General features: G+C 46.9%; 4 protein-coding genes and 1 long non-coding RNA gene across 6 annotated transcripts; 1 reads left to right on the top strand and 4 right to left on the bottom strand.

Annotated features, from left to right (window-relative positions):
• The first annotated feature begins 40,166 nt into the window (after window positions 1-40,166).
• LOC136456366 (tubby-like F-box protein 1) lies at window positions 40,167-46,124 on the top strand. The gene is made up of 4 exons (XM_066456201.1): window positions 40,167-40,606; window positions 42,554-42,641; window positions 43,450-43,579; window positions 44,444-46,124. The coding sequence occupies exons 1-4, from the start codon at window positions 40,307-40,309 to the stop codon at window positions 45,000-45,002; spliced, it is 1,077 nt and encodes a 358-aa protein (XP_066312298.1). The 5' UTR covers window positions 40,167-40,306; the 3' UTR covers window positions 45,003-46,124.
• A 428-nt stretch (window positions 46,125-46,552) lies between these two features.
• Window positions 46,553-47,329, bottom strand: LOC136458698 (uncharacterized). The gene is made up of 2 exons (XM_066458625.1): window positions 47,036-47,329; window positions 46,553-46,844 (listed from the first exon to the last, which is right to left on the bottom strand). The coding sequence occupies exons 1-2, from the start codon at window positions 47,190-47,192 to the stop codon at window positions 46,720-46,722; spliced, it is 282 nt and encodes a 93-aa protein (XP_066314722.1). The 5' UTR covers window positions 47,193-47,329; the 3' UTR covers window positions 46,553-46,719.
• Window positions 47,330-49,919: 2,590 nt separating this feature from the next.
• On the bottom strand, window positions 49,920-51,246 carry LOC136458697 (uncharacterized). Of its 2 annotated transcripts, none has more exons than XM_066458623.1 (4): window positions 51,143-51,246; window positions 50,677-51,066; window positions 50,392-50,589; window positions 49,920-50,197 (listed from the first exon to the last, which is right to left on the bottom strand). In XM_066458623.1, exons 1-4 carry the CDS (start codon window positions 51,206-51,208, stop codon window positions 50,093-50,095), a joined length of 759 nt encoding a protein of 252 aa, XP_066314720.1. In that variant the 5' UTR covers window positions 51,209-51,246; the 3' UTR covers window positions 49,920-50,092. The 2 variants fall into 2 exon arrangements, with proteins under 2 accessions (XP_066314720.1, XP_066314721.1); XM_066458624.1 differs by having other exon boundaries at window positions 50,419-50,589.
• A 147-nt stretch (window positions 51,247-51,393) lies between these two features.
• LOC136460847 (uncharacterized) lies at window positions 51,394-52,334 on the bottom strand. Its single transcript, XM_066460396.1, has 3 exons — window positions 51,979-52,334; window positions 51,693-51,888; window positions 51,394-51,603 (listed from the first exon to the last, which is right to left on the bottom strand). The coding sequence occupies exons 1-3, from the start codon at window positions 52,332-52,334 to the stop codon at window positions 51,394-51,396; spliced, it is 762 nt and encodes a 253-aa protein (XP_066316493.1).
• Window positions 52,335-52,547: 213 nt separating this feature from the next.
• LOC136458696 (uncharacterized) lies at window positions 52,548-54,177 on the bottom strand. Its single transcript, XR_010760040.1, has 4 exons — window positions 54,003-54,177; window positions 53,692-53,804; window positions 53,311-53,431; window positions 52,548-53,243 (listed from the first exon to the last, which is right to left on the bottom strand). It is a non-coding gene; the product is annotated as an uncharacterized lncRNA (long non-coding RNA).
• Window positions 54,178-70,455: the final 16,278 nt, after the last annotated feature.

Genomic DNA, 70,455 nt, shown 5'->3' with positions numbered 1-70,455 from the left:
CAGGGGCCAGGACTTGCTGACCCTAGCGCTGGGAACCCCCGAGCACCGTGGCCGCGTCCGTGGCATGTCGTCGAAGATGAGCTGGAACTCAGTGGAGTCATGGCAATCCGACGCTGCCACATACCGGTCAAGGCAGAGGTACAAGGAGGGCATCTTTCAGAAGGGCTATGATCAAGGCGTGGCCGAAATGATCAGTCGGTCCATAAAAGAAGCCTTCACGAGCAATGACCCAGATATGGTGTCGATGAGGTCACAGATGCTTCGCCAGGCAGGCGTGGCCGTGCCACAAGTTCCACAAGGGCAGACACAAGGGCAGCCACTGCCGATGATCGAGGATCGCCCAAGGCACCCCGTCGACGACATCCGGCAACCCATGCGCGTCAACCTCAACATCCCGTTCGGCAGGGCGAAAAAGTTGACCGTGGGTGAGGGTTACATGCACCCCAAAGAAGATATCAAAGATTTCAACCAAGACCAGATCCCTGCCAACTATGCTGCCGTGATACTTACATGGTATGCGACCCAATATGAAGAATTTGAAATGGAATATCCAACTGCACAAGGGGTAACGATCCTTGGAGCTGCCATTGGTTCCGAAGTCCTGTGGAACAAGGACGACATAGAGATCATTCTCTCGACGCCGACTTCTACGCCGATGGCGACACCAGCATCACAACCATCCGTTGCCGGATCTTGTCCCCCCGATGATCCGGATCACGGCGACGGCGATGACGAAGGCAATGGCGGGGATGACAAGGGAAGGAAGTCACCCCGAGGCACAAGCCCTCACCCTCGTTCTCCTACTCCAACAACAAGTCCACCCGCACCTCCCGATAGTCCGTCTAAGGGCACAAGCAAAGGACCGGGAGGCACGGAGGAACCGGGGGCAAAGACACCGCCTGCTGCCATTGCGAGCACAAGCCACTGTCCTCCACCGCCGGCGAAGACTAAAGGCGACCAAGGGCATCTCACATACTCACTTGAGTTCGAAAGGTATGGTAGCGGCGAGCATAATTTGCTAATAACTTTTCTTTGCCATAATATGGTACTAACATTTCTATCCCAGGCCAAGATCACCTTTCCATCTATTTCCTGAATCGGATGACTGCCCCGGCCATTACGAGCATGGGAAGTTCATGATAACCAAGGCCCAGCTCGTCGACGAGGAAAGGTGGGAGACAAGGAGGTTTCATCTCTGGTACATGGAAGCGGCAAAAGCTGGCCTACATGGTTTTCTAGTCAAGGTTGTGGCGGAGTACTTCCACTTGCCCGGCAACGATGTAGAACTCCCTGTGGACTTCCACGACATGTACAGACTACTACGGGAACAAGACCTTGACATCGCCCAAGTCACCTTGTTCTCTATGTAAGTGATGAATTGCGAGTTTCACATATTACCTGCCTTTGAATCGGTCAAGACTACTTATATATGCCACGATGGCTTGTCCTTGCAGGTTGATGGCCTATATATCCAAGGAACTAAAACTTGATGTTATCTATCTATCTCCAATGCATATTGCTCAAAGAGTCATCATTGGTTACCACCTAGATGACAATCATCCAACCATGAAAGACTTGACCAAGCGACAGAGAGAGGCGCACAGGAAGAAACTGATGGACAATGAGAAGTTGAACATTTCAAGGTACATACTAGGAGCAATGAAGAAGATCAGGAGAAATGGGTGTATCGTAGCTGCCTACCACTTTGGGTAAGTCGAAGACATGCCTGTAGAGATAAGTGGGTAGCTAGCTAGTATTATTATTTCTCATTGTAACCTGTATTTTGTTTCAATGGCGCAGCCAAGGCCTCGAGGGTCACTGGGTTGCATTTATCATCTACCCTCAGGATGGCAGGGCCTGCGTATTTGATTCGTTGAGAATGCCAAACTTAAAAGGGTACAAGGCCTTTGAAGATTGCCTCAGAGTGTAAGTGACTGAACTGTCTTCTCATATGCGTTCTAATGCCCTGCCTAATACTAGTACATTTCATATAGCGCTTATAAGGAGTACGTGAAGGATCCTGAATGCTATGATCGAAGAACAGAGAATTTTAAGGCTAAGCATAAGAACCGCATCAAAATCAGACGCAACTTTCCGGTAAGTATTTGAAAGGTTTAATTGTGCGTTCTGTTCATAAGCGTTCTAATGCCTGTATTCTAATGCTTGTGTATCGATCATGCAGTGTGCCAAACAACCGGTAGGATCACAAACCTGTGGCTTCTATGTCTGTGAGTACCTGAGGGAGTGCAAGCAGTATAGCAGCAGTTGGAGGGTGCTCAAGAATGGATTGAACTGGTGGAGAGACGTGCAGAGCACCCAACACTCCTTCAAGCAGACAAAGGCGGACATATGTAAGTTTGTCTTAGACAAATGCGTGCTTGAAGGGAGCACGTTCTTCAATGAAAACAGCCAGCTAGCGATTTTACCGGAGTACGAGAGGCTGAGGAAATGGCCCACGATGATGCGTCCGCAAGATTACACCTTAGGGCATGTATAACGACTTCAATATGTAAATGTAATGAATTAACAATGACAAGAACGACTAAGTGAATGTATATATATGTATATTATCTCATGTGTAATGCCTGCATACTTTTTAAGTTTAATTTGTGAAATCTGGATGTGATTTGAATTTGAATTTAATTATATGGCTGCTGTATTTTTTTTAATTCAGGGAAAAATTTACCGAGGCGGGCAAATGATAATGCCCGCCACGGCTAACGAACATAACCGCGGCGGGCTCTGTACTGTGTCCGCCGTGGTAAAATAATTTACCGCGGCGGGCGGTTCAACGTGACCGTCGTGGTAAAAGTATGTTTACCGCAGCGGGCACGTTACATCGCCCGCCGTGGTAAATCGGTTAACCGCGGCGGGCAAAGCCGCCCGCCGCGGTTAAGCCACGATTTACCGTGGCCTCTAGGCCGCGGCGGACGGCTTTGCCCGCCGCGGAAAATCAAAAACGCCCGCCTCCATAAACGTTTGTGTAGTAGTGAGCAAAATTACATTACGCCATTTGTTATACTAATAAACTGTTGTAGTGCTTTATAGATTTTTTAATAGGCTATTCATCCTCTCTCGCCATATTAGGGCCTTTCATCGGGTCACTCGCGGCCGGAGCTGGCGGCGGCAGCGTTGGCGGCCGTCTGGCATGGCTCGCGCCCATTCTGGCCACATGGGGGGCCGTCTCTCCGTCTCCCCGCGTGCTCACCGGCGGCCTACTGCTATGGGGCCTCCGGTATGGTGAACCCCCGACGCGGCAGCCTGGTGCATGTCCCAGCACGGCGGAGGACACGCGTGCTGGTGGCCTGAGCGTGAGCGGTCTCTGGTGAGTTGGCCTTGGCGTGCGTGGCCACAGCGCGACAGCTGCACGGATCCAGGCCTGAGAACGCGGGAGCACCCAAGGCAGCGTCTACTGCCTGGTGGGGCTCGCCTACCACGTGTCCCACCTAGCAAGGACGTGGTGCGATCAAAAGCATTGCTGGCCATGGCGGACGGTATATGCTTCGCGGCATGCTCACCTGGTTGACTCCACACCCACTGCTGGGAGGGTCCGTCTGGTGCCTGGCCCGCTTGGTGGGGACGGGGTGCGACTCACGTGCAGCCAGAGATAGGCCCTTCACGCCGGCGCTAGTGTTCGTCCTTCGGCAGGAAGAGCGCCGTCGGGCCCGCTTGTTAGCGATCTCACCGCTCGGGCCGCTTGGGCAAAGAAAACGTCGTGTGAAAGCGTCCCATCGCTAGTTCTATGGCTTAGGTCTATTCGTCTGCTTGATAGGTACGAATCCAGCTCTGATTGTTCCCTTTTATTTTTTTCTTTCCACGCTGGGGATTTCGATGTTCTTTTTCAACTCCGATCTCGCCGACGTGCCGTGTGTTGTGTTTACCAAAGATTTAGTAGTGGGCGGGGTTGTTGTTCTTTAGTTGTGGTCCCATTTTCGAGGATTCGTTCTTTCTAGATTCGGATCTTGTTTATTTGGCGAAGGTTTGGTGGTGGGCGGGGCCAGGGTGGTTGGGATCTTACTAATTTTGTAGTTGTGGTCCCGTATTTAGGAATTTTATAAAAGCGATGATGATGGTTATCGTTGTTTTGACCTGTGTGTCTCCGTCTCGGTCACAGCGAGCTGTTGAAGAGAGTTCACTATGGGTAGATCTATCCTTCGGTTAAGTCCGAACGGTCGTGGAGGCGTGTGGCGGGTGCACCCACGTCGGCCCCGGCAGAGGGCCGGCGGTTGCTCCAACTCTCTGTATGGGACCGGATCTGAGGGCTGTGAGGTCAGGGGGTTCGTGTGGTTGGCAGCATCGTCGTTCAGAGAAGCTAGCGGCCATACTAGAGTTATAGTATGATGGCCATAACGGAACCCTTGCTTGCACTGTCCTTTTCCCTGAGAGCCTCCTTGACGCGCCGCCTGGGACCAATTGGCCGGCTAGAGGACTTTTGATTCCGGAGAGATTTGAGGATCAGTAGAGTTGGGGTCTTAAGTCCGTGGATTCATACTGCTATGCTTTTGTACACTCTGTATCGTGGCCTGCTAATCCTTTTGTACCTAAAGCTCTGTACAACCTGGACTGGGTATACGAATACTTTATTTTTTTGACGTCCTATGCTACCTGAACAAATTAGAGTGCAACCTTTTTAAGTCTGTGGACAGGCAGTAATCTAGGCTTTTCAGATCATGCTCTGTATTGCTGTGCTTTTCAGGCTCGATAGGATCAGCGGCTGCTCGGATCCAGAAGGCTTAGCCCTCCTGAGTGAGACCTAGCCACGGCTATCTTTTGGTTCTAGGCGACGGGGTAGGTCGCTCTGCCTAGACCGTGCCATTGACAATGTCTCCGGAAAAAGGTGATGGAAACACACCAGCGATGACTGATCGTAGTCATCTTCTTTAGAAGGGTCCGTCTATCTAATGTCCGTATCTTGCTCTACTCTGGCATCAAGAACAGAGCAACGATTCTTGGTCGTTGCTAGGGTGAGATCGGGCGTGCCTTGTCGAGCCAGCATGCTTCCGATTGCTATGGAAATTAGAGAGCAACTGAAGCAGTTCTAGGCCAAGTTCAGTACAACGTATGTGTGATGAGGACATGACACTCATGCATATGATCATGTTTGGCGCATGGTATGGAGGGATAGGAGACCAGCAAGGGTGTCCAAGTCAAGAAAGAGGCCCAAGGCTAATTCGGTTCGAGTCCCCGAGGTGGAGGCCCAAAGCAACTCAAGTTCGAGCCCGTCTCGGGGTTCAGGACCAGTCTGCCTTAAACTGGTCACCCAGGACAAATCCGGACTCCGTTTTTCGATGATCCACATATGGATGGAAAGCTAATTAGATAAGGAAGTCAATGCAAGTAGTCTCAGGTCAAAAGCCCTTCGGAATCAATGGTAACCGTCGAAATAAGTCAGCGTCCAGAATCTGCCAGGGTGCTGCGACACTGTCTTTTGGTCTGTTGGACCGTGTATCGTGTTTGGGCCCATTAGGGGGCGCGACCAGGGGGTGACATCCAAGACTCTATAATTAGCAGCCGTCACTCTCCTTAGGGTTTGGATTTTGTTTAGTTCTTGATTTCCTCGTGAAACAGACATCGTTTTGCTGCAACTATGCCGCCAAGGCTGCTTGCTGTGAACCAGGGCCCAGTTCTTGATCTTGTTCGCCTGTGCCGATTAGTCATTTCGAATAAAGACTTGAACTCCTTCTCGTTATCATAAGCCTCATATTTATTTGCAATTTCAGATTGCGTTCATCCTGTTCTTGCTTGTGTTCTCGATTCGCTTGCAGGAAAGCCTTCTCGGCGAGGTCAATCGCATTCGCGTGGTTGATAACCAACGGAGCAGTGGTGTAATGGTTGTGGGGTCCGAATCAGTCTTGGTTCGAAGCCTAGATCGTGAACGTCGAGTCTCCACCAATCGACGCTATCATACCTATCGGAAGATCGGGCCTAGTCGACATCAAGTGGTATCAGAGACCTTGTTGCCCGTTAGGTATAACTTTGTTTTTTCCCTTTAGATTGAATCTGTTTTTGCATTACCTAAAGTCCAGAAAAAGCCAAAAAATACACCGCCACATATTCCTTGTCCTACAACCCCTTTGTGCCGTTACAATAATTTTCATTTTAGTTTGCTTTGTTCAACAGTCGTCCCTTGCGTGTCATCTGTTCGTCCTGTCTAGGTCTTGTTCTTGGTTTCTAGTGTCAGGTTTTGTTTTCCTTGTGTGACGTCCATCAGATTGATTCTCTCCATCTTTCTAGTGTTTCTGGTGTGTTGTTTCCTATCTTTGGTCAACAAACAAAACAAAACAAAAAGGGGAGAGAATTTTCTTCTACGTGAGGGACAGAATCTATAATCCTTATGCATGGTCATGTTTCAACTCCATTGTTTCTTTGGGCGATATTGATTTAGAAAGAAAAGTCTAGATATTTGGGATTGTTTGTTCTTGTGTTCTTCTCAGTCATGTTTTCCACAAGAAAGGAAAGTCCAGATTTTGTCATAGCTTGTGTCAGGCACGCATGCGTGTTTTAGACTGATTAGCGCTGAGGTTTTGTGCATCTAAAAAAAGAAAGAAAATTTGCTACTTGGTGCATTGAAGGTAGAAGATCTACGAGCACTTGTCTTGCGACACATTCTGTTATTATAAAAAAAGATAAAAACAAGGTAACGCAAAAGGCAAAGAGGTGCAAAAAAAATCCACACCAAAAGAAAAAGGAAAGGAAAAAAAAGAAAGGTGAAAAAAATTTAGAAGGGCTTGCATCCTGTTTAGTCCTTGTGCTGAGATATTATTGCTTGTTGAACTAGGTCCAGGACGAGTCTAAGCTGGCGACATAGACTAGCTTGGGACTACTTTTTAATCTTGCAATTTTTGAATTAAATTATTGCTATTCCTTGCTACTATATTATGTCTGTTCAAGCTCCACTTTCTTCTAACCAAGTATAGGTTCGCCTTACAACTGTTACACTCAAGCTACAATGGTATCACAGTCACCGACCGATTGCACCGCCTGTTGCTTTAGTATGAACACTTGTAAGACCATGGTAAGACGCTTGAGAGTGTGTGACTTTACTCTTTGACCACATCCTATAGTAGTTGATAGGGATAATACTTTTGTGTTGTCTTTTGTTGTCTTCTAATAATGATAGGTTGTTCGTATCCACCGACTTATGATGGTATAGGTGCTGATGAGTACATGGAGTGGGAAATTGCCATAGATAACATATTTGCTACTCGCTTTATGTGTCCAAGGATGAAGGTAAAAAATGCAGCTAGTGTTTTGCGACATTCTGCTTTATCTTGGTGGGAGTCTTTAGATCCTTCTGATAAACCTCAAACTTGAAATGATATAAAACTTCTTATGCGAGAAATCTTTGTTAATCCACCTCCTGTTTTGACTTCATATGCTGAGGTGCACCATTTAGAGGAAGAGTCTGTTTGTTATTCCTCTTGTTATGACTAACCTTCTGTAGAATAATGTACATAAGCGAGAGGATGACATGGAAGAAAATAAGGAGCTCACAACCTCATATGCAAATTCAGAACCATCACTTCACAATGCACCTATTACTCCTGCTGAGAACACAGGTAATGCCCATGGTGCTACACTCACGGAAGGTAAAAATTATCTTAATGTACTAAATTTTTCCACAAACCATGCTATCATAGAACAATTGTTAGTGGAACCCTCTCTTGATTTATTTTTGTCCCATGATAATTTACTTGATGTTCCTTGTGATAAAGATGAATTGGTTGATGATGCTTCAGTTTTACATGTTTTGGAACCAGTCACTTGTGCTAAAAATAAATATGTTATTCATATTGCTACTAAAACTGATGATCTCAAACTGTTGTCTTCTTTACATACTTTGGGTTACATTGAATTTGATGTTTTGTGTAACCTAGATTGTTTGGAAGAGAGCCTTTTTAAATATACTGATTTGTCTTGGTTTTCTAAACACACATATCATGTTATTGGCAAATATAACAACAAAGGACAATATATGATACATCGAGTATATGTTCGTAGTAATATGAATTATCCTTTTGTTGTACAAGATTATGATCGTTTAGAGGACAGCCATAATAATACAAATATTTTCTCATGTTTCTCAAAGAAACAAGTTCACTTCCAAGAAGGGGAGCATTATTGGATGCTACCTATGTCTGCTAGACCATCTATTCCTGTATTGTCTTTGGTTAGTTCTATTTTTTGCAGGATAGTGTTGACATACATCGTGTGCATTCGGATCATGGAGTCTACATGCTTGCTGAAATTTTTATGCGAGATGACATGCTAGAAACTTGGAAACATGGTCACGTTCCTTCTCACAATTATTTTAGTTTTCTTTGTCTTCGCAACCCCATTCTCCTTTGTGTTGTGCAGGATCAGTTTCAAGCACAATCGACGCCGAGGACGGCTTTTCATCAAGAAGAGAAGAATGATGAGGACATGACACCCATGCATACGATCATATTTAGCGCATGGTATGGAGGGGTAGGAGACCAGCAAGGGTGTCCAAGTCAAAAAGGAGGCCCGAGGCTAATTCGGTTCGAGTCCCCGAGGTGGAGGCCCAAAGCAACTCAAGTTCAAGCCCGTCTCAGAGTCCAGGACCAGTCTGTCTTAAACTGGTCACCCAGGACGCATCCGGACTCTGTTTTCGATGATCCACATATGGATGGAAAGCTAATTAGATAAGGAAGCCAATGCAAGTGGTCTCACGTCAAAATCCCTTCAGAATCAATGGTAATCGTCGAAATAAGTCAGCGTCCAGGATCTGCCAGGGTGTTGCGACACCGTCTATTGGTCTGTTGGACCGTGTATCGTGTTTGGGCCCATTATGGGGCATGACCAGGGGGTGACGTCCAAGACTCTATAATTAGCAGTCGTCGCTCTCCTTAGGGTTTGGATTTTGTTTAGTTCTTGATTTTCTCGTGAAACAGACATCGTTTTGCTGCAACTATGTCGCCAAGGCTGCTTGCTGTGAACCAGGGCCTCAGTTCTTGATCTTGTTTGCCTGTGGCGATTAGTCCTTTCGAATAAAGACTTGAACTCCTTGTTATCATAAGCCTTATATTTATTTGCAATTTTAGATTGCGTTCATCCCGTTCTTGCTTGTGTTCTCGATTCATTTGCAGGAAAGCTTTCTCGGTGAGGTGAATCGCGTTTGCGCGGTTGATAACCAATAGAGCAATGGTATAATGGTTGTAGGGTCCGAATCAGTCTTGGTTCGAAGCCTAGATCATGAACATCAAGTCTCCACCAATCGACGCTATCATATCTATTGAAAGATCGGACCTGGTGTAATCAATCTGGCTCCAAACTTTATCATCGATACGTTTTCATCCGCGTTTCAGCTACAGCTCCTTACATGCCGAGCATTAGACGAGGAAGATTTCATAGTAGACCTGGTGCCATGGTGCCCTGAATACGAGTCATGTGATCTACCGTGGATCATCACTCATGGTGCTGAAGGTAAGATAGAAGACTCCGTGCTAGGATATATCTGCATTCAAGAGATTGGTTGTTCCTTCACCAGCTGACACTGCAGTTTTTAAACACAGCGGTTACGCCGGGACCAGTCAAACCGTCATGAACAACCTTCTGTGCCAGCTAGAGCCATTGCGCAAATATGTGTTGGGAGTGCTTACCGGACAGATCACTGGGGATTTCAAACCAGGTGATGAGGACATCACTCCTTTAGATGTACCAGTTGATCCTCCAACCGTCATGTAAGGTCCAATGACCCGGGCTCGAATGCGTCAACTCAATTTACAGGTGAGCTCGTTCTTAAGCGATCCTTTTCATACTTTTGAGAATAGACTACTACCTAATGATGCTATCCTACTTAGGAACATTAGAGAGGGTCAAGAGGGACTAAGAGGACGTGGAGGAGGTGATGATGACCAGCAAGGACGTCCAACACAAGCCGGAGGCCCAGTCCAACAAGAATTCGAGTCTGCCTCGGCCTCTAGGACCAGTCTGCCTTAAACTGGTCGCCCAGGATGCATCCGGACTCCATTTTCGATGATCCATATATGGATGGAAAGCTAATTTGATAAGGAAGCCAATCCAAGTGGTTTCACGTCAAAAGCTATTTGGAATCAATGGGAATCGTCAAAACAAGTCAGCATCCAGAATCTGCCAGGGTGCTACGACACCGTCTTTTGGTCCGTTGGACTATGTATCGAGTTTGGGCCCATTAGGGGCGCGTCCAGAGGTCTTGCACGACCCTAGAGTATTCATAAACAGCTATCGCCCCTCCATTAGGGTTTGGGTTTTGCTTAGATTATTCTGTGAAGAACAGTTTCGCCGTTCATCGGTTTATGAGACCCCAACTCGTGAGATTAATCATTCATCTGTAATTTGGTTGCTTTCTTTCTTGTTCTTGCTTGTGTTCTTTGTTGCGCAGGCAGGGATTAGCCTTCTTGGTGAGGTCAACTTGGTCCATGACTTGGTTGATAACCAGAGGAGCTGTGGTGCTAAGATTGCAGGGTTTGATCTTTCGATCTGAAGCCGGATCGGTGTGTCATTCTCCGCCACAACGATAGTTACCATCACCTGACAGAAGATCGGGATCCCCGTCTCTATTAAGTGGTAATCAGAGCTAAGGTATACCGTCAGGTTCACTTTTATTCCCTAGTTTGAGTGTTTCGCATTCGTCCCATAGTCCAGTGCCATACTTGTTTTTTTCCTATCCTAGAACCTTCCACGCCATAGCCTTTGCATATTTCAGTTTTAGAGTCCGTCGTGTTGAGTTTGTGTCCTGGTCGAGGTCTTGTTGTTGGTTAGGTCGTGTTAGAGTCTAGTTCGTGTGTTTTTCCCCATCGTTTCCATCAAATCTTGGCTGCTATGACCAATTTTGCACATATTGTTCCCGTTTTGTCCTATAATTCGGAGCCAATTCTTAAAACTGGTCTAGTTTTCGCATACGAACTCCATTTTTGACGTTCCATATATGCAAATCGATCAGAAAAAAAATTTAGATCCGTCCATCCCCCATGTTGTCAAGGTTCGGAAATTTTAGATTGGTCAAAAAGTGGTCACAAGATCCTCATTTCGTGGTCACAAGGTTTTTGTCGATTTTGAGCACGTCTTCTGAAAATTCCACAGGCCACGTCTTTCACTTGTTTGAGCTCATATTTTCTGTGGTTACTTCTTTTGTGCTCCTAAGTAAAAGAAAAATATCAAAAAAATAAAATAAAAAAGTAAAAATTTCCCAAAAAAAACAACATCAGCCCAAAAAATAGAAAAAAAGAGAGGGGCAAAAGAGGAACAATATTTAGAGGAGCACATAGAGAAGACCAAAGTGAGCTGTATTAGCGTGTGTTGTCTGGTTCCTTGTTTGTGTTACGGTTTCCATCCACCATACTTATTTTTCTCACACCTATCACCTTGCTATCCACCATACTTTTGTCACACACCTGGTACTTGTAATACTTTAGACCAGCAACGAGAACAAGTACTTTAGACTATAATTTAGCATTACTTTCTGTTACTGACTTGTGTGCAAGATATACATATTACTCTTTATTTGCCTTCCAAGCTCCACAAATTCTTCAGATCAGTACAGACAAAGGGCCTTGCAGTCTCGGTACCACTACCTCACAGGTATCACGAACCAGCCACCGGTTGTACCGCCCACTGCTTGCGTTGGTAAGAACTTTGTAAGAGCTTGGTAAGACGCTTCCACTTGCTGTGAAAAGTGACACCACTACCACCACGTAGTCATTTGGTAGGGATAACTTTCACCGTTTGTTCCTGTTTTTGTGTTTACAATGGCAGGAGGTGATCAGACTGAAGATAACAATCCTAAGGGTTTCAACGAGTGTGTCAGCCAAGAGCAACTACAAGCTGTTGTAGAGGATGCCCAAAAAAGGATGAATGAGGCCGTCAGGAAGGCCGTCACTGTGCACTCATTGAACTCAACATTGGCAATAGCACGGAGAGATTGGACAAGCGAATTTTCACGCTAACCGACAAGGTTACTGAGTTGGAAACCTTTGTGGCGGGCAACAACGACGTTTCCGGCAGCAACACCGATGGTCAAGACACGGTGCATGATGCCGCTGGAAACATAGGTCGAGCAGCTGTCCGACAAGAGAGATTACGACAACGTCTTCGCCGCAACACGATAGGTATGGGTGGTGTCCACCACCACCACCGTCAAGGTAATAATCACCGTGTACCCGATGATCCTTATGCTAAAATTAAGTTCACAATACCATCTTTTTTGGGTCATTATGATGCTGAGGGATATCTTGATTGGGAGATGATGGTAGAACAAAAGTTTAGTGCCCACCTTGTACCTGAGCAACATAGAGTTAGACAAGCTACTAGTGAGTTTAAGGATTTTGCCATTATTTGGTGGAATGGGCTAGCTGCACAGGATGCTTTACCTAGTACGTGGGAAGAACTTAAGGTAGCTATGCATGATCGTTTTGTTCCTCCTTATCATAGAGACTTGCGTAAGAAATTGATGCATTTAGAACAAGGAGATAAATCTGTACAGGATTACTATGGTGAGCTCCAAAAGGGATTGATGCGCTGTAGTGTTGTGGAGGGAAACAAAGATGCCATTTGTCGTTTTTATTCGGGTTTGAGGCGTGAGATTCAGGACATTGTTGATTATAAAGAATTTAACACTGTCAACCAGTTGTTTCAGTTTGCTATGCTTGCAGAAAAGGAATTGTAGGGGCATGAACAGCAGGGCAAGAGCAAGGTCAGCACCAGCACCTACACGCCACGCTCGGCACCATCTTCGGGGCTGACCAAGCCAACCACTTTTCGGACGCCTCCACCAGCGAGCAAGCGACCAACAACCTCTGGAGTTTCTGCTACACCTAAGGCACCTCCCGCACGACCTTCAGATTTAGGTAAAAATTCTTTGCAGGTGCCTACCAAGAGTTCCTCATCCATTGCATCGACGGGACGCACTTCGGGTATTCAGTGCCACCGCTGCCATGGCATTGGCCATGTGCAGAAGGACTGCCCAAGTCAGCGGGCATATATTGCTACAGAAGATGGTTACATCAGCACCTCTAACATTGAGGATGAAGAAGACCAAGATGCAGATGAGGAGGACGGCGAAGTCCTTGGTGACGAGGCCACGGCGTCCTATAGGAGCATCATTGTACAGCGAGTGCTCAGCTCACAAGTCCAGCAACCTGAGAAGCTACAACACCATAACTTGTTCCAGATTTTCTTCGTCATCAGTGACCGTCGAGCACGTGTCATTATTGATGGAGGTAGCTACAACAATTTGGTGAGTTCTGATTTGGTCAAGAAGCTTGGCTTGACCACACGCCCACACCCACGTCCATACCATATTCAGTGGCTAAATGATTCTGGTAAAGCAAAGGTAACACAAACTTGCAGAGTTTCATTTTCCATTGGTTCTTATGCTGATTCTATTGATTGTGATGTGGTACCTATGCAAGCTTGTTCACTTTTATTGGGTCATCCTTAGGAACATGATAATGATGCTACACACCATGGTAGAAGTAATAAATACACTTTTGTGCATAAAGGAAAGAAAATTACTTTGGTACCTTTGACCCCTGCTCAAATTGTACAAGCTGATAGAGAACGCGCTGCTAGTTTGAATGATGTTCAATCTGAAAATTAGCAAGTTGCTAATTCTATTTTCCCACCTAAAAAGGATAAGTCTACATCTATTTCTAAGGCTGAGGGGATTAAATTGAAGGGTGGTGTTATGCTTGCAACAAAATGTGACTTTGCTAAAATTTCTGATGATGATATTTGCTATGCTTTGGTATGCAAACGAGCTATGTTTTCGCTTGATGATATTGTTAGCTCGGTACCGCCTGCTATCACTAACCTTTTGCAGGAGTATGAGGACATTTTTCCAGCTGAGATACCCCCGGGGCTGCCACCTATGAGAGGGATAGAGCATCAAATCGATTTGATTCCGGGAGCGACCTTGCCCAACCGAGCTGCATATCGAACCAATCCTGAGGAGACTAAGGAAATTCAGCGGCAAGTCCAAGACCTTTTGGACCGCGGGTATGTACGTGAAAGCCTTAGTCCTTGTGATGTTCCTGTACTTTTGGTTCCTAAGAAAGATAGAAGTTGGCGTATGTGTGTTGATTGTAGAGCCATCAATAATATTACTATTTGGTATCGTCATCATATTCCTAGGCTAGACGACATGCTTGATGAGTTGTGTGGTTCTATAATTTTCACTAAGATTGACTTATGAAGTGGCTACCACCAGATTAGAATGAACCTTGGAGATGAATGGAAAACTGCATTTAAAACTAAATTCGGGTTGTATGAGTGGTTAGTTATGCCTTTTGGTTTGACAAATGCACCTAGCACTTTCATGCGCTTAATGAATGAGGTTTTAAGAGTTTTTATTGGTCATTTTGTGGTAGTTTACTTTGATGATATATTGATTTACAGCAAGTCTTTTAATGAACATATGGATCACTTACGTGCTATTTTTAATGCCTTACGTGATGCACGTTTATTTAGTAACCTTGAGAAGTGCATCTTTTGAACGGATCGAGTTTCTTTTCTTGGCTATATTGTAACTCCACAGGGAATTGAGGTGGACGAGATGAAAATTGAAGCCATAAAGAGCTGGCCGGTTCCCCAAACCGTCACATAGGTGAGGAGTTTTCTTGGTCTTGTAGGATTCTACCGCCGCTTCGTCAAAGATTTCAGCACCATCGCTGCCCCATTGCATGAGTTGACGAAGAAAGGAGTGGTGTTTCATTGGGGAGAGGCACATGAGGAGTCTTTTGACACTTTGAAGGACAAGCTTACACACGCACCATTACTGCAACTTCCAAATTTTGGTAAGACTTTTGAGCTAGAATGTGATGCTAGTGGAGTTGGCATTGGTGGTGTTTTGATGCAAGATGGTAAACCTGTTGCTTACTTTAGTGAAAAATTGCATGGTCCTGTTCTTAATTATTCCACGTATGATAAAGAATTATATGCACTTGTTCGTTCTTTAGAGACGTGGCGTCATTATTTGTGGCCTAAAGAATTTTTTATTCATTCTAATCATGAATCGCTTAAGTATCTTCGCTCTTAAAATAATCTAAATCGTAGGCATGCTAAATGGGTTGAATTTATTGAATCTTTTCCTTATATTATCAAACACAAGAAAGGGAAGGATAATGTGATTGCTGATGCTTTGTCTAGAAGATATACATTGATGTCCCAACTTGATTGCTGGATTTTTGGTCTTCAATCCATTAAAGAACAATATGCGCTTGATCCCAATTTTAAGGATGTGTTGCTTAATTGTAGAGAGGGACGTGCATGGAATAAGTTTATGATCAGCGATGGATTTTTGTTTAGAGCTAACAGTCTATGCATTCCAGTTGGTTCCATTCGTCTTTTGTTGTTGCAGGAGGCACATGGAGGTGGATTGATGGGACATTTTGGTGCCAAGAAGATGGAGGAGGTGCTGTCCACACACTTCTCTTGGCCAAGGATGAGGCGAGATGTAGAGCGGTATGTGGCTCGGTGTGCCACATGTCAAAAAGCTAAGTCGCGGTTGAACCCACATGGTTTGTATATGCCTCTTCCTGTTCCTTCTACTCCTTGGGCAGATATATCTATGGATTTTATGTTGGGATTGCCAAGGACTAAGAGGGGGAGGGATAGTATTTTTGTGGTGGTTGATCGTTTTTCTAAGATGGCATATTTTATTCCTTGTCATAAGAGCGACGATGCTGTTCATATTGCTGACCTTTTCTTTCAAGAAATTGTTCGCTTGCATGGTATGCCTTCTACTATTGTTTCAGATCGTGATGTAAAATTCTTGAGTCATTTTTGGCGCACGTTGTGGAATAAATTGGGGACCAAGCTGCTGTTTTCTACAACATGTCATCCCCAAACTGATGGGCAAACTGAGGTTGTGAATCGAACATTGTCCACCATGTTGAGAGCCATTTTGAAGCGCAATTTGAAGATGTGGGAAGAGTGTTTGCCGCATGTGGAATTTGCATATAATAGGGCGGAACATTTCACTACCAAGGTAAGTCCTTTTCAGGTAGTGTATGGTTTTAACCCCCGTGCTCCTATTGATCTTTTGCCTTTACCTACCACTGAGAGAATACATAGTGATGCTAGAGAGCGTGCTGATTTTATTCGTAAGTTGCATGAAACAACTAAAGCAAATATTGAAAGCATGAATGAAAAGTATAGAATTGCTGGTAGTAAAGGTAGAAAAGAGATTAAACTTGTACCGGGTGATTTGATTTGGTTACATTTAAGAAAAGATAGATTTCCTGAGCTACGTAAGTCTAAATTAATGCCAAGAGCAGCTGATCCATATAAGATTATTGAGAAAATAAATGATAATGCATACAAACTTGAGTTGCCATCCGAGTTTGGGGTTAGTCCCACATTTAACATTGCAGATTTGAAACCTTATTTGGGAGAAGAAGATGAGCTTGAGTCGAGGATGACTCCAATTCAAGAGGGGGAGGATGATGAGGACATCACTCCTTCAGATGTACCAGCTGATCCTCCAACCGTCATGCAAGGTCCAATGACCCGGGCTCGAATGTGTCAACTCAATTTACAGGTGAGCTCGTTCTTAAGCGATCCTTTTCATACTTTTGAGAATAGACTACTACCTAATGATGTTATCCTGCTTAGGAACATTGGAGAGGGTCAAGAGGGACTAAGAGGATGTGGAGGAGGTGATGATGACCAGCAAGGACGTCCAACACAAGCCGGAGGCCCAGTCCAACAAGAATTCGAGTCTGCCTCGGCCTCCAGGACCAGTCTGCCTTAAACTAGTCGCCCAAGATGCATCCGGACTCCGTTTTCTATGATCCACATATGGATGGAAAGCTAATTTGATAAGGAAGCCAATCCAAGTGGTTTCACGTCAAAAGTTATTCAGAATCAACGGGAATCGTCAAAACAAGTCAGCGTCCAGAATCTGCCAGGGTGCTGTGACACCGTCTTTTGGTCTGTTGGACCATGTATCGAGTTTGGGCCCATTAGGGGCGCGTCCAGGGGTCTTGCATGACCCTAGAGTCTTCATAAACAGCCGCCGCCCCTCCATTAGGGTTCGGGTTTTGCTTAGATTATTCTGTCAAGAACAGTTTCATCGTTCATCGGTTTGTGAGACCCCAACTCATGAGATTAATCATTCATCTGCAATTTGGTTGCTTTCTTTCTTGTTCTTGCTTGTGTTCTTCGTTGCGCAGGCAGGGATTAGCCTTCTTGGTGAGGTCAACTTGGTCCGTGACTTGGTTGATAACCAGAGGAGCTGTGGTGCTAAGATTGCAGGGTTCGATCTTTCGATGTGAAGTCGGATCGGTGTGTCATTCTCCGCCACAATGATAGTTACCATCACCTGACGGAAGATCGGGATCCCCGTCTCCATTACCAGGTATCACCTAAGTCAACTCCATTCCGTTTCTGCACTACTACAAAAGTTAACTGTAGGGACGGCTCTAGAGCTTCTGTAGGGGCGGCTGCGCCAGCCGCCCTTCCCAGGGTGTTCCTACAGAGGGTGCCTTTGTAGGGGCGGTTTCTTGACCGCCCCTACAGTGCCCTCTATAGGTGCGACTGGTGTTTTCAGCCGCCCCTATAGTGCCCTCTATAGGGGTGGCTGGTAATATCAGCCGCCCCTATAGTGGACTTCTGTAAGGGCGGCTGTATCACCAGCCGCCCCTGCTGTGTGTATTTGTAAGGGCGGTTCAATCAAGAACCGCCCCCTACAGTGGATTTTCCAGCAAAAAAAATAATTCAAATTCAAATCTGACCACATATATATATAATTCAAATTTGAATCTGACCGCCACAAATATACATATATACATCCACAAACACAAGACCATTATTTAGAACATCATCACAAGTCATAATTCATAAAAGTCCATCATTATTGGTAGTAAAGAAGATAAGAGGGGATGAAAGTGGACTACGATTATTACATCTTTAACTTCAAATGAATTGTGCCGTAGAGGAAACTAATCATGTCCAGCAAGTTCGAGCTGAGGTGGATTCACATGTTGTCCTTGGCCATAGAATGCTTGAAAAGCTTCCTCTCTTGAGTTGATTTTTTTGTAGCAATTACCCTTGGGAGCCATCGACTTGAGCATGTGCTTTGTCCCAGCTAGAGTACACACCAGGTTCCTTCCTACGATGAACAACATACCATGCCATAGCTGCAGAAAAAGTAAAGTGTAGTAACAAAAATACCACCAGGAGGCATGTGTAAGCATCATTGGCAAAGAGGCATGTGCTCAGTTCTATGAAAAAGACATCACAGGCAACAGACATGTGCTCAGTTACATGAAAAACACATCACAGGCAACAGACATGTGCTCAGTTATATGAAAAATACATCACAGGCAACAGACATGTCCTCAGAAGAATGTAGGTAATATGCTTAGAAGAGTTAACAATAAGATGTTCAAATGAATGGCTGGGTCACATGATCAAACTGCTAAGGCAAATACACACACTAGCATCAGGTAGGTTGACCCAAAGAAGAATGCAAGGGTGTAGTGGCATATAGTCACTAACTACAAGCCACAGTTAGCCATAGTTAGTAGAGGGTAGCATGTTAACTGCACAAAAGAATGCAGGAACATGTCAACTGCATAGAGATGGGTAAGCCGACTGCACAACCAAGCCTAGCAGGAGTGAGTTATGCACAAAAGAAGCCACTAGAGAAGACCAGACGCATCCACTAGGAGAGAGCAGCCACTGCACCAAACCATGCATACAAAATACCACCAGGAGAGGGCAGGCACTGCACAAAAGATGGATCAACCAACGGACCAGCAAGCAGGTCAAATGTAGTATCACAAAAAATCATCATTGTAGTATAACAAATAAACATTATTGCACATGCCTCCAGCCTCAGTTAAAGTATCACATAAACAAATAATCATCATTGCTCATGTCCAAAGCCTCAGGTCAAATGTAGTATCACAAAAAATCATCATTGCATTTGTCCAATGCCTCAGTTCAAGTGTAGTATCATAAAAAATCATCATAGCATAAGTCCAAAGCCTCAGGTCAAGTGTAGCATAAAAAATAAATCATCATTGCACATTGTTTAATGCCTCAATTCACATGAAAAACATAGTCCAACATTATTGGAACAGTAGCAGTTGCTTTCACATGAAAATCATCATAGCGTAAGTCCAATGCCTCAGTGTTATACATTTGTAGATTTTATGTAGTTAGCCATTGTAGTTGATTACCTGGTGCAACCCTTAACCCATCCTCCCTCTCTAGTGCATCAGCAAGGAAGGTAGCATCAGCAAGGAAGGTAGCATCTGTGAGCAAGTTCCTTTCTCTAAGCAGTTGGCACAGCTTAAAAAAAGGTGCTCTTCTCATACGAAGCATGTTGACACACTCTATATCATTGCAGTTGTAAATTAAATCCAAGTTTTTTTGCCTTTCCTCATCCATGATTCTCAAAGGACCGTAAGTGATATGAGGCCTTGAATCATGTTGCATTCTAAGCCTACTAAACAAGAGTGCATACATAGCAGTGATAAGAGCAGCGGCCTAAGCAATCAATAGTCGTTGCTGGTCCTCCAAAGCCATCTACCAAAGCAACACGGGTGCAATGAGCACAACAACACAACAAAGCTATGAAAATAAGGGTGTGTTTTATTTCCTGGACAAGGTAAACAACAACCAATGCTTACTGTTCAATCTTTAGTACTATATGAAAGACATCATTGACATTGAACAAGTGCTCAGATTAACTGAAAACAAACATCCAAGGCATAGACAAAAATCTTTGACATTGGACAGTGCTCAGATTTACTGAAAGAAATCATGAAAAGCATGGACAAATTATCATTGGCATTGGACAAATGCTCAGAGCAAAAATAGCAACATCATTGACTTGGACATGAGCTCAGAAATATATTTCATTCACAGATCTAGACAGCACTGACATCATCCATCAAGTACTACTGCAATAATCAGAATAGGAAGGAGGGGAGGGTTCAAAAGAGGAGGATTGCTTATACCGAATAGACACAATCAAAAGCAGATGAACAAACAAGGGATGACAGATCTGTTGTGCCTACATCAAGTATGAGACGAAATAATTAGGGATCGACCTATTCCCCAAGAACCTAGGGTTACAAGATGAACAAAATAGAGGGAGGGGCGATGGGGAGAACTAGATTCACTTGCTTGTTCAAGAACTCAGATCCATAGCGCCTAGAAAACAACCACAAAGGGAGGGGATTAGGCCGGCTTGAATCAATGACAAACATCGGAAAAAAGGAAAAAAGATGAACAGAGGGGATGAGCACCTGCTGCCGGAGCTGAGCGAATGGTGAGCAACTGAGAAGGGAGACGGCGGGGATGGGGATATATACGCGGTGAATGGCGTGAAACGGAGTGGTAACCCTAGAGAGATGGCGTCAAGGTCGGAGAGGATGGTGAGGATGGGGCGGGGGCAGCCGCACGACGAACCCTAGCCGCGCGCCAGGGGAGCAGACGGACGGGCCGCGCCGAGGAGCGCTCCCAAACCCTAGCCGGCCCGGCAAGGACGGAGGTCGAGGTCGAGGTCCGAGACAGGGCAGCCGGCTATGGGCGAGCGCTCCCAAACCCTAGTCACCGTTGCGGCCTAGGGAACGGCGGTGGATGGGGCGGGGGCAGCGGTTGGGGTCAGGGAGACGGTGGAGGAGGCGGTGGAACGGCGGTGGATGAACCTAGCGTTGACGAGCTACGCGCGCAGGATGTGGGAGAGGGAGGGGGCCGCCTCGCAGCGAGGGAGGGCTATGGAGTAGGAGGATGGTGGCTGCCGTCGTCGCGCCAGCCGCCGGCGCGGACGCTTGCACCCACCGTGGCCCCCTGCTCGCGTCGGAGAGGGAGAGCGAGAGAGAGCGAACACGAGAGAGAGGAGGGGAAGAGAAGCTTCGTGAAGGAGAAGACGAAGCTGAGTATATATTTGTTTGGGTGGATTCCGACGAGAAGCGGGAGAAGCAAGAAAGAAGCTGAGTAGAAGCCGGTTAAGGTAAGGCGAAGCAGGAGAATCAGCTTCCGGTAGAATCCGATTCAAGAGATCTGTGTCGTCGGTTGTGGAGATCGAACGGTCGAAATAATTTGGGAAAAAAATTTAAATTTTAAAAAATTAAAATCAAAACTACTAAAATAATTTTGAGACACCAAATGATCTCAAATGAAAATTTAATAAACATCAAAGTTGTAGAGGTCATGAAGATCTACAACTTTTATTTTGGTCATCATGTCATTTGACAAAATTTGAACCTTTCAAATTTGAAATTTTAAAAAATGACAAGTTCGAACAAAAATTTGAGACCCAAAATGATTTCAACATAAAAAGTGATGAATACCAAAGTTGTTCAACTCATTAATATCTACAACTTTTATTTTAGTTATCTTGTCATTTGACAAAATTTGAACATTTCAAATTGGAAATTTTGAAAAACGACAAGTTTGAATCAAAATTTGAGACCCAAATTGATTTCAACATAAAAAGCGATGAATACCAAAGTTGTTTAACTCATGAATATCTACAACTTTTATTTTAGTCATTTCTTCATTTGACAAATTCTTAGCATGCATTGTTCACTAATCTTACACATGTCTCATATAGTTTATAAAACCTTATGAGAGATGTGTCACATTTGTGAACAATGTCGTTACCACTTTGTCATATGAAGAAATAACCAATACAAAAGTTGTAGATCTTGATGAGTTATTCAACTTTGATATTTATCACTTTTTCAGCTGAAATCATTTGGGGAACCAAAATCTTGTCTGAAGTTGTATTTTTTTAAAATTCAAAATTTAAATTGCTCAAACTTTTCATATGTATATATTGACAAAACCAACAAAATAAATTGATAGAGAATGATTTTAGAAAATTTTAGGAAAAAAAATCATCAGAGTTAGTATGAGAAAGAAAAACTAGTTACAAAGTTGATCCACAGATTAAAAAAAATCACACTGTTCACTATGATCATGTAAGGATCATCTAGAACAGTGTGATTTCTCTTTTTAATCTGTAGGTAAACTTTGTAACTAGTTGTTTTCCCTCATACTAACTCCAAATGCGATGGTTTTTTTTCTAAAAATTTCTAAAATCATGCTTCAGCATTTAAGTTTGATCAAACTTGGATGTGACAATGTTTTACACGTTTTAAAATTTAAAATTTGACAAATTCAAACTAAATTTTCAAACCCTAAATGATTTCATATGTAAAAGTGATGAATACAAAAGTTGTTCAACTCATCAAGATCTATAACTTTTATTTTGGTTATCTTATCATTTGACTAAATTTGAACATTTCAAATTTTGAAATTTGAAAAAAGACAAGTGGGCACTACAGGGGCGGCTGGTGATTGAACCGCCCCTACAGATCAGCCCTAACTGTAGAGGCGGCTCAGGTTACCAGCCGCCCCTATAGTGTCATCTGTAGGGGCGGCTAGGCTGCTGGGGCCCGAAGACATCCACTGTAGGAGTGCTCTCAACCCTAGCCACCCCTGCAACAAAAATGCCCCTAAAAATCTGACGTAGTGCTGTTGCTTTCCATAAAACAGGGTCCGTTGCACTTGCACCAACTAGACTATTGCTTTTCCTGTCCTTGTACAACTGCCAACATAGCACCGGCTGCTGCACTTGACGGGAACAGGATTTACACAGACGCGGCGGTGGCCACGCATGGGCCAACGCCAGTGCTAGACTACAGCTGTATGATGATACTAGAGCTTCGAGACTTCTACTATCAGAAGTACAATGCCTTTGTCCAGTGCAGAATATCGTGTCAGCAGATCTGCGATGCTGCTTCAGCCTGTTCGATGATTAATTTCTAGACTTATAAGTCCAGTCGATACTATTTTATTTTAAGAGAAAAACACAATAAGTCTTAGCTAAAATCAACCAGCTCTTCAGGACATCTGTACCAGTGCTCAGTCCTTCACGTACGTGTTAACCGGAGAAAGCTTATCACATGTTGCTGCTTTTGGTGATCGAATGAAGCTCGAAGCATCATATTTAGCGAAGGAGATGGTCGACATCCACAGCCTCATATGCCCCGTGTACCATAAGATCAACCCACCCATAAGTCTGAGCAGGTTCAAAGACGGTCCGTTGTTGTATCAGGTAATAGCGTGAAACGACCTGATTTCCATGAAGAAAAATCCACAGAGTCGAAGTGTAATAAGATCGTTGCAGATCATATTACCCAAATTTTCAGTCGAATACTACATCCATACAACGATAATATCAGAGTACAAATAGTGCGGAATTACATAATTTATTACATCGTCGTATTGGCGGAATCAAAACTAGTATTCATTCAGAACAGCTTGAAGATAAGATCGCCAAACTCGAGCGTAGGAACGAACCCATCAACCGTCAAACTTCTCGGAGCTATACTCCTCAGCAGAACCTGTGTGCCAAAATTTATCAGTACGATTTATACTGGCCACTCCCACCCTATGAGCAATGCTTTGTGGAAATTGGATGCAAGTTGGATATAATCAAAAGGAACCTATAAGGCTGGGGTTTCCTATGTTTTAACATATTAAGTATACAATAATAGTTGGTCAAGTTTTAACACCATTCCCACACACGTTCCACCCCATTCCCATCCAGAGCCAGGTTTCGATCCTGTGATCGGTATACCACCATCTCCACACCATCACCATACCACCGCTCAGTCGACAGACCAACTCCCTCTCGGCACTGTCTCAAGGCCCGTAGCCTCTGGCTACAACCGACACTCTCTCACGGGGAAAGAAGAGAATGACTCATCTCACTATCTAGTTTAAGCGAAACCCAGGAAAGGTCCATAGCCGACAAGTCGGCACATGTATCGATCGATCAACCATACACTCTGCAGAGGTTTTACATAACCACAAGATCTGCCTTCTTCGCTGACCGTCGTCAACTGGGCTGATTTCGGCCGCTTGCTAGCCTAGGATAATGCCACTCTACCATTCAGCCCTGGTACACCCCAAGTCTAGTCTGGGGCGGCTGAAACTATGAGTCATGAGCCGGGTCCACAAGGTCTCCATGAAGTCTCGGAAGGGTGTGGGGGAAATCCTCCACGCCCCGTACCTCCTTACACTGTCCGCTATCCACCTAGCAGTAGTGGCAAAATCCTACCAAGTAGTCCGGCCGTCCCGCACCATATAGGGCGAGTGGTACGTAAGGCTTCCCGGTGAATCTGAGTACTAGTAAGTCTTTAGGGATGACCAAGCTAGAATGTCTTCATCAGGGTTTTCATTTACCATGCCACCATAGCACCTCCACCCGGGCTCCTCCCATCACAGGTTCACACCCAGGACCACCTCATATACCACTTACCCACCACATGTATCCATTTCTAGGGGTGCACAGGTAGCACCCCACGATAAGACTTGCCCTAGGCTTGTCGTATACTCCAACTTGGTCGACACAATCCTCACCCTCCACACACCCAAGTCACACACGCAGCACTCTCTCCATAGTCCAGATAGCACCAGTTTCCACCATGCATTTAATGTAGTATAAGCGTAGTAGAAGTATAAGCAATGTAATATAGCAGTAAGCGTGTGTCTAGCCTAATAGCAGGGTATGCAGGGGTAAGGTTGCGTCAAGGTAAAGGCCATTAAGTAAGCATACTACCATGCAAGTCCTATCATAGTATGATTATAGCAGTAGAGTAAAGCAATAGCAGTTCTATATTAGCCATGCGTAATAGGTGCTATGAGATTGGGTGGGATGTGGCACCTTCAGTGTAGTCGTCTCCGTACTCCTCACGGTACTCACGATCCTCGTCCGTCTAGTTCTCCTCCGAGTCTGCATACGTTCGAATTATAGTCGCGTTAGCGACGTCTAGAGAGTAGCACAAAGAAGCAATGAAAATTCAAAAGAGCCAAATGCACTTAAACATGGGTTCATTGTGTAAAGCTCAATTTTAGATGAATTTTGGTCCTGGTTTCGTATTTTTCTGAGGTCGTATGAATTAGTTATGAATTTCCAAAGTTTAATTCATCTCTGGAAATGGAAAAGGCTGAATTAATACTGGGCTGACACGTGTCACACTGTGACTGGTCCACGTGGCATGCTGACGTCAGCATGACATTAGCACGACATCATCATCTCGACTCCGAGCTGACAAGTGGGGTCCTGCTGACATCATCTTGACGTCAGCATGATGTCATCAACGTCATCAGTTCCGACGGGTGGGGCCAGGGTCTCTTGGGTCACTGACTTGTGGGTTCGGTCAAAGTCAACGTCAAGTCAACGGGTGAGTCAACGGTCAATGGTTCATAGTCACTGACGTGTGGGGCCAGAGCTGCTAACGTCAGTAGCTGATGTCACCTCGGCTGTGTTGTTGCTGACAGGTGGGACCCGCATGACATTGTCATGACGTCAGCATGACGTCACTTACTGACATGTGGGTCCAGAGTCTCTGTGACGCTGACAGGTGGGTCCGGTCAATCGGTCAACGTTGACCGGTCAATGGTCAACATGGACCAGGTCCGAACTAGGCCGGTTGGGCCTAGATATGGGCTGGGCTTCGGCCTGCCACATGGCATGCTGTGGCGCTGCCACGTCGTAGCCAAGGGCCTCCACTGGGCTTCGTCCATGGTTTGGCCCACACCGCGTGGCTCATGGTGAACTGGTGTTCACGGTACCGTAGGCTGGGTCTTCAGTGGACCGAGTCTACCCTTCTTCCCTCTGGCCTGGTCTACGTGCACCGGGTGTAGGCGTGTGCGGCTGGTGAGGGGAGTCCTCTACTTCCATCCCCGGCGTGTTCCCGCCGGTGGTGTGCTCACCGGCGAGCTCCTACGGCGGCGCTGGCGTCCAATTAAGGTGGGGAAAAGCTTCACCAGGCCTCGCCGAATACGGTGGTGGGGTCTAGGTGGTGGCCAGGGCTTCCCAGGGCATTGGCCATGGCGGTCGGTGGCTTGGTCATGGCGGGGCAGCTAGGGGCTGTTTCAGGGGTCCTGGTGCCCCGTTCCCTTTCAAACGGCTAGCGGGCGACAGGGTAAAGTGCCGGTGATGACCATAGGGCGTGGCAGAGTCCGCGAGCGGTGGTGGTGCATGGCGGAGCTCCGGTCGGTGATCTGGTGCTCATGGCCTAGGCACTGCGGTCGGCTAACGGGGTCTCGGTCTACGCGGCTACCCTCCGGTCATCATGGTGGTGCTACGGCTACATCCTAGTCCGGTGAGGCGGCCGGGTGCGCAAGTGGTGGCCGCGCCATGACGGCGGCGTCATGAGCGCGGCGTGCGCGTGCTCTGCTACGGCGTCCAAGGGCTAGGAGGAGGTCTCAGCCAAAAGACTCACCGAGCGGTGCTGGCGGCGTTCGGTGGTGGTGCGGTGGTGAGACGCATCATCAGGGTAGGTGCTTAGGGTGGCGCTCCAGCTCCGGCGATCGGCGTCTCCGAGCTCCCTGCTCGCCTCCCTCTTCCGAACTCCTTCTTGGCCCTCTTCTCTCGGTGCGGTGCGGGCTGTTGGGCCACCAAGCGGTGGCGGTGGCTGAGGAATCCCTAGGGCTCTGGGTGTTGCTTTATATTCCCAGGGTCCGAGCTCTATCCATGGTGGACGGGGCTGACGGCTGGCGATACGCCGTTGGCATCGAACGGTATCACGGGCGCGGGTGGTTGGCGCGGAGGTTGCGTGGGCGTGGCACTAAGGGGACAGGGCTAGGTGATTCGCGTGACCCCAGGCCCGCGCCTATCACTTTGGTCGGGACTCAGTCGGAGGCGGTGCCGGTGTGGGGAGGAAGACGACACTATGCCGGGCTGTGGCTGACGCGTGGGGTCCGGTGGCAGCGACAGCAGGCAAAGTAGGAAGGCGCGCGGGCGTGAGCAGCGCGCTGGGCTGGCTAGCGGGGCCGGGTGCTGCCGCACGCACAAGCTAGGCTGGCTGCTGCTGCGCGCATGCTAGGCTGGCTAGCGGGCCGGCTGCTGCTACGCGCAAGCTGGGCTCCTTTTTCTGTTTTATTTTTCTTCTCCTTTGTTTAAATTCAAATTTGATTTGGAATTTGAATTCAAAATTTGTGTACCTTATTCATTGGAGTTTTAGATATGAGGCTCATGAAATTGTCTAGTTGGGTTACTTCTAATGCAACACCTAGGGTTGGCTCCTACAGATGTCACTCAACATTGCATAGGGTAACAACAAAAATTTTGTAGTTGTGATTTTTGGTGTGTGGATTTTTGGGTTGTTACAGTCCTACCCCCTTAACAGAATCTCATCCCCGAGATTAAAGCGTAATGTACTCTTTGAAGAGGTAAGGGTATCATAGCCGAAGGTCACACTCTTTTTCCCATGTTGCTTCTCTCTCAGTGTGATTGCTCCATTGGATCTTGCACATAGGAATAGTTTTGCTTTGGGTCTCTTTGGTATCTCTTCCCAGAATTTTGATAGGATGTTCTTTATACTCAAGAGTATCTTGAATGTCAAGTGTATCAGTTGGAACTACTTCGTCGGGCACTCTCAAACACTTGCGTAGCTGGGAGACATGGAATACGGGATGTACACCCGCCAATTCCTCAGGTAGCTCAAGTTTATAAGCGAGTTTTCTAATTCTCTTACGAACCTTGTATGGCCCAACAAATCTAGGGGCAAGCTTTCCTTTCACATGGAATCTGATAGTTCCACGTAGCGGGGATACCTTGAGATAGACGAAGTCTCCCACATTGAACTCCAGTTCTCTTCTTCTTTTGTCAGCATAGCTCTTGTATCGACTTTGGGCAATTCTCAAATTCTCCTTCACTTGAGCAACTCCTTCTTCGGCATCTTGAATCTTAGCAGAGTCAAAGAACGATCTTTCTCCTGGTTGGGACCACATCAAAGGTGTCTTACAATGTCTGCCATACAAAGCTTCAAATGGCGATATCTTGATACTGGCTTGGTAGCTATTGTTGTAAGAGAACTCTACATAGGGTAGGCATTTCTCCCAATCAGAGCCATAATTCAGTACACTAGCGCGAAGCATGTCTTCTAAGATCTGATTTACTCGTTCAGTCTATCCATCTGTCTGTGGGTGGTAAGCGGTACTAAAATCAAGTTTGGTTCCAATGGACTTGTGCAGGGCTTCCCAGAATCGGGACACAAACTAAGGACCACGATCGGATACAATACTAGAGGGAGCTCCATGCAGTCTGAGAATATGCTCAATATATAGATCTGCTAATTTTTTGGCATTGGTTGGTCTTAACTGGTACAAAGTGAGCAATCTTGGTCAAATGATCAACAATCACGCAGATGGAATCATTGCCTTTCTATGAACGGGGCAATCCAACTATGAAATCCATGGATATGCTCTCCCACTTCCACTTGGGAATGTCAAGAGGCTTTAGCAATCCTGTAGGCCTTTGATGTTCAGCCTTGACTCTATTATAGGTGTCACACCATGCCACATGTCCCACAATGTCTGTCTTCATGCCTTTCCACCAAAAGTGTTTCTTCAAGTCTTGATACATTTTTGAACCTCCAGGGTGAATACAGTACTTGGAATCGTGAGCTTCTGACAGAATTTCCTCTCGTAGTGCTGGATTAGATGGAACACAGATTCTGTTCTTGAACCAGATGGTTCCTTGTTCATCTTCCTGGTGATTGGTCTTGTAGCCTAGTTTCATCAGACCACGGAGATATTCGATCTCTTTGTAGCTTTTCTGAGCTTGACGGATACGATCTATGAGATCATACTGTATGCGGAGCTCATTCAGCAAGTCATGCGGTAGTATCTCAAGTTGGAAATCTTCAATCTCTTCCTTGAGCTCAGGTGGTACGGATTCAGTGATCAAAGTGTGACAGTAACTCTTACGACTGAGAGCATCTACGACTACATTAGCTTTTCCCGGATGATAATGAATTTCTAGGTCATAGTCCTTGATCAACTCTAGCCATCGGCGTTGCCTCATATTTAGATCTTCCTGAGTGAAAAAGTACTTCAAGCTCTTGTGATCCATATAGATATCACACTTGTTGCCTATCAAGTAGTGTCTCCAGATCTTCAAGGCATGCACAACTGCTGCTAACTCAAGATCATGGGTTGGGTAACGATTCTCGTGTTCTTTCAACTATCAGGAAGCATATGCTATCACTCTTCCACCTTGCATCAATACACAACCAAGTCCTTGATGGGATGCATCACAATAGACCACAAAATCCTTGCTGATATCAGGCAATGCTAGCACAGGAGTTGTGGTAAGCTTCTATTTCAATTTCTGGAAGCTTTGTTCGCACTCGGGCGTCCATTCAAACTCCTTAATCTTCTTCAGAAGGTTGGTCATTGGATGGGCTATCTTGGAGAAGTTCTCGATGAATCAATGATAATATCCGGTCAATCCCAAGAAACTTCTGATTTCTGTCACATTACGGGGTTGATCCCACTCTTTCACAGCTTCAATCTTGGCTGGGTCAACTACGACACCTTCAGCTGATAGTACATGGCCTAGGAAGGCAACTTCCTGTAGCCAAAATTCGCATTTGCTAAACTTTGTGTAGAGCTGATGTTGTGCTAATTTCTCAAGCATGGTTCTCAGATGATGTTCATGTTCTTCGGCGATGGGTGAATAAACAAGGATGTCATCAATGAATACTACCACGAACTTATCCAGATCATCCATGAAAACCTTATTCATCATGTTCATGAAGTAGGTGGGAGCATTCGTGAGTCCAAAGGACACCACAGTGAACTCAAACTGCCCATACCTAGTCACAAAAGCTGTCTTCGGGATGTCACTCTCTTGAATCTTCATCTGATGATAGCCAGATCTAAGATCAATCTTGGAGAAATACTTGGCACCTCGAAGCTGATCAAGCAGATCATCGATCCTTGGCAGGGGGTACTTGTTCTTGATGGTGACTGCGTTCAAGTTCCAGTAGTCAATGCACATTCTTATTGAGCCATCCTTCTTCTTAACAAATAGAATAGGGGATCCCCAGGGTGAAGCACTGGGTCTGATATATCCCTTCGAGATGAGCTCATCAAGCTATTTCTTGAGCTCGGCCAGTTCATCAACTGACATGCGATAGGGTCTCTTGGCAATGGGTCCTATTCTTGGCAAGAGATCAATGATGAACTCCACATCACGGTCTGGTGGCATACCCGGTAATTCTTCAGGGAATACATCAGGATAGTCTCTGACCACAGGCACATCATGAACTGTCTTCTTCTCTTTCTGTGATTCTGAACTCGCTTTAAGGGCACATAAGATAGAGGTGGACTTTCTGGACTGGGGTTCACATCTAATGACTTGGCCTGATGGGTGGGTCACTTGGACGTATCTAGGTGAACATGATATGATACCTCGGTGAATGGTTAACCAATCCATACCTAAGATGACATCTAGGTTTGTAGAAGGTAACAGGGTTAGGTCGGCTTCAAAGACAAGACCTTCAATGGTAAGACTCACTCCCTTACAGATGTGTGTGCACTTTAGGTCTCCTAAAGGTGAGCTGGTGATGATAGGCTTTCCACGTGGGGTTACAGGCAGGTCATGCTCTCGTGCAAATTTGGATGATATGTAAGAACAAGTTGCTCCAGAGTCAAATAGAACTGATGCAGTATTGCCATTAACTAAAAACATATCGTACACCACGTCAGGGGCAGCTTGTGCTTCCTCGGTGTCCAGATGGTTGAGACGTCCACGAGTAGCAGATCTCTTGAACTGAGACTTCTGAGCGGCTGAGTTCTGTGGGCACTCAGTGGCTTTATGACCTGGTTGGCCACAAGCGAACCAGGTGAAAGGCGTACCGCCTGTAGGGGTTGGCGTGGGTGCCTTCCAGTTTCCAGTGCTTGGTGCAGGGCGGTTCTGTGCTGGGCGTTCATTCGCTGAGCGGGGATGGTTGAAACGGTCCTAAGTGTTGCGGTCCTGAGCATAACGGTCCCGGGTGTAACGATCCTGAGCAGGGTGGGAGTATTTGGTGGTGTAGCCTCCACTACCCCTACTCGATCTAGGGTTGTCATCCCTGTTGTGGCAAGAGCGTTCTCTGGATGGTGCATCTCTGTGGAACCTCTTGCGATCACGTCCACAGAAAGACTCCTCAGGCTTACGCTTCCTCTCCCTGTACACCTCTCCAGCTTCAGCACGGTCCTTCTCGATTTGGATGCAGCGATCCACCAGAGCATGCAACATGCTACTCTCAATACCGCCAAACTTCAGCTTGATGTGCGGGTTAAGTCCCTTGCGGTAATAGTATAGCTTCTCCTTCTCAGAGTTCACAACATAGGAAGGTGCATAGTGTAGAAGGTTGGTGAAATGAGTAGTGTACTCAGTCACCCTGTCCTTTCCCATCTTGATGTTGCGGAACTCCTCGGCTTTGGCCTCCATGATACCCTTGGGAATGTGATACTCAGTGAATGCTTCGGTGAACTCATCCCACGAGATGTTGGTAGGGTCCTCATGGGAATCACTAAAATTGTCCCACCAGGCGCGTGCTGCACCTATGAGCTGGTGTGTGGCAGCTCCAACACACTCATCATTAGTGAAAGTAGTGAGGTCAAGCTTCTTCTCCATCTCCTTGAGCCAGTCATCAGCTACAAGCGGGTCAGGGTCGGTGCCATCATAGGTAGGTGGCCTTAGCTTCAGAAATCCTTCTAGCTTCCTTTGGAAGTCATTCTGCTGACCTCCCTGGTGACGGTTTGCTCCATTAACCAGAGCTACAAGAAGCTGGGTTTGTTGTGCCATCACTTCTGCCAGGTTCGGTGGTGGTGGTGGCAGAATGTTCTCCTCAGGCAGCAGGGTATTCTCCAGGTTGAAGGGTATCCCTCCTCATCCACGGCCACGGCCACGGCCACGGTTGTTGCCACCACGCCCCCCATTTGGTTCGACTGGTTCGGGGGTGGGCGCACGTCCACGGTTCATTAGGCGATCAGATCGGCGGTTCAGCATCTGAAACACGGATCATATAAATTTTAGTGTTTGTGCCATAAGTGCTTACGATTTAGTATGATTACATGATTTTTGACGATTTAAAGAAAAACATTTATTCTATCCAACATTCATTACAAAGAAGCAATAAGATCCATAAGATGTAATAAGATCCAAAACATTCATTATATGGGTTTTATTACATAGCATCATCTCCAGTGGCTACACTTGGAGACTCACGAAGATCGTACTACGCATAGTGTCTCATAATACATCTCATAAGGGGTACATCATGGGGTACAACTTATGGAAGCCACTGACATGACTCATGACCACGCAGGGTCATCAACTCTAACTCGTACACCGCAGCTGGGATACGACTATTCTCGATCTCGATCTCCTTGTCAGACTTGTGAAGTTGGGACACGTACTTCAAGGCCTCGGCGAGCTCCTCCGTAGGCTTGGCTCCAGGTAGGGTGGGGCAGGCATCTAGGTTGAGGCGAGTCAGGGCTAACTCAAACTCCTCTATCCTAGGCTTCGTCTTGCTGCGAATCTCCTTGGGTAGCTGATCCCACATACCCTTCATCTCCCTAAGGCGCTTCTTGTCAGACTTCTGCAAGCCTGCCATGTCCTCACACTTGTCCTGTAGGTACTCGTTCTGCCTGAGTGCCTCGATTAGGTGACCCTGGTTGCGAATGGCCTTCTTTCTGAACTCCTCTAGATCCTAAGTCATGGTCTTGTTCCGAGATTGGATTTTCAGCATATCAATCCCCTTGGACCTCTCTCTGTCTCCTCTACGGTTGAACTCGACCTTCTTATCGTCCAACTCTCTCTGCAACTCCAAGACCTTGCTGTCAAGGTAGTAGTTCCTGTTGCCTAGGTCGGCGGCTTTGTCCTGTAAGTCTGCGACCTTGGTTCTGTGGACTTCTTCACGATGGTTGAGCTCATCCTGTAGCTTGGCAACTGTCTCAAGTAGACTAGCTCGCTCCTGTGCTCCCTGCGAGTCTCGCTCCTAGTACTCCCACAGAAGGGCCTGGTCCTGACGTCTCCTCTGCTCCAGCTAGGTCACGTACCTATCCTGCTCTAGTAGGTGGATAGCCGAGACACGAAGACATCTGTCCTCCTCGGCAAAGATAACTCTACCGGCTGCGAAACTCTGCTCACTCGAGGTAAGGCTAAGGTCGAGGGCCTAGGGAAGTAGACGAAACTCTATCATCTTCAGGTGCTCGTGGTGGTCTCTCATCACTCTGCGAAGTGCCTTGTGTGAGACAGCTCGTAGTCCTTCCTCAACTGTGTCCTCTATAGTCATCTCGGTGAAAGCTGGGACAGAAGGTAGGATAGTGCTAGCTAGGAACTCGACTGAGGTGATAATCGGTCCTTCGATTCCTCCTTCCTGAGCTGGCTTCCCAGTGCAGGTGACCTTGACAAGCTCATCAGGGACTCCTAACATGATGAGAGCTCGGCAGAGGGTCTGTGCAAAACCCTCGAGCTCATGTAGGTCGAAGGTAAGCTTGGCGTGGTCCAAAGGTAGCGGTCCTAGAGGCGGCCAGTCGACGTTCGTTGCCATCTGCATGTTTTAAGGAAATAGGTGTTAGCATGTCAATAATAGATGAGCCTTGCATAAAAGTAAATGTAGGGTCGGTATATAACCAAAAGAAGGGTTGTTCACGTCCTATTCTATCGTCCATTTCTGAGGGTTTCGTCCTATGGTCAAGTATGGCTCTGATACCAACTGAAATGACCTGATTTCTATGAAGGGAAATCTACAGAGTCGAAGTGTAATAAGACCGTTGCAGATCATATTACCCAAATTTCCAATCGAATACCACATCCATACAACGATAATATTAGAGTACAAATAGTGCGGAATTACATAATTTATTACATCGCCACATTGGCGGAATCAAAAGTAGCATTCATTCAGAACAGCTTGAAGATAAGATCGCCAAACTCAAGCGTAGGAACGAACCCCTCAACCATCAAACTCCTCGGAGCTAAACTCCTCAATAGAACCTGTGTGCCAAAATTTATTAGTACGATTTGTACTGGCCACTCCCATCCTATGAGCAATGCTTTGTGGAAATTGGATGCAAGTTGGATATAATCAAAAGGAACCTATAAGGCTGGGGTTTCCTATGTTTTAACATATTAAGTATACAATAATAGTTGGTCAAGTTTTAACACCATTCCCACACATGTTCCACCCCATTCCCGTCCAGAGCTAGGTTTTGATCCTAGGATCGGTATACCACCATCTCCACACCATCACCATACCACCGCTCAGTCGATAGGCCAACTCCCTCTCAGCACTGTCTCAAGGCCCGTAGCCCCTGGCTACGACCGACACTCTCTCACGGGGAAAGAAGAGAAGGACTCATCTCACTATCTAGTTTAAGCGAAACCCAGGAAAGGTCTATAGCCGACAAGTCGGCACATGTATCGATCGATCAACCATATACTCTGCAGAGGTTTTACATAACCACAAGATCTGCCTTCTTCGCTGACTGTCATCAACTGGGCTGATTTCGGCCGCTTGCTAGCCTAGGATAACGCCACTCTACCATTCAGCCCTGGTACACCCCAACTCTAGTCTGGGGCGGCTGAAACTGTGAGTCATGAGCCAGGTCCACAAGGTCTCCATGAAGTCTCAGAAGGGTGTGGGGGAAATCCTCCGTGCCCCGTACCTCCTTACACTGTCCGCTATCCACCTAGCAGTAGTGGCAAAATCCTACCAAGTAGTCCGGCCGTCCCGCACCATATAGGGCGAGTGGTACGTAAGGCTTCCCGGTGAATCTAAGTACTAGTAAGTCCTTAGGGATGACCAAGCTAGAATGTCTTCATCAGGGTTTCCATTTACCGTGCCACCACAGCACCTCCACCCCAGGCTCCTCCCATCACAGGTTCACACCCAGGACCACCTCATATACCACTTACCCACCACATGTATCCATTTCCAGGGGTGCCTAGGTAGCACCCCACGGTAAGACTTGCCCCAGGCTTGTCGTATACTCCAACTTGGTCGACACAACCCTCACCCTCCACACACCCAAGTCACACACGTAGCACTCTCCCCATAGTCCAGATAGCACCAGTTTTCACCACGCATTTAATGTAGTATAAGCGTAGTAGAAGTATAAGCAATGTAATATAGCAGTAAGCGTGTGTCTAGCCTAATAGCAGGGTATGTAGGGGTAAGGTTGCGTTAAAGTAAAGGCCATCAAGTAAGCATACTACCATGCAAGTCCTATCATAGTATGATTATAGCAGTAGAGTAAAGCAATAGCAGTTCTATATTAGCCATACGTAATAGGTGCTACGAGATTGGGTGGGATGTGGCACTTTCAGTGTAGTCGTCTCTGTACTCCTCACGGTACTCACGATCCTCGTCCGTCTGGTTCTCCTCCGAGTCTGCATACGTTCGAATTATAGTCGCGTTAGCGACGTCTATAGAGTAGCACAAAGAAGCAATGAAAATTCAAAAGAGCCAAATGCACTTAAACATGGGTTCATTGTGTAAAGCTTGATTTTAGATGAATTTTGGTCCTAGTTTCGTATTTTTTTGAGGTCGTATGAATTAGTTATGAATTTCCAAAGTTTAATTCATCTCTGAAAATGGAAAAGGTTGAATTAATCCTGGGCTGACACGTGTCACACTGTGACTGGTCCACGTGGCATGCTGACGTCAGCATGACATCAGCATGACATCATCATCTCGACTCCGAGCTGACAAGTGGGGGTCCTGCTGACGTCATCTTGACGTCAGCATGATGTCATCAACGTCATCAGTTCCGATGGGTGGGGCCAGGGTCTCTTGGGTCACTGACTTGTGGGTCCAGTCAAAGTCAACGTCAAGTCAACGAGTCATAGTCACTGACGTGTGGGGCTAGAGCAGCTAACTTCACCGTGATGTCATCATGACGTCACCTCGACTGTGTTGTTGCTGACAGGTTGGACCCGCGTGACATTGTCATGATGTCAGCATGATGTCACTTACTGACATGTGGGTCCAGAGTCTCTGTGACGCTGACAGGTGGGTCCGGTCAATTGGTCAACGTTGACCGGTCAACGATCAACACGGACCGGGTCCGAACTGGGCCAGTTGGGCCTGGATATGGGCTGGGCTTCGGCCCGCCACGTGGCATGCTATGGCGCTTCCATGTCGTAGCCAAGGACCTCCACTGGGCTTCGTCCACGGTTCGGCCCACACCGCGTGGCTCACGGTGAACTGGTGTTCACGGTCCATGGACCGTAGGCTGGGTCTTCAGTGGACCGAGTCTACCCTTCTTCCCTCTAGCCTGGTCTACGTGCACCGGGTGCAGGCGTGTGCGCCCGGTGAGGGGAGTCCTCTGCTTCCATCCCCGGCGTGTTCCCGCCGGTGGTGTGCTCACCAGCGATCTCCTACGGCGGCGCTGGCGTCCAATTAAGGTGGGGAAAAGCTTCACCAGGCCTCGGCGAATACGGTGGTGGGGTCTAGGTGGTGGCCAGGGCTTCCCAGGGCGTTGGCCACGGCGGTCGGTGGCTTGGTCGTGGCGGTGCTTGCCGGCAGGGCAGCTAGGGGCTGTTCCAGGGGTCCTGGTGCCCCGTTCCCTTTCAAACGGCTAGCGGGCGATAGGGTAAAGTGTCGGTGACGACCATAGGGCGTGGCGGAGTCTGTGAGCGGTGGTGGTGCACGGCGGAGCTCCGGCCGGTGATCTGGTGCTCGTGGCCTAGGCGCTGTGGCCGGCTAACGGGGTCTCGGTCTACGTGGCTACCCTCCGGTCATCATGGTGGTGCTACGGCTACATCCTAGTCCTGCGAGGCGGTCGGGTGTGCAAGTGGTGGCCACGCCATGACGGCCGCGTCGTGAGCGCAGCGTGCGCGTGCTCTGCTACGGCGTCCAAGGGCTAGGAGGAGGTCTCAGCCAAAAGACTCACCGAGCGGTGCTGGCGGCGTTCGGTGGTGGTGTAGTGGCGAGGCGCGTCGTCGGGGTAGGTGCTTAGGGCGGCGCTCCGGCTCCGACGATCGGCGTCTCCGAGCTCCTTGCTCGCCTCCCTCTTCCGAACTCCTTCTCGGCCCTCTTCTCTCGGTGCGGTGCGGGCTGTTGGGCCACCAAGCGGCGGCGGTGGCTGAGGAATCCCTAGGGCTCTAGGCGTTGCTTTATAGCCCTAGGGTTCGAGCTCCATCCATGGCGGACGGGGCGGATGGCTGGCGATGCGCCGTTGGCATCGAACGGTATCGCGGGCGCGGGTGGTTGGCGCGGAGGTTGCGTGGGCGCGGCGCCAAGGGGACAGAGCCAGGTGATTCGCGTGACCCCGGGCCCGCGCCTGTCACTTTGGTCGGGACTCGGTCGGAGGCGGTGCCGGCGTGGGGAGGAAGACGACACTGTGCCGGGGTGTGGCTGACGCGTGGGGTTCGGTGGCAGCGACAGCAGGCGAAGCAGGAAGGCGCGCGGGCGTGAGCAGCGCGCTGGGCTGGCTAGCGGGGCCGGGTGCTGCCGCGCGCGCAAGCTGGGCTGGCTGCTGCTGCGCGCATGCTGGGCTGGCTAGCGGGCCGGCTGCTGCTGCGCGCAAGCTGGGCTGGCTAGCGGGCCTTCTTCTTTTCTTTTCCTTTTTCTGTTTTATTTTTCTTCTCCTTTGTTTAAATTCAAATTTGATTTGGAATTTGAATTCAAAATTGATGTACCTTATTCATTGGAGTTTTAGATATGAGGCCCACAACATTCTTTTATATATATTAGGAACTTTATTTAGCTATTTTGTATAACAAAAATAGGTGTAGTTTTGTTATACAAAAATAGAAATAGTTTTCTCTTTAAGCATTTATTCTTTGGTTTGATTAATAATTACTTTATGGTTTATTTCTTTAAAGGAGTTATTAGACATTACATAAAACAAATGGAAATCCAAATCACCATTTGAGTTAACAATGTATGCTATATTTTATTTGTCAGTATTTGATTAAACATAATTAACAAATGACATGCCATGCTCATGAAATTGTCTAGTTGGGTTACTTCTAATGCAACACCTAGGGTTGGCTCCTACAGATGTCACTCAACATTGCATAGGGTAACAATAAAAGTTTTGTAGTTATGATTTTTGGTGTGTGGATTTTTGGGTCGTTACGCAGCGTATCTTTTTATGTACGTGCATTACATCGTGCTATTGAGACAAACAAAATGTAGGTCTGCCCAGACATTTATTTACCATTGCATGTTGTTCTCGAATCAGGTGGGTGCACGGCCGGGCCGTTATATGGAACACCTTAGGGCTATTCTAGATGTGATGACTAGGAGATTCTATGAAACAGAAGTGTCTATTAGGACTAGGACAACAACGGATGGAGATTTCTGTACAAAGATTGTAGGAACAAATTTCCGTCGCAGATACAGATTTACCAAGCAAATGACAGTGTTCTAGGCGGAGGCGACTGCCATCTGCCGATTCTTAAGGCCTGCAACACATGAGTTGGGTTTTAGCATAGTTGACCAGAACTACCCTACTCTTGCTAGATTGGTGTTCGAGATAAATTCGTATAGTGAGCAGATGGCTGGACTGCAGACCTGTGCACACAAGACAGTCAGGATGGTACACCAGGCTCTGGAAAACATCAAGGACGTGCACGAGCTGCTGACGCTACAGGTGCCTCCTAATGATATACAGGAGCTGAGTATCTCGGTTAGTGGTTTGCTTGCATCCATACAAGGTCATTGCGCGGATGTGGACCTGTCATTCGAGCGTTTTAAGAAGGACGAGGTATGTACAGCTTTAGTTTAGCTTCTATATAAGCGCATGGGTGTACATGCAAGGCTAATGGTAGTGTATTTGCCTTGTCAGCAAGCGTACATGTCCGTGAAGCTACAAACAAGATATGCAGGTATATCTGGACTGGACTCGGCAGACAGGTGCGTTCTAAATCTATTCCATGTCACAGTCATAGCTTCCTAGAAAGTCTCCACTGTGTTTGTTTTTTGCGCGCACCGATAGCGACTGTAGTATTTTGTCATCTGTGAGTGTATGATAAAACATAAAGTCTTAAGACATGCTTCTGCAAGACGGTGCTTTAGAAGAGCTATGGCCCTCTTCGGTTTATCTTATGTTCGGCTTGTTCGGCTTTTTTTTCAGCTGGAACAGTGTTTTTCTCTCACAACCATTCAGCTAGAACAATATTTTTCAACCAATTTCAGTCAAGTTTCAGACCGACGAACGGGCCTATGCAGCTGATGGGTGATCCCATGCCCCTGTCGTTGAAGAGTACATCTCAGGTGTAGCACCGGTTTGAGTGATATATTCCCTATTTCCTATAGCCTGCCTGTTCTAGCGTGTAAGACACTAACCTCATGAGGCTCGGTTGTCAGGGATCTTCGAGTTCAGGCCCCATGCCCCTGTCGTTGAAGAGTACATCTCAGGTGTAGCACCGGTTTGAGTGATATATTCCCTATTTCCTATAGCCTGCCTGTTCTAGCGTGTAAGACACTAACCTCATGAGGCTCGGTTGTCAGGGATCTTCGAGTTCAGTAGGAATCGCTGCAAGTGCAGTTGAGGTTGAAGGATCTGCTACCAGGGCTCTAGCGTGGACACTTTAGGATGTATGTCTAGAGCAACGCAACATTTTGTGGTGTCTTTTGAGAACTGTCTCCTGCCTTGGTTTGGAAACTAACTTACTGTATGGTCTGCGCGGTTGGTAGGTAGCTTGTTCGTTTCGGCTGAAATGATTATGGATTATTACTAGCGGCTGGTTTGGTGTTAGAGAAAAATATTATTCTAACTTATAATCCACGATCGTTTACGACCTAACGAACTGATGATGTGTGGTGACTGTTGCTATTTGTACTCGGAGCTATATATCGTCCTGTCCCTCATGTATGAGTGCTTGGTCTATCTATTATCGTGCAGCCTTCGTTTCATTCTGTTTACATTTAGTTCTTGGCTGACCGTACGTTGTTTTGGGCACGTGAATCTAAAACGCAGAGGCTATTCTAAGAATTTGGCTACGGTAGCATTTTTGTTTTTATTTGACAATAAGTGTTTAATCATGGATTAATTAGGCTCAAAACGTTCATCTCGCAATTTTCAACAAAACTGTGCAATTAATTTTTTTTCGTCTATATTTAATGCTCCTACTGTAGCCAAATTGATTCGATGTGACGACTACTCTAGCATTTTTTAGGAAACTTTTTGGAAACTAAACGAGCCCGACATGTATCCGTGAACTTTGATTCGTGTCTTTACTACAGTACGCTACAGTGATATACGAATTCCGGCGGCGCCAATTCGGCCGGCAACTGAACGGGGCCTAGTTTTCTTAAAAAAAATAGCATACGACGGACTCTACGGTGACCACCGGTGCTTGTCAGCTACTAGTGCAGTTAGTTCTACGGTCCAGACAGTAGAGCGGGGGCGGGGGTGGTGTGGACTGTGGAGGCGTGGAGAGCCGAACGCGGTTTTGAGTACACAAGCCGGCGAAAAAAGAGGAAGAGAGAGAGAAAGAAAAGAAGAAAAAGGAGAGGCCCGCGACTGTAGTGGGGAGATGTCTCGGCATGCTGCCCCGGCGGCGCCGCCACCGCAGCGCGGCGCGATGGACGAGGTGGTAGAGGCGGACCCGGATGCGGAGGCGGAGGATCAGGAGGAGAGGTGGGCGAGGCTGCTGCCGGAGCTGCTCTCCGACGTGGTGCGGCGCGTCGAGGCGTCCGGCGGCGAGCGGTGGCCGGCGCGGAAGGACGTCGTCTCCTGCGCCTGCGTGTGCCGCCGGTGGCGGGAGGCCGCCGTCGCCGTCGTGCGTCCGCCGGCGGAGTCCGGCAAGATCACCTTCCCCTCCTCGCTCAAGCAGGTGAGGATGGAAGCTGCGGTTTGAGCTGCTCGCTCGCACATAGGTCAGTAGTAGAGTGTCTTAGGCTCTTTGGTGCTGATTCAGTGTGTGCGGCGGCGTTGGTCTGTGTATATCCATCTCGTCTCGATTATTTTGAGGAGGGATCGATGCAATATGCGATTTTGGTCCTTACTGGCGAAGCTTCCGTGATGAATGATGGTATTGACGTATCGGACTAGGTAGTTATGTGAAATTTGAGGGCGAATCTGGCCTCTGAGTACTTTTGAACCGTCAGTTCTGGCCATGTATCCATGAGATTGCTTACTCTCGCGAGTTTGAGAAATTGGAGTACTGGCGGGGTTAGTAGATTTGTATTGTTTTATATATGATAATTGCTAGATGTCTGTCAACAAATCTAGAATGCAAAATATGTTGAATTACCAACCTCACGATTTTGCAAAATGATTCAAGCTGACCTCCGTCTCTTGAAAACTCAAGAACTCCATGCACTGCAACGAAGTTTAGGGTTAGGGGTTGGGGGTTTTGGTGGGTAATTTTGGCCATGCTCACGGGCTGGATCTTACTTTGTCCAACCGAGAAGAAGCCGGAGTTCAATACAAAGCTGGAAAAGCTCAGAAGGCTGGCAACCAGCCACCCAAGGTTGACTGGCTAAACCAGGTGGATGATGAATGGAATAGAATCATGTACAAGTCGACTCTGGACTGGAAGCAGAAGGACTACCCTGATGAAATTGCGAATCTCCTGGTGGATGCTTCAGAACGCTTGGCGGCTAAGGGGAAATGGCTCAGTATCTTAAAGTTTGGTGAGGAGTGGAATATGTAATTGTTCTTAGCTGCTGTTAGTCAGTGGTTAATGTTGGAGAGCGTGGAGTTGTGTTGATGCGTATGGGTGACGAACACCGAATGCTTAAACCTGTTTCTCTGGTCCTTGTGATAATGCAATTACCGGTGCGTTTTGCGCTGAAACTCCAAAAAAGTTTTGGTGGGTAGGGATTTGTGGTCGATGATGGTGCTGTCGGCTGTGGTGGTGGGAATTGATGACGGGGGAGGTACATTTGTTTCTAGTTAGCGAGGGACTAGCAGTGATGATGGATGCAGTGGCAGGAGCCGCTAAAGACAGAGGAGGCGGGCAGAGTGGGGGCGCCGGAGCCAGGAGGAAAACTATGAGAGAAATGAAAGGAGTCGTATGGAGGGCGGTAGTGGATGACGAAGACCAAGGACCTTACCGGCGTCAGCAGAGGAAGGTCGGCAAACCTGACAGGCAATGGAAGGCAGGAAGCAGTGGCGTGGTGCTCGTTGTGGGTGACACCATGGCATGCAGATGGCAGGAGGTGGCAGGTGTGGTGCTTCATGTGGTCCATTGAATCAGGTGTTAAGGTATCATTGAAGTAGCAATATGGGGGGGGGGGGGGGGGGGGGGGGGATAGGTAGCTGGATCTCCATCATAAGGTCCAAAATCTGACATACTTTTTGCCCAATAATCTGTCTCAGAGTTTTCATATATATAACTTACAGTTGTGTGCTCAGAGTTAGCTTTTGGAGGTGACTAAATTTGGTCGATTAGTTTATCTAATGGTTTCAGTGACGCTTGATGCTGGCCATGGGTTACAAAAATATCCCACAATCAGAAATGTCTAGTTTTTGCTACAAATTAACCTGGCAGAGATGGAATGTGGAAGTTAGCATTTTCTGGCGGTTTGTGGTAGTGCTTGTTTGCATATCTTTGTTAGCTTCAGTTACTTTGGTTATTTAAGATTCTAATGAGAGAAACAACCTGGTAGGTCGATTGCATGGTTTCCCTTATATGGCGTCATCAGCGATTTTGATACGTACCAGCCATTCAGATATTTAGGACATAGTTTGAGAAATTTCCTTGCAAATTCAGTGTCATAGTGTTTCTTATTTGACATCTGTGTGCCTAAATCTTACACCATTTCTCAAAACACAGCCAGGGCCAAGGGATAGCCCAATGCAGTGCTTTATCAAGCGGAATAAGAAGAACTCTACATTCTACCTCTACCTTGGCTTCACAAGTTGTAAGTACAAGATATGATGTGTACGTTCATTACTTCATTTAAAGTCCACTTTAAGAGAATCTAGCACCTTTTTTCATTGTTAAATAATGGATGATGTATTCTTTCTTATGGAATTCTGGCTATTTCACTTCCATACTTAATCGCTTCCTGTCATCAGACCAGCATGATAGATTAAATTTCCTGGACAATGGGATGCATTTGGGTTTAGCTCATTTGTGATCATGGGGAAACAAGGTAGATTGGATAGTGAAACAGGACAAGCAGTTTACATGAACACTGCTGGTTACTAGATAGTTACCTGTAGCCCTTGTATAGTCCTATAACATACATGAAATCATGGATAGTGAGTTAGTGACAGTACTTCACATCTGTTTCACCCAAAATGGGAATGGGTGTACAAGCTCTTACTTATCCTCAACAGCTCAGCGATGGCCAGGCTAATTATTTCCTTAAGAGACTCCCTGTTATTTTATCTTAGATTTTCTGATTGTATCTTTTCAACTGAGGTGCATCTACACCTAAGCTTGGGTTAAAAGAAGTCTCATAGTACACGTAATGATCATATTTTTTATAATTTATGCTTGTGTGCATATTCCATCAAACACTACATGTTTTTTTTATGTAGAATTATTTTGAAGTGCACAACTGCACATTCCAAGCTGGCTGTGGATTTGTTCTTTTATGTTTACATAGAAGTCTGTTTGTAACTTTTTTTTACATTAGATATATTTTTTCTTCAGCCTTCTGACCATCAGATATTCTTGATGATTAATACCTTTTCTTCGTCTTTTTTTTGGGCATCTGACAGCACCTGTGGCTAAAGGGAAGTTTCTCATGGCTGCTAGAAGATTTAGGCGTGGTCCCCATACTGAGTACATTATATCTCTTGATTCAGAGGACTTATCACAAGGGAGCAATGCATACATGGGGAAACTGAGGTGAGGTTCAACATGATTCCAGAGTTCTCCTGAACCTTCTTGGATTAACTCTGCTTATGAATTGGTTGCTGAAAGTGACGTGTTCTGGTGCGATTAGGTGGCACATACATTTCATGTAGTTGACAACAGATTTTTGAAAGCATAAGTTAAGATACGCAAAATGAATAAAATTGCAGGATTTGTGAGTTCCAACTGGTACCTGTGTTTTGATATGACTTGCTCTTCAACTACCTGGTAATATGTTTTGATGGTTTACACCGTACACTGTTGTAGTACTCTTATTGAAGAACAAACTCCCCGAACCCGCTAGCATGCCTTATACATTACTTGGTCTTAGGGCTTGCAATACATGGGATCCATTGCAACTTTGCAATTGACTGGTTAAGTTGTGTCCTTGCACTGCTGACGTATTTGGTATTGCAAAAGTTCATTGACTATCTAATTGTTGGAAAAGTCAGCACTTCACTGTCTTAGGTTAGGTTATATGACACTTTCCCTTGTTTAAATTCTCTGTGCAGACAGCATACTCTCTCTCTCCTGAAATATAAGGGATTTTGAGTTGTCCTAAGTATTGTCATAAGTTTGACCAAGCGTACACAGAACAATATATTTATGAAACTAAATTAGCATCATTAGGTACATTATGAAAATATTTTCTTAATTTACCTCTTTGATATGGTAGACGTTAATACTCTTCTCTATAAACTTGGTCAAACTTTGGACAGTTTTGACTAGGACAACACAAAATCCATTATATTTCAGGACGGAGGGAATAGATTGTTGTTCTCCTGTTATGTTTTAATACTTGTATTGGAACCTGTTTCCCCACCTTAACATACAGTTCTACTTCTGCACCCTGTTTAGATCTGATTTCTGGGGGACAAACTTCAAAATATATGATAGCAAGCCACCATATGATGGTGCTAAAGCATCAAGTAGTCGATCTAGTCGTCCTTTTGGAAGCAGAAGGATTAGTCCCCAAGTATCGGCTGGCAACTATGAAGTTGGACAGGTTTCATACAAATACAACTTGCTCAAATCCAGAGGCCCTAGGAGAATGTATTGCACTCTTGAATGCCCTTCAGCCCAAGAGACTTGGGAAAACTCACTCAAGACAAAGTTCAAGAGGCCCCTGGGTCCCACAACTTTACGGAATAAAGCACCCCGCTGGCATGAGCACCTGCAGTGCTGGTGCTTAAACTTCCATGGGCGGGTAACAGTTGCATCAGTCAAGAATTTCCAGCTTGTGGCTGCTCCCGACCCCAGTGACCCTACTAGCAGCGTGGATGATAAAACGGTTCTGCTGCAGTTTGGTAAGGTCGACCACGATATGTTCACGATGGATTACCGGCAACCACTCTCCGCGTTCCAAGCCTTTGCCATCAGCCTCAGCAGCTTTGGGACCAAGCTAGCCTGTGAATAGCGATACAGTTTGATGCTCTTCGTGTGGCTATATGGTTTGTGGCGGTGGTGGCTTGCTTGCTTGCTTGTTGTTGTTACTATGTGATCTGTTCTTTTTTTTTTAGTTGAGTATCGATGTTAGTGGAGTTGTAAATAGGAAAGCCAGGCTGAAGTAAATAGGAAACTAGAGTTATGGCGACAGACCCTTTAGTCTAAAGGTTTTAGATTGAGCAGAACTAAAACCGAATACATGAGATGCTACTTTGGCGGAGTTGTACATGAGGAGGGTGATGTGAGTTTGGAAGATCAAGTAGTGCCTAAGAAAGATACCTTTTAGTATCTAGGATCGATGCTACAGAGGGATGGAGATATTGATGCGGACGTTAGCCACAGAATCAAAGCAAGGTGGATCAAGTGGCGACAAGTTTCTGGCATTCTCGGTGATAAGAAGGTACCACAAAAGTTAAAAGGCAAGTTCTATAGAACGGCGATTAGACCGGCTATGTTGTATGGAGCAGAATGTTGGCCTACAAAGATTCGATATGTTCAACATCTGAGTGTTGCAGAAATGCGTATGTTGCGATAGATTTACGGTCACACAAGAATGGACCGGGTTCGGAACGATAATATACGTGATCGTCTAGAGGTAGCACCAATTGAAGAAAAGCTTGTCCGACATCGGTTGAGGTGGTTTGGCCATGTCCAAAGAAGACCTTCAGAGGCATTAGTGCATTGTGGAGTCCTAAGCCAAGCTAACGAGTAGAGGTAGAGGAAGACCGAAATTGATATGGAGAGGTAATAAAAAGATATTTGAAAGCTTGGGATATACCTAGAGATCTATGTTTGAATAGGAGTATTTAGAAAACAGCTATTGAAGTGCCTGAACCGTGACTTGGGGCTCTCGGTGGGTTTTAACTCTAGCCTACTCTAATTTGCTTGGGACTCAAAGGCTATATTGTTGTTGTTGTTGTTGTATCGATGTACTATTTGTACCATGCTGTTGTACAAGAGATGTACTATACTGTTGTGTCGTCAAAAGGACTTGTTCAAGAAGGAAATTCTGTGTTATGAACTTTTGCTCTGGTTCCATGCAAAAGACATTTCAATGTACGTATATGTTCATGGTGAAGTGATACATCTTTCCCCTTTCTGATAAATATCATTTTGTTTTGTTTGGATACTACTGTTAATAGTGCTGAGGTGCTGAGCACCTGTTACGGAAATCTTCTATGATATCATTTTGTGCAATTTGTCAACCTCAGGGACTCTCTATCAGGCGTCAGCCGTATTTGTGCGTTTTCGCTGGTCTCGATCTATCCGTCTTAAGGTGTTGCTGTTGCAAAGATTGCAGGGGGACTGGGGACCGCAAGCCCAGCCACTCGATCAGCTACTGTCTGAACTCTGAATACTCCTAGTCAACTGAGATTGGCTTCTACTATTAACTGTTCTTCTAGAATTCAGGAAGTCCAGCACGCATGCTTGGAACGGCATCCATTTCCACACAGAAGATGAGAGTGACGATGCAAACGAACTGCCGTACTTTTCCAGGTCGCTCCAAAACTGTGGAGATAGTTTTAGCAACGGCATCATCCATGCGTCGTCATATATTGTTCTAATCATCGTCCATGTACATGAGAAATATTTAATCAAGAAAAAGGAAAAGAAAAAGATCTGTGGTCTGCTTCCGGATCGACGGATCGATCTGGCCAGCCGCTAGCAACTACTCTAGGCGACTAAGACTAGGCGTAGGTGTCCATCCTAGTGCTGCTGGCTTCGCCGACCTCGGCCTCCAGCGTCTCCATCTGCTGCTCCAGCAGCCTCAGCCTCTGGTGCATGCTGTCCAGCCTCAGCCGCGCCGCCTCATCTGCCAAAGCACAACGCAAGCTGAAATCAATCGCTCTTTTTTGTGCACCCACCATTTTCATCAGCGATCACTCATCTGATCATCATATCATATCACTCTTGCTACAGATTAAATTAATAACAGTGCTGTGAACTGTGAACATCTCTCTAGCTAGCTAGCTCAATCATCGGTTTCTGTTAGAAGGAACGAACCTAGCTGCGCGACGAACTGCGAGACGGTGACCTCCTGTTGCCCGGCGCCGGTGACGACGACGGCGGGGGTGCCGCTGCCGCCGGCTCCACGGACGGCGCCCGCGGCGTGGCCGGGCTTGGTCGACGTCGTCCCTGCTCTCGTCGCGCTCGCAAGCATGATGGCACTACCTCTACGCGCCCGCCTTCTTGTTCAGCCGATCGACCCCTTCGATCGCTTGCTTCCTGTCCCAGGCAATGAATGACAGCTGATAGTAGTGGTCTGTTAGTTTGGAAGCTAGTAATAAGAGACGTGTCCGCTGGAGCGGCGGGTACGACGCGTTTTATACCCGCGCGCGCGCGGGCGTACGTGGACAGGAGGAGAGACTTGGGGGAGGGGTTGGGTTGGGCTGCGCCGGACCTCGCGATCGAATCGGGCTTCATGTGCGCGGGGTCGAGAGAGGAGACTGATGACTGGTAACGATTGATCGACCTCCCTCGGTTAATGAGTGGCCATATGCATGCATCGATGCATGCTGGCCGTTCAAGAGTCCGACGCGGCCGGCGACCTGGACACGCGGGAAGACCCGATGCAGCAAGGACAAATTGACCCACGTCACGTACGTCGTGTGTGCGTGCCTGGAAAGATCAAAAGATTCCCTCTGGTGAACGACATTTCAGAGGACGCCTAGAGGTTATTTTCTGCGTGCATTCATTATTATGGTATATACACCCGCCGAAAGGGACGACCATCGTCGGTACGTACAAGTAGTTTTGTAAATGGTTTGGTGGTTCGCGACTCAGCTGGACCAAACATTAATGAATAATAAAGACTGAGGAGTGATGTTCAAAAAAAAAACAATGAAGCTGTATGCAAATATAGTAAAAATTAAATTAAATGGAGATCGACCTGCACAGATACATGCATGCATGGGTCATCATTCGCACATGTACCTGCGCGAGATCTATCGATCATATTCATGCCGATCCAGTGGCACGATTTTTTTTTAAGGTCTATAGGCCTGGGAGAGATGGCGATGCATGAATGCCGCCGTGTCCCTTAACGTGAGCCGTGAGGTGCATCCATCGTAACTGGAGGGGGTCCGTTGCGTCATTGCTTGCGTACGGGCTTCCGTCGCGTTGTTTGCGTTGACCCCGGTACTTTTATATACCTAGCGCCAACGGCGAAGTACAGTGACCTTCGATTGAATTCCTCTCCTGCTTAGCTCAGCCTCAGCGAGTTTCATATGAATTTCATTTGTATTTAGTATTGTGACACGTCAGCAGGTTTGATGACTTGGCAGATCAATTATAAAAAGAGAGAGAAAGAATTTCATAGAGTTTTATCTGGATGAAACCTGTTGTCACAATTACCAATACAAAAGTTAATGTGACAGTCTTGTAAATAATATCATAAAACTCTCCGCTCAAGTGCATCCAAGCTAGCCTCACTAATAAAAAAAGCTATTAGTTAGCTTTTCTCTGCTAGCAGCTAAAGGATTAATACTGATGGATCTAAAGGGGGTCTAAAAATGCAAGATGACAAGAGGTGGTGCTGGCCTCCATGCAATACGGAATCACCTTACAGTTACACATACGTCAGGCAGCCCTGGCTAGGTTGTAGCTTCGTTGCTTGGAGAAGAAATTCATTCGTGCGCCATCCGATGGAAAGCCACAGGCCAGGCCATAATATGTCACAAGCCCGTGCGCTAGCTCGACCATATTGGGCCGCTGGCCACAGATAGGAGAGCCCAGTGAAACGATGTCCCACACATAGCCGCAGCAGCTGAGGAGTGGGCCCAAGCCCAACCGAGGAAACCGCTGGTCCGATTCACCCAAGGGCATGTTTGGATGGGGATTGTAAAATAAAGATTCTGGAAAAAAAATAATCTCTATATCTGAATGTTAGAATCCTCTAGAATCTAGGGTGTTTGATGGAATTCTAGGATTTTGAGAGTTTTTCTATCCAGTTTCTTAAGATCTCTGTGGATCCATACACGCACTGTGCACGAGAAAAGTCGAAACCCAAGCATCCACTGGCTTGTACTCCCGTCTCATCCCATCGCGTCTGCGCCAGGCATTGGGCTAACCGCATTGATCATCAAGCAGGAGCAGCGGCAGGCAACACCGCCGCTGCCATGCGATGCCACATCAAGCACATCAGCCAGTGATCGGAGCTAGTAATGGAAAGCGGAACGTCTAGGCTCTAAAGTTTAGTCCGACATTGGATAATAAGCTAAATATGGACTAATTAAAATTTCCTTTTTTCCAATGACTCACTACTGGACGCAGGGTCTTTGCCGAGGGCCTGAAGCCCTCGGCAAAGGCTCTTCAACCGTCAGCGAAGGATTTGCCGAGGGCAGCCCTCGGTGAAGAACCCTCGGGAAAAAAAACGTCGGCGAAGGACTCTTTGCCGAGGGCCTTTTATCGGGCACTCGGCAAAGTATTTGCCGAGGGCTAACGGCGACCCTCGGCAAAGTAAAGTAGCCGTTAGGTACGCGGTTATTTTCCACGGCTTCTTTGCCGAGGGCTGACATACAGGCCCTCGGCAAAGACCTATTTTCTTTTTTTTTCTCGGAATTTCTTTGCCGAGAGCTATATCTAAGGCCCTCGGCAAAGAGCTACGTTTTTATTTTTGTCTCGGAATTTCTTTACCGAGGGCTGTGTTCAAAACCCTCGGCAAAGACCTACTTTTTAATTTTTCCTGGGAATTTCTTTGCCGAGGGCTATGGTTAAGGCCCTCGGCAAAGACCTGTTTTTAATTTTTCCTGGGATTTTCTTTGCCGAGGGCTATGGTCAAGGCCCTCGGCAAAGACCAGTGAAAATTTTCAGCATCCCACCTGTTTCTTGCTTTCCATGCAAAATATATATATATATATATTCAACAGCAGAAATATCCCACAAATATCACAATCATCACATATATCTCACAAATATCACATATATCTCACAGATATCACATGTATCATCACAAGTCCAAATTCAACAATTCCATAAGTCCACAATCTAACTCAAGTGTCAAGTCCACAAGTTCAAATCCGACTGAGGCTGGCCAACCTCTCCAACCGTCTGGCCTCTGCGTCACCAACCTTCCCAACCGTCTGGCCTCTGCGTCGAGGGTGGTGTAACGAAGCCTCCAGAATCAGGTGACGCACGAGGGGGGTTATTGGAACCCGCCGACTGAGGCTGCACAAACAATTATATGCTTATGTGAGATTGCAGTAATTATTCTAGGACTACAGTTTTAGTATTTAGACAGAAACCTATCAAAATTTTTATAGCTAGTGTTGTCTGGGTTTCTATGTCATACAAGCAAATCAGTAGCTAGTGTTCTCTGGGTTTCTATGTCACACAAGCGAGAAGTGAACTTTAACGCTTACAGGAGTAGCTGCAAACGCGTGCGGCACCTGAGGCGGAGGAGCTGACATCTGCACAGGCACACCCGTCTTCTGCCCAAGAGCTTGCATGATTTGCATCATTTCTGCAATCCTGACCTCCTGGGCCTGCCGAGCGGCCTGCTCAGCCTCCAGCCGAGCAGTGAGGGCCGTGATCTGCGCCGTCTTCTCGTTGTTCTGGGCCTGCAATATTGCACTCCAATATTTCAGTAATGCAAAACTAACTCAAGTGTGAGAATATTAATTTACGACGAGTAAAACAATAATTACCTCGAGCGCATCGACCCGCTGCAGTGTCGGAGTAGGCCGTGAGCGTATGGGCTGGCTGGAACTCGTGCTCTGTGCTCGGAGCTGGCTCAGAGTGGGAACAGTGGTGGGGTCGATGGCGGCGTTCGCAATCCACGTCCGGCCGTGCTTCCTGCCGCCACCGAGCCTCATGATGGCCTCGGCATCAATGGGCTCGGTGCGGACGTCGTACTCTGGCCCGTGCCGCTGCTGTACCGCCGACGTGTACTCCTGGACTTTAGTGTACACGTTAGGGTCGGAGTATGCCTCGCGAGGGGCAGCCGGGTCCCAGGTGACGTCGCCGGCCACCCTGGTCTGGTGGGACATAGCCCACGCCGTGAACATCGAGACATCCTCGTCCGGGTGCGCAGCCTCCTGCGAGAAAGGCGGCAGGTGGTGAGCAATCAGGCATACGTTAAGCGTGAAACTAAATAGAAGAAAAATCACTTACATATGCCGATTTGAATCCGGGGAGACTCCTGCTGCCTTGATGGTGAGTGGCAGCTGGCCTGAGCATACGCAGTGCCCGCTAAGACTCGTGCTTCTCTATGTAGGCCGGCGTAAACCACCTAGCCACGATCATTGTCCAGGCATCGGCATGCGCTCGGCACCACCAGGGAATCACCTACATGTCAACGAGTGTTTGACATATATGAAGATGAAATTGAACATATTTAATTCAAAAACAAAACAATATCAATGTTATTCATGTACCTCAAGGTACTGCTCCTGGGTCAGCGTCATCTGTCGAGCCTCCCTCTTGGTGACTGTCATTCTACGAGCCGACGCGTAGTAGTCTATGTGGGCCTGGACGCGCGCCTCATAAAACATGTCGGTGACATACTTCCTACAGGCTGCATGCGCCACATGATCAGCGAGGCCCTCGGTTCCTTCTTCGGCCCTGAAAAACCTCTGCATAAAAGATGATATATCCAATCGTTATTTGAAAAAAATAGAATTCAATGTGAAGGATTGATTAATGTTGTGCGAGAGGAACTTACCCAAAACTCAGCAAGTATCCGCTCCTGCTTGTTGCGGTACTGGTCGTCCTCGCCCAGGGCGTACCTCTCCCACGTGTAGGCTGGCTCTCGGGCCTCCGACGGCAACTCCACAATGCCGGGGAACCACTTCCGACACAACACACCCAAGACGGTCGCGGGAGAGCGCAGAGGAGTACCTGACAACACCTCCCAAGCCCTGCACAAGTAAGAAGAAAATTTATCAGTTTCTCTTTCGATTTCAAACATATCATATGAAGTAGTTGTGATATCATTTATATTTACTTACTTGGGCGGCACAGGGCGAAGCACTAGACGGTTCTGAGGAAGCGGAAACGAAGGGAGCTTCGCCGGGCCTCGCTGGTAGACACCCGACGCCTCGCCTCCCTCGTCCTCGGGCGCCGCACCCTGCTCCTCCTCGACCTCCTCCTCCTCCTCCGTCGGTGGCACGGGCTCAGGGGGCTGAGTCCGCTGCCTCCTACCACTGCCTCCTGTCGTCTGCCTCCCCCTCCTCCCGCGGCCTCTTGCCGTTGTCCCTCGTCCTCCCGCTGCCTCCTGCAACTGTCCCTCGCCTGCCTCCCCCTCCTCCGGCGGCCTCCTCGCGTAAGCCGAGGGTGTGTCACATCGTGGCCGGCTACTCGCCATCTTTGATCAATCACCTGCACGCACGAAGAATGAACAAGACTTGTTAGTACACATATTAGAGACTGAAAATAAATAAACAAAATATAAATGAAAATAAATAAACAAGACATAGTATTACATGTATTACGAATAATCTTCATGATTGGGATTATAGGTCTCGTCATCACTGTCAACATTATCCAAATAGGCAACACTATCCGAGGGTTCTATGTTATCGTCCTCGTCACTTGCTACAAGTAATCGCTCAAGCATTTGTATGTCCTTGGCATTTTGCACCACATCTCCATCGTCCTCGTCATCAACTGTTTCGTTGTCTACTTCCATTTCGAGGGCCTCGGGTAGGACTATCTGAAGCGTCCCCGGTAGCCCATCTTCCTGATAGAACTCTCCATCATATGTGTTTGTGTTAAAGTTGTAATCGTCATCGTTAGGGGTTGGTAGTTTGCCGTGTGGAGAAACCTGGTGCACAATAGCCCAACCCTGAAGCTCCTGTTTGGCTTGGTTGGCATATCTCGTGTAATACACCTGCACGGCCTGTTGAGCCACAATGTAGATGTCTTTTCCCGGATAAACGGAATCTTCTCGCACCTCGACTAGCCCAAGATGAGGGGTCAGTCTCGTTTCGCGAGGATTGAACCAATGGCATTTGAACATGACAGGTTTAAGAGGTTTGTCACCATCAAATTCTAGTTGGTAGATCTCCTCAACTCTTCCATGGTAGTCGAGACCATCAGTGCCAGGCGTACAAACTCCGCTATTTGTGGTTTTCCGATTGGGCCGGGTTTGCTCGTATCTTGTTGTGTGGAAACGATAACCATTCACGTCATATCCGGTAAATGACTTCACCCTAGCTTGGCAGCCGTTCGCAACTTGTTTCAACTCATCACTCATGGACGAATCGGTCTGGGCCTGCAAGCTCAAACATGATAGATCGTTATATTCGAATATCGAATGTACAAGCTAAATTGGACATTACCTTTCGTTTAAACCAAGAAATGAAATCAGGCCTATCCGCTCCCGCGCCCCGCGATAGAAGGGTGTCTTGTTCCTGCGGGGTAGGATCCCTAGGTTCATGCCAGGATTCACGAACAAATTCCCTGTTGGAGCGAGAATCAATAGGGTTGGACGTTGAATGGGGAGGTGCTGCCGAAATTCTGGCTCCGATCGGAGCGGAGCATGGAAACTGACCTCATCTACGCATACGCGGGCTGTCCAAAAAACGTGGACAATCCGAAACAGATACGGTCAGATACACACGGTGATCTGCATGCCTCCAACCGTATCTCTTTCGGACGGGAGACGCCTAACTGGTTTACGCAGTCTACGACAAAGATACAGGAGTAGAGGTTGTTTATACCTAAGGTGGCGGTGGAGACAGGGTAGCGGGGCAGTGGCGAGTCGGGGCAGTGGAGAGTCGCAGCGCCGACGAGGACAATCGACTACTCTGAAGCTCCTTTGACGTCCTTTGCTCTGCAAAAAAAAAGGGTATAAGTTAAAAATTTCGGCAGAACCTCCCCTGTACGGGGAGGTTTCCAAAACCTGCAAAAAAAATCGGCTCGATGGCCAACACCCACATTCACGGCACAAAGGCCGACACATCAACAATGGGAGGCACGAAGGCCATCCACATCAAAAAACGGCGCGATGGCCGACAACCCATGGTTTTACCTTCTACTCGACCGAGGGACGGGGAAGTGAAGGTGACGGCAAGGTCGTCCAGACGAGGCCGTTATCCAGAACCACCTGCATTGCATGCCCAAGTAATTGCTTCAAAACATGACCCGCTTAGACAGTGAATAAAACAAGTGCAACTGCAGAAAAGTACTGAACCAGTAAATCCTAAATTTACACGCTCTACTGAACAATGTGTTCATCAGCGTACTTTCATTTCGTTAATTATCATGCCAATAATCAAACACCTACTTGTAACGGTTAGCTAGATTAATCATAATGAAAGGCAGTACATCATAATGAACAGAGTGCAAGAACCAAGAAGACGTCAAGGTGACCGGCAGGTTGGCCGCAAGGAGGCACACGTGTTTGTGCCCCTGTGCAGTAGGGGGCTACCTAGGCTAGGCGGCGAGGGTCATGTTCTTGTCCCAATGAAAGCGCCATCTTTGTATTTGGCTTCTATGGGAACTGGACCATCCAACACTAGGTGGAGGGCTCGAGGCCAAACACCATTGGAGCCTCAGCGTTAGATGGACCGACGGACAAACACAACAACAATCACATCGTCAATGTCTACTATAACATTTGATATTTTTATATAATAAAAAATATCAACATTTTCATTTATATCTCCAACTACAGGGATGGATTTCCCACGCCCCCTCCATCCAAGTGCAGGATCCAGGACCAAAATCTAGGAGGGGCGGAGTAAAACGACCAATTTGGACTGCGCTGGCCGAATCCGCACTCGTCTAAGATTGAAACGGGCACTTACCTCCTACTGAGGCATCGCAGAGCAGAGGCCACGGGATCTGACTAAGACCCCCCCCCAGAAGGAAACGACTCGCGACAACCACGCACACACGCGCTGCGTCTGGGCGGCGAGGCGAGCAGGCAGCCGCCGGGCGCCGTACTGCCTGCCGCGCGCGGTGCGTAAGGCGAGCCCCGCGTGCGTGTCACCGCCGGCGCCGCGGAGGGGAGGGGAGGGGAGGGGAGGAGGAGAGGGGTTGCGGTTACCTGCGCCTGCGCTTGCTGGCGGGCGGGCCTCTCCGCGCCCGCGGTTGTTGCTCCGGCGAAGCGGAACGGCGCTGCTCCTCCTCCGGCGTCCCGATCGTTTGGGTCCCCCTCCTCCCGTTGGCTCCTCGCGGTGTGGCGTGCGCGGCGGCGGCCTGCGCGGCGGCGGCGGGCAAGCGCGCGGCGGCGGCGTCCTCGCGGCGGCCGAGCGCGCGGTGGCGTGCGCGGCGGCGGCGGCGGCTGACCAGCGGCAGTGGCGGCTCGGGCGGGCGCGGCTTGGGATAAGGCCGCCCGCCCGGCCGTTCCCTTTTTTATATGGGGGCCCTCTTTGCCGAGGGCCTAGATCCAGAGCCCTCGGCAAATATTTTTTTTATTTTTTTATTTAATTTCTTTGCCGAGGGCCAACATCCAAGGCCCTCGGCAAAGATGTTTTCTTTTTTATTTCCGCCGGCGCCATCCCGTTCAAAATATTTGCCGAGGGCCTGTACAACGGGCCCTCGGCAAAGAGTTTTATTTTTTTATTTCCAAATTCTTTGCCGAGGGCCTAACGCCGAGCCCTCGGCAAAGGCTGACGGCCGGTGCCGCCGTCACGCTCGGCCGAGGTCGCCGAGAGGCGGTACTGTGCCGAGGGCCCGACCCTCGGCAAAGGTGGGCCTTTGCCGTGGGTCGTTGATTGCCGAGGGTCGAGCCCTCGGCGAACGAGCCGTTGCCGAGGGCTAAGATTCGCCGAGGGCGGCCCTCGGCAAAGAAACGATTTGCCGAGTGCCCGAAATCAGGCCCTCGGCAAAGTCTTTTGCCCTCGGCAATGTTGCTGTTTCCAGTAGTGACTTCTATTTATCGATTAGTCTCTATTAGTTTTTTTTTTGTTAAACCATGATTAATCTATATTTAGACCTTCTATTTAGCATCCAAAACGGACTACACTTTGTAGTAGTTTAGTCCATCGAGAGTCGAGACAGACCCTAACCAAAAGAGCAGCTGACAAATTCCAGCCTCCGCGGACCGCAGCACAGAGCGATGGATTTTACCTAGGAGGCTAGGAGTATAGTCACGGCACGGGCCTCGGATCGCGTCACCGCTGCAGTACGTTATCGCGTGCGCACGGCACAGCTGCAGCCTGCAGAGCTGCTGCCGCGTGAACACTGAACAGGGGGGGAATCCTGCTGCTGCCAGCTTTGCGCGAGGCCCCGCCGCCCGCCGGCGACCCAGGGTGGCGCAAGTTGTCCCCATGGATGGTAACCGCACGCCCTGGGGACTGGGGTTGCAGGTTGCTGACGCTGGCTGCCTTGTGTCCGTTGTGACTTGTGAACTGTGAAGTCTCAAAACTCCCAATGCAGTTTGTTCGCCATATGTCGGTGAACTGGTTCTTCTGATGAATACTGTAGGTAAAACTGCTGAACCCACGACACAGGCGTTCAGAACATCAGATGCCAAATCCCAATCCCTATTCAAACAGGCCCAAGCACGAAAAATTACTAGCCGTGTTTGTTGGGAAACATCGCGTTGGTTACCTACCTACGGCGACGTCAGTTTGCAAGCCGAAGCCAATAGACACATGATGCTGCAATTTGCAGTTACGTAGATATTAGGTGGATCAAATGTCCCTGCCAGGAGTAAGGAGACAACGTGAACTACTGTATTTTTTGATCATGTTGCCCTGTATGGGTCGAGTTGTCGACACGTCAACGTTCGAGAGATGCCAACCGCACGAGGCATATATTTGGTGGCATGGCTCAACTAGTAGGATTAATTAAACTAATAGGTGATAGATACATCACGGTTACATCCGATACGATAGCGGCACATTGTTTCCAACGAAGGCCCTGTTCGCTTCGCTGAAAAAACAAGTCAAAACACTGTTTCGGTTAATTTGTTGTGAGAGAAAAATACTGTTCGGACTAAAAAAATAAGCTGAAAAAGACGGATTATAAGAGAAACGAACGGGGCAAAGTGGCAGGGCCAACCGATCGACACAGACAGCATACCTTGGCAGCAGGCGTGAGGCATCCTTGGGCGTTGAACGGAATGAATGCCAGCTCAAACACGGTGTCTGGCTCTGGCTCCTCACGAGCGTCACGAGGAGGCCCGATGCCAACATCCCAGCTGCATGATTGGAGTCGCTGCAAAGCCTTGGGGGGTTCGTCGAGGTTGGCTAGCTCGCCTTAAAAAAACGGCCCGTCTTTTGTGATTGCAATCTGCAATGCGATGGCTGGTGTTACAAAGGACTCGCAACTTGCAAGCCGGCCGGATTCTATGGCTGGTCCCAGCGCAGGCATAATTCCTCCGAGAAGCTGAATTCTCGGTCAGCCAGAGCCAGCCGGCGGCTGCTTTCAGTCGAGAGAATTCGGGATCGTCAGCGGCGCACCATGTGCGGCCACGGTCCATGATACTAGAACTGTAGCCGGCGAGCCGACGACCGCACCGCAGGCACGTGAACTCGAGTGGCGGCCGCGGCGCCAGGCACGCAGCGCGTCCACCCTTTCCACCTCAGCTCACACCGACAGTTGAGTTCCACTCCCACCCGACGCACCCGGAGACCGCGCTCCCACGCCTTCCACCCCCGGTCTCGCTCGCGCAGCGCGCACTCCGCCCGCTAGTCCGCTACCCCACCCACGCGCGCACGATCCCCCGTCCGCACGTGACAACGGTGAGTAAACCGAACGAAAGCGAGGGAAACCAGCGAAAAGACCTGCCAGTCAGCCACTAGTCACAAAGGCGAAGGGGAAAAAAAGCTTGAGGGAAGACAAGAAGTGGATATGGGATGGCGTATGGGTCGGAGTCGGATGCCGGATGCCCCCGTGCTCGCTGCTTTGCTTTCTGGCCCATCATCATCTGCCAAACGCCCAGACCGTCACACGCGCGCAGCCGGACGCCGCAGGTCCACCGGCGCGAAGTTGACAACAACGCCGCGCGCCCTTGCTCGAGCCCGCCGTCTTCTGCCTTCTTCATGACTTCATGAGGGACCCGCGATCCACGCGGTTGGCCGTGCGGCCGACTGCTCGAGCGACGCGGGGGCTCGACACGACGCCATGACCCCGGCTTAGGGCTCGTTCGTTTGAGTCATTCCCGCCCTGTAACGATTCATGCTCAAGTCTGCTACATATAAATTAAATAGACATTCCTGACGAAAACGGTTCCGGGACGTCATTCCCCGGGAACCGAACAGGGCCTTAATCGGAAGCTGTTAAAACCCATCGAGTTCTGCGTGCACCATAGAATTCGGAGCATTGGTGGCTCGTCCACGTGTCGACACGTCACGCTACATGTTTTGCAAAAAATGCCCTCAAGCTTTTCGGAAAGCAACCCGCAGTCCAGATCTCCCAATGTTCATCGCGCTACATCGAGCCGGAGGCGCTGACGCGGCACGTCGTCTGGTGGTGCGCAGAGGTGAGCAGATCTGCAGTTGGCGCGCGGCGTCCAGGTCTCCACGTCAAGCTGGCCAACATCGGTGACGAGGGCCAGTCGCTTCCCTCTCAGACTCCACCGGTGCGTTCCCTTCCCAAATATGCTTAGTTGAATGCCATTAGATTTATAGAAAAGTTTCTGCAACGAAGTATCAGAAGGAACTCACTGATTGGTAGATTTCCACGCATTTCCATTCCACCGTTTAGCTATATCTGAGCCTTTTGACAGGGTAGCACCAGTTTTTTTATCTACTGAAAGATCCAATTTATTGTGCCTTTCTTCATATTCTGCGCCCCCCCCCCCCCCCCCCCCCCTCTCCTCTCTCTCTCCTCTCTCTCCTCTCTCTCTCTCTCTCTCTCTCTCTCTCTCTCTCTCTCTCTCTCTCCTTAGTGTTTTTATTTGCAGGGACAATGAGCTTGGCATATTTATTCGAAGTTTGGTTACACCGTGGGTGCAAGAACGAAATAAGATGAAAATAGCTAGAACTGAAAAAAAACTCCATAAACATTGAATTTCTGTCTGAATGAAAATATGTCAGCAACAACTATGTTGCAAGCTTACACAACCGTGCCTCGTGCTTGGAACTACGCCACTCGCCGCAGCCACGCACCCATCCACCTATTGCGGCCACTACCGAGACATGTACCGCGTTTCAGATGTATGTTTCATGTGTTTTCTCTTTCAACGGCCGCCCATATTAACCACCGTAATGACTAGTCTTCAGTTCCCCTTTACACGCCTCTCACATTAATTATAGGTGAATCAATCGATCACAAGCACTCGTGGACTCGTGGTGTTGCTCCTAAACAACTCATAGGATATATACGTACGCATTCATCGTGGAAGTTCATCAGATGCTTTCGACTTCTGGCCTCCTCCTCCCTGTCTATCTTTTCAGCTCCATAGAATAGATAGAAATGCAACTATAAAGCTGCGATCCTGGATTCCTGGTGGATGATCTTCAGGTTGTGGGGATATATAATCTGTTCCTCAATTGTTATTCGGTGCTCATCTGTTGTGTAGTATCTTGGGACGCCAGGAAAGCTAATCATGACGGCAGTGCTGTCGCGACGCATAGAAACGAATATGAAGCAAATAAATGAAGTCCGTGCACAAGTTCACAAGCTGCCACATAACATTTTCATTGTTTGACATAAATTTGACATAACATAACCAAATAACCTCGCAAGTTTCGGACGTCAATTTTCGTTTGACCTAATAAACTAAGACTCAGGAGTGTAAGGATCCCTCGGACTCCCCTGTCTCTTCGGATTTGTTGGCAACACATTGGGAGTGTAGCCAACGTCGGTATGGTCGCGTCGACGGTGCGTCCGGCTCGTACCCTGCAAGTATATGATACGCACGATTACTTATAATTCTTTATGATCGTTAGTTCATGGAGCATACGTATTTAAAGAAATTACCTTTGTTAGTACCTGTGAGGCTCCTTGGGTACCAAGCAGGGCACCACCTAGCTGAGACATACCGATCTCGTCCTACGGCCAATCCTCCCACTGGTCGTGCTGTCTGCGGAAGCCCGGGGGGTCATCGTCGTCATCATCGTCGTCCTCATCGTCCTCGGTTGCAGGGTCCTTCACAATGCTATGATGTGGTGGTGTACGCACCGCAAAAGTGGCACCTGTCATCGGCTGAGAAGAGCCGGCTAGTGTCCTCAAAGAGGCTGAAGACATGCCACCCGACCGTGCCGAGAGTGACGGTTCCTCATAAGGAGTGTCCATGCAGCTCAGCTTCTGAGCTAGCTTCCTGCAACTCTTCTTCATCTTCTGCATAAATGGACGTTAAAGTTAGTGCATTTCCCAAACGCATATACACTAAAGAAACATTTTCAGAACGGACAAGTTTATGTTTACCTCCACAAAAGCCGCGAGAACGCCTGGCCCCTGCCCTCTAGACTCGTGAAGCCGAAACGCTGCTTCGTTGGACATCCTTGACAATTGTGTCGCCTAGGTATAGAAACGCGGTTGGACAGTTTTAGTACACATACGTAATACCAAAAGGATAACAAATTGTACCATTCAAGTATCTTACCACGTATCTTTGAAGCGGGGTTCTCTGTAGCTATGTGTCATCCCTAGTGGTAACGTCGTACACATCTTCGATGACATCTTCCTCCGAGTCCTTGTCAATCGCCTCCTCAGTGTACGGGGGCTTGATATGTGTCCTCGTAGACCTGTGAAGCCACCGCAGGTACTCGTCGAAGGTGTGTTGGTCGTGTGGAGGACCCGCATGGACCAGCTATCGTACTCTGTTCTGCCACAAATGGATGCGCGCGCTGTGTGTCACGCGCCAATCCTTGGTCTTATACCTCTTCCTGTGGTCATACCTGCAACAAAACGATGTTAGTTGTACCACACACACCTCTAAATTGTAGCTTTGTTATTAATCAATAACACACTTGTGCAATCCTTGGTTGGTGGAGTAAAGCGGTGGTGGGCAGCCTATCATTCTTTTAAACTATCTACAGACCCTGATGGGCAAGTGAATCTCGACCATATGGAAGAAAATAAGAGGGACGTCATAGTGATACTCGTCTGACTCGTCCCTAGTGACAGGACTGAGATAGTACTGAAGCTCCGGAGCATCCCAAGGACACCAATGCACCTAAAAATTCGTAATTGAGTTAGGTTGTGATATAGTGTAGATCGAACAAGACACATGTATGATAGTAAAGAGAGCGTAACCTAGTGCTGTGTCAAGACGTCGAGACCGTTCGTGTACTCCCTGTACTTGCACCTCGCATTCCTTCTAACTAACTCTGATTCCGTCTAGATAAACAGAGTTGTAGGGAGTGTATCCTGCCCGTTCCATTGCTGCATTGAACACGATAATGAATTAGCCATTAATAAACTCATCATATGTAACTATATCGAAGAATATAATGAACCGAAGTACTTACCGGTAAACCAGTACTAAGTGGCCTCCCAACGGGCCATCGTTCCCAACACCAAACCTGGAGTAGGTACGAGCAACCTCTAAGGTTTGCATACCCTGAGGTGCGACGGTAGGCAACACATAGCTATCGATACGTCCATGTCAGGACTACGCTGCTCCAGCTGCACGCTGCTATGTTCTCCCACGGCTGGCGTAGTATGTCAAGGAAGATCCAGCTGATGGTGTTGCCCGAGGCGTCTGGGAAGAGGAAAGCACCAAGAAAGTGCTAGAGCCACACTCGAGCGAACCTATCGATCTGAGCCTCCTTAGCCTGTGGGTCCAAGTAATCAAAGCGCTCCGTGATCCAGGACAACGAAACACCGGAAGTTTTCTAGAAATTTACCAAAGAACATGAGACCCGATGGCTGCAGGAAAGCAATGCAAGTATTAAATAGGCTTCAATTTCGCACTTATTTTTCTTGGAAGCCTCGTCGTCCGGTGGAAGAAAGCCAGTAAACTGAGCCACTAGCTCCCTCCAGTGATCGTTGTCAACTATCCCTGTCACTGGAAGCCCCCCAACCGAAGGCCAAAAATAGCCTTCACGTCATGCATGGTCAAGGTCATCTCGCCACAAAGTAGGTGGAACATGTGAGTCTTAGGCCTTCACCTATTATAAGAATAGAACGACTGTTAATTGCCTCAAATTTGTTACAAGAAAATTTACGTACAAAGAATGCACTCGCACCTGTCTACTGCCGCAGTAAGTAGTGCTGGGTCAAGAGGCGGAAGACTGTGGTTGACAACACGGACAAGCTCGAGGAAGCCGGCACGCCGTATGTACGGCGCATAACGCTCGTCCCACTGGTGCACCTTGGTGTGCGTGCAGGGCCTCAAAGTAGGCAAGGCCACCTCTGCGTCTTTGTCACTCAAGATGTGTGCTCGGTGCTGGTCATCATACTCCACCTCAAGAATGAGGTACAACGGGTGCTGCGTGGGAGGGGTCATCCTATTATAAATTGATAAACAAAGCGTTAGAGTATTCAAATTAACAAAATTGAAATTACATTATGTAGCATTGCAAATTTTGAACTACTTGTTATGCAATATGAAAGCACATGTATATATTCAAAGTAAAATTAACCGACATATCACGCACTAGTAACATAAACAACTTCACTAGAAATATAAGCATTTGACAAAACTTTATGAAGTCATCAAAATCGATGTATCACGCACTAGTAAGTACCGATATTTGTAAACTAGTATCTATACCTAAAATCACTAATTAAATAACTAACTATAAACTAAATAATAAATACCTAATCAATCCCTAAACCCAAAATCCTAACCTCAAACCTAAAAACTACCTACGTAAATCACAAACAAATTAATTAACCTAACTATCCTAAATCACTATCATAAATCAATAACAATCATAAAACCCTAACTATCTTATATTACTAATTATCCAAAATTACTAATTATCATAAAACAATAATAATCAAAATAACATAAAATCGATAGGGAGGTACCTTAGGAGCGGGCGGCCTTGACGCGCCGGCGTTCGTGGCACGGCCGGCGCGGGCGCTGCGCGGCGGGAGTGGCCGTGCGGGGCGGGTGCGGGCGGGGGCGGGCGCGGCCACGTGCGGGCGCTGGTGGCGGGCGGGCGCTGCGCGGCGGCGGGGGGCGTGCGGCTGGCGGCGGGCGGGCGGGCAGGGGGTGCGAGTGGGCGGGGGGCTCGCTCGTGATATTTATTCGGCTCTGCCACGCCACCAATCTTGGCGCGGCAGGCCCTGCCCCGTCAGCGGTCAGCGATTTCGGTCGCCGCCACGTCAGCCCTCTGCCGCGCCACTATGCATGGCGCGGCACAGGCATTTGGCCGCGCCAGGGCAATAGGCGCGTCCAAAAGTGTTAGTTTTAAAAAAACCGACCATGTTAGATTTAAAATTAGTTTTCAAAAAATGTTAAAATTAAAAAAAAAATCATAATTTTCAGGGCACTGCTAACTGTAGAAAAAGAAATGTTTCTGCAGTGTGCTACTAGCCAAAGACGAGGTTGGTCTCTTTGCTTCATAGAACTTTTTTGGTCTTGTAATGCTGTCTATTTGGAGTAGTCTGAACCTGAAGTTATAGCCTTTTTCCTCATGAAGTTCAGAATGTTCACCTTGGCTTGCTACTTTTGGCCCGTGCCATATAATTTTTGACAGTATTTTAATTTGCCAGAAAGATTTGTCAGTTGAACATCATCACAGTTTATGCATGTCCCTGTGCACATGTTTCCACCCGTTTGAACCAAAGTTGGTTGTGGTCTTGGTTAGGATAGTATAACAGAAATCTCTAATGCTACTGAACTCATGAGGCATCACATGATTGTATATACTTCGTTAATCGTATTACATATCTTGATCTTGGACACATACTTTACATGTCCTTAATGAGCTTGATAGTTTCCATGTTACTAAGCCTGCAGATATAGGATGTATAGCCACCATATGGGTCTCACTGATGTTGATTTTGTTGGCAGAAGAGTAGAGTGATCGTGCCTACCAGTTTTGATAGAACAAGAGGCATCATTTGATGAATTACCAGTATGAGATGGCTATATGTATAGTGTATGGCCCGCATGACCTATTTGTGACCTTCATGTGCGATGTCAAGTGGAGATCCCTCCATCCTCAATTATAAGTCGCTTTGACTTAAAAAAAGTTAAAACGACTTATAATTTGAAACAGAGAGAGTATTAAGTTTGGAACCTGAATGGCAGCCATGTGATCGATCTCACTAATGATGGCTTGTAATGATGTACTTGTCATTATTCTGTACCTTGGAGTATTTGAGTTTGAAAAATATTGATTCTACGAAAGAAAGATTTTCCTATGCGTTCAAACCCGATACAACGGAACTTATATATCAGTGTTTTGCCTAGATCTTAATATTGCTGTGTAATTTTAAAGCCATATTAAGCGTTGACAATGGCTTTTGTTCTTCAAGTCATTGCAGGGCGCCCGAAGGGTTGCTTTGAATTTTGATGGTGTCCGGAACTCTAGATGCCGCGGCCTGGCGAGGGGCGAGCTCGATCGATCGATCTCCCTGTCCGTCCGGCCGTGAATGGCGGGCGAGGATGGCAGGGCGCATGTGAGACGCGCGCGATGCGTCTGCAGATCAAGCTAGCTGCCTCGTACACCTGTACCTGTGATTGAATGAATCCATGGATGGGGACGTACATCGGGTCAACATGCGAGGGCTATGCTATACATCATGTTTGTTTCGGCTTATACGATCATGGATTATAAGCTACAACAATATTTTTTTCTCACATCAAACCCATCAACAGTACTTCTATCTTATAATCTACGATCGTTTTAGCCGAAACGAACGTGCGATAATTGCTAATTTGCTGCTCCTGTTGGGTAATAGCAGCGCCCTCGACACACACGAACGTTTTGTAGCTAGGGACGATGTGCGCAATGAATTCTGTTGCTGCTGTGTGGCTATCAACCGTGAGAGACGAGAGTGCTGCGTGGTACGTACGTAGTACTGGTGGATGCTGACTATTTGCAAAGCTTGGCGGAGTACTAGTACTAGGCTGTAGGCACGATGGTGCTCCCACTGTCACACATCGGGCCAAAAGACTCAAAACCCCACGCCAACTTTTCATGTTGAACTGGCTTCACCTGAGCTTAGGACTAGGAGTAGCTAGATGAAGATCCTCGCCACCGACAAAGAGGAACCATGGGACCATGTAAACTCGTGTCTATATTTGATTTGGCTTAAGGCTTACTCTCTCCGGTTTCACAGCCACACTGTCTAAAAAAACAACTTTGACCTATACTTTTTACTATAAAATATAGTCAATATATAAATTTATGAAACTACATTTCGAAATGAATCTACTTCGATCACTTTCATATTTTCAAACTCAACCCAATAGAATTTATTTGTAGTTAAAGTTTAAAATGTTTCACTTAAAACAACCTCAAAACGACATCCTTTAGAAAACCAGAGGGAGTACAGGCTTGTCAAAGACAGTTTTTTTTTTCTTTTTCTAATCATGTAACCTAGGGTGGTTCTCAGTCTCAGCCCACCAACATGCATGGACATTGACTAATGTGGAATAGTTGTTTTGGTCCCTGAACTATTACTCTAGGCACATTTTCATCCCTTATCATGTTATATATGTTGGATAAAATATCACAAAATTCAACTTGGTAGTAACAACTCCCTCTATATATATGTACCTTAAATGATTGGGGTTCAAATTTACACATATGCATAGATATGAAATGTGGGAGAATTATCACTGCATAGCGTTGCTAAGGTTTATAGAATCATAGCTTTGTAGCATGTTTACCACAATGAAAACCTAGCATCACGGTTGGCTAAACTTCACTTGAAACATGCATTTATTACTTGAAAAGCATACTTAGCACACATGTAAAAGCACAGAAGATTTACACATCTATAACTAGTGCTCATTACATCATTCAAGCCTATTGCCTAGCAAACATCACACACAAGTATATTTTTGAAATTTAACTAAAGCAAACACATGTTATGCACAAAACATCAAAACCTCTATGAGCTTGCTCCCTACTTGTATGCTTCACTTGTCCAAGAATTGGATCCCCTTTCTAATCTTCAAACTTGTCTTGTTTAATGTTCTTTTTCCCACCTTTGTCCTTGCTTGATTTCTCCCTGCTTGGTGCAATTATTTCTATCTTTACACTATTCTCTCCCCCTTTGTCATCAATTACCACAAAGGATGTTTGGAATACCACTTTGATGACAATGGCTAGGATATGAACTCGAGCACCAATTTGGAGATGAGGGACACCACTTGGTTAGAGAATATCACTTAAGCTTGATGATCACTTGAAGAATACTACTTGAAAGATACGTGCTTCATTTGCATTGTTGTCTTCTTAGTTCTTCTTCTTAAAATAGTTTGTTTCCATGAGTTTCTTTCTCATTGGGTTGGTCTTGTTGAATTGTATAAGTTTCAAGTCCGCTTTGAACACTCACGCCATGCTTCTTCATACGACATGAGGGGTTATCTTGCTGAGGTTGAATTGTTGCTTGTATAGTTCTTCAACTTGATCAAACACTTAAGAGTCATAGTACATGAGCACCAAATCCAACTAAGCAACTCTAATTTGATTCACTATTCCATAGAGCGAGCTAACACAATCCACAAATCATATTAGGAGATGAGTCCTTAAATGCATATCGGCCATATTATTCGATACTAAATCAAGTATATATAATAAGAATACAAAGACCCTATTAAATCTTGTATCCATATTCGTATCTACATCTATATCTATACATAATAATAAAGAGGCAAAGTTTCTTGCGCAAAATCTTTCGTCCAACTAAGACATCAACTCAGTTACAGTTTATGTTTTTCCATTTTATGTTTGAGTCCTTTTTCTTTTCATGGACTTTTTCTTTTTCCTAGGCCTCCCCTAACTAGTTATGCGGATGGTGGTTTGACAATGAGTTAGACACAAAAATGGATCAAGTTCAGCTGCCAAAGATTTTTCCAAATTGGATCCACCATGGACAACACATCAATGCATTGATGATGGGGACACGAGTTGGGATGAAGTTTCGAAGCACACCGGATCATCGAGAGGATGTAGACGACAATCGCGACGCAGTGGAGCCGTAGAGATCCATAGCGCGACATTGGGTGCAAGTTCCTCTTAAACTTGGCAGCTGCGCAACACTGGTTATGCTGCACGCCGTGGTGTTGGGGTGGCTGCGCAGCGAGGCGCTAGGGTTGAGGGCAGTGGCGGGCAACACCGGAGCCGAACATTGGCGGTGGAGTGATGTAGTGCTGGCGGTGGGCAGCGGCGCTCTGGTTTCTCTTGTACGACACCTCTATGCTCTATGCATGGGATGAATGAGTAGAGTCGATGGGAGAGGAGAGAAATAGGCCTGCAATCGATAATCAAATGGGCCTGGAGTCCGATAAGCCATGTCCTAATAATGAGACAGTCAATCCAAATGAACCTGCAACCCGAACGTTAGAATGCATTCGTATTTTCTTATCAAATATATAAACGATTAACATTAGTATTTTCCGTGCGATCTATTTTTTAGGAATCCGTGCAATCTAAAATTATAGTACTAATAAATATTTATGTAAATAAATATATCGAAATCATGTTCTCATTTGATAGCTACGTTATAGGTATATCGTCCAAATTATCTAGGGACCACGTTCCACTCTTCGAATCAATCGTCCCCAAGAGATATACCCTCACGAACTGGTAACTTAAAATTTTCGATCCACGTACCCGTTCCTCGTACCATTCGTAACGGAAACTTTGTGACACGGGTACGAACCAAACCAGAATAAATTAAAAGCAGCAACGTGTTAAGTGAACAAATTGTAAAATTATATTTACACAAATAAATAATTTTTTTCTTTTTTTAACACAACTAAAAATACAATCAAGCCCTAATTGTGGGTTTTGGTGATAATGACAATACAATTAGAGGACTAATGAGATTTATCGAGATGACAAGCAGGGAATCTATGATCGAGGATGTTATACGAAATGGAGGAGCCCCTAATTACAAATGTTGATGGCTTCAAATTCAAAGGAGGTTTAAATTCTTTTATATTTTTTAATTTATTTGAATTTGAGTATAGGAAAAGCCATACTATAAAGGGGGACACAATGTTTAAGCTAACATGTGCTACCAAGTGCTCAATCCTACACATATATCCTCAGTTTCACAGCCAAGACAGCCAACACTTCACTCTTACCCTTACTGTCTTGCCTGGTGCGGCAGTACCACACTAGAAGAGAGGCACTGCCATAGAGCGGCACTGCCGCACTTGAGCCGTGACACTGTCGTGACTTAAGTTACCGTTGGGGGCTAGAGGGTATTTATACCTTTCCCCTTCCTCCCTAACGGCTCTCTCTGCTTCCCAACCGTCCAGTTCACCCAAGAACAGAAAAGAGCTTCTCTCTCTCCTCCATTGGTGACCTTGAGCTCCCAAGCTTCTCCATTGATTTCCCCATCAATCCTTGAGAGAAAAAGGTGCCAAACTCGATTAGAGAGCAGATCCACTGATTTCCAACCTCTAAAGAATAATTGGTTCACGTTTTGGTCGGCGGTTGTATTTGTTACTCTTGGAGCTTGGCTCCTAGCCGGCTAGAGCATCTCCCGTGGAGCTTACTAACTTGTGTGGCAGCCCCAAGAGGTTTGTAACCAACTCTTGTAGCTAGTAAACTCACCCCTCATCTCAAGAGTTAAGTCTCTTGACTTAAGAACGAGGAAGGGTTGGAAAGCCCTAAGCCTTAGTGGCTAACCTCAATAACATGGACTTAGGCAAGCCTTAGTGGCACGCTGAACCACGAGATAAATTGTTGTGTCACCTTGTGCTTGTTTTACATTCTTATGATTCATATTGTTGTTGAGGTGATTTCTAGGGTTTGAGGTTGATCTACGTGTGTGTGGTGTTCCTACCACATCTTGCTGTCGTTCTGTGTTCAATATACCTGCAGGGACCTTAGTAACTGCTTGGATCTAAGTTTCCTTTTATAAATTTTGAATTACATCACAAAGTTGTCTGCAGGTGCGGCAGTGCCGTGGGCATAGAGTGGTAGTGTCGTGGATTGAATTTGACAAAAAGTTCAAGTTTTGTTTTAACAGGCCCATTCACCCCCCTCTAGGCTAACCAGAGATCTTACATATGGTATCAGAACCTGGTTACCCTGTGTGTGCTTCACCGCATGAGGTATGGAGCCCGGAGGAGGAACTAGTGGCGTGAAGCCAGTGGATGTCGATCCAGAGCGGGTTGGTCTGCACGACACCGACAACAGCGAGTTGAGCGTGTCGACAGCAAGCAACACCATGCTACCACTTCTTGAGGCTACCGATGCCAAAAGAGCTATGAATGATGACGAGAGAAGAAAAAGGAAGGAAGCAAGAAAGCTCAAAAGAGAAGCAAGAGAGAAGAAGATGAAGGAGCAGCAGTGGTTAGAAGATAAGATGCAAAAAAAAGAAGAAAGAAAGCTCAAAAGAGAAACAAGAAGAAAAATGAGAGAAGCTAGGAAGAAGGAGGAAGAAGAAGAGAAGGCAACAAATGCATCATCAAGTGACATATCAAGTAGTTCTGAAGATGGAGATGATGATGAGTCCTACCAAGTGTCGAAGGGGGCAAGAAGGAGAAGAAAGGAAAGGGCAAAGCTGACAACAACAAATATATCATTGTATCCTTTAACTATTCTTCTATGCATATGACTAACCATGATTAGAGTTCTTTCATCAATGTGCCCGCGGGAAAGCTACCTCATTTAGATAGGACTAACTTTGCCAAGTAGAAGCACTTGATGAGAGCTTATCTTATAGGTCTTCACTCTGGCATTTGAGAGATTGTTTGCAATGGATTTGAGCCATCAGTTGATCCCAAGAACCCAACACTAGAAGAGATGAGAATCATTCACCTCAATGGTCAAGCCATAAGTGTGTTGCTTAGTGTTTTGGATAGTGATGAGTACAATAGAGTGATTGGGGTTGATGTTGCCAAGCAAATATGGGACACTTTGCACCTAGCACATGAAGGGGTTGACAAAGTGAGGAAGACAAGAATTGATTTGTTGATGTTAAAGCTCAACCAGTTTGTAATCTTGGATGGAGAAGGGCCATAAGAGATGTTTGATAGGTTGATGATAATGGTGGGCAAGATTAGAGGCTATGGTTGTGATAAGCTAGATGATCACAAAGTTGTCAAGATTATGTTGGAGGCTTATTCACCTAGAAATGAGACCGTAGTGACTCTAATTAGAGACAAGAAAAAGTTTAAGTACTTCACACCAAATAATGTACTTGGGAGGATCTTGACCTTTGACATGTAAAGAGAAGAAACATATGAGAGGAAGAAGCTTGGAGAATTGCAAGCAAAGCTAGAAGACATCAAGATCAAGGATGTAGCTCTCAAGGCCAACAAATCAAGCAAGCAATCCTCTATAAGTAAGTCCAAAATCAATAAGAAAGCTTCAACTAGCAAGGCTAAAGTAATCAAGCAAGTCCAAGAAAGAGTAGAAACCACATCATCCTCAAGTGAGAGTGAAAATAATGATGATCAATATGAGAAGGTTGATGATGTTGCTCTCTTTATG

The sequence above is a fragment of the Miscanthus floridulus genome, chromosome 6, assembly GCF_019320115.1.
Source record: "Miscanthus floridulus cultivar M001 chromosome 6, ASM1932011v1, whole genome shotgun sequence".
Lineage (NCBI taxonomy): Eukaryota > Viridiplantae > Streptophyta > Magnoliopsida > Poales > Poaceae > Miscanthus > Miscanthus floridulus.
This window is presented reverse-complemented; position numbering and strand designations above follow the sequence as displayed.

What these genes read in the sequence shown, in the direction of transcription:
- LOC136456366 (XM_066456201.1), top strand. Translation starts at nt 40,307, where the DNA reads ATGTCTCGGCATGCTGCCCCGGCGGCGCCGCCACCGCAGCGCGGCGCG. An exon ending in TCCCCTCCTCGCTCAAGCAG is followed by an intron (nt 40,607 to 42,553) that starts GTGAGGATGGAA and finishes CTCAAAACACAG; the next exon opens with CCAGGGCCAAGGGATAGCCC. An exon ending in CTACCTTGGCTTCACAAGTT is followed by an intron (nt 42,642 to 43,449) that starts GTAAGTACAAGA and finishes GGCATCTGACAG; the next exon opens with CACCTGTGGCTAAAGGGAAG.
- LOC136458697 (XM_066458623.1), bottom strand. Translation starts at nt 51,208, where the DNA reads ATGCTCAGGCCAGCTGCCACTCACCATCAAGGCAGCAGGAGTCTCCCC. An exon ending in AGCGGGTCGATGCGCTCGAG is followed by an intron (nt 50,590 to 50,676) that starts GTAATTATTGTT and finishes GCAATATTGCAG; the next exon opens with GCCCAGAACAACGAGAAGAC. An exon ending in ACGCGTTTGCAGCTACTCCT is followed by an intron (nt 50,198 to 50,391) that starts GTAAGCGTTAAA and finishes TTGTTTGTGCAG; the next exon opens with CCTCAGTCGGCGGGTTCCAA.
- LOC136460847 (XM_066460396.1), bottom strand. Translation starts at nt 52,334, where the DNA reads ATGGCGAGTAGCCGGCCACGATGTGACACACCCTCGGCTTACGCGAGG. An exon ending in CTTCGCCCTGTGCCGCCCAA is followed by an intron (nt 51,889 to 51,978) that starts GTAAGTAAATAT and finishes TTACTTGTGCAG; the next exon opens with GGCTTGGGAGGTGTTGTCAG. An exon ending in GGATACTTGCTGAGTTTTGG is followed by an intron (nt 51,604 to 51,692) that starts GTAAGTTCCTCT and finishes TCTTTTATGCAG; the next exon opens with AGGTTTTTCAGGGCCGAAGA.
- LOC136458698 (XM_066458625.1), bottom strand. Translation starts at nt 47,192, where the DNA reads ATGCTTGCGAGCGCGACGAGAGCAGGGACGACGTCGACCAAGCCCGGC. An exon ending in GCAGTTCGTCGCGCAGCTAG is followed by an intron (nt 46,845 to 47,035) that starts GTTCGTTCCTTC and finishes GTGCTTTGGCAG; the next exon opens with ATGAGGCGGCGCGGCTGAGG.